Raw genomic sequence first — 68217 nt, 5'->3', positions numbered from 1 at the left:
TCACTAAATACACCTGTATTCTGTTTGTTTGTTTTTTTAGTGTGTTATTTTGTTGTTTGCTGTGACAAGTTCACCTCTCACTAGCCAAGGCTGAGCTTGAACTTCCTTGTGATCCTCCTGCTTCAAGCTTCCTGAGTGCTGGGATTAGGGATGTGCTGTGGAATAATCCTTTTGTACCCTGTGAAAATGTGTTGCTCTCAGTGGTTTAATAAAGAGCTAACTGGCCAATAGCTAGGCCGGAAGAATTAAGCAGGACAGCCAGACTGAGAGAAGTCAGGGAAGAAGGGCAGAGTCACCAGCCAGATGCAGAAAGCAGGATTTGTAAAGATGAGATAGGAAGCCACGAGCTATGCGGTAGCATGTAAGTTAATAAATACAGGTTAATTTAAGCTGAAAGAGCTAGTTAGTAACAAGCCTAAGCTATCAACAAAGTATTTACAATTAATAATAGAGCTCCATATTATTTATTGCAGAGCTGGTGGTCCCAATGAAAAACCCCACCTACAGGGATATGTACCAACATATAAAGTCTGGTACATTCTTTTGTGTGTTTGTGTGTATGGCAGAAAAGCATACTCATGTGGTGTACACAGCTGTCATTCCTCAGCTACCCTCCTCCTCCTCATTTTTCTTCTTCTTTTTTTTTTAATTTTTTTTTTATTGCGAAAAGAAGAAAAAAAAACATAAACAAAAAAACAAGTTTCCACCTCCTCCCAGCCTCCCATTTCCCTTCCCCTCCTCCCACCCTTCTCCCCCTCCTCCCACCCTTCTCCCCCTCCCCCCACTCCTCCCCCCCCCCCTCTCCAGTCCACAGAGCAGTCCGGGTTCCCTGCCCTGTGGTAAGTCCTAGGTCCTCCCCCCTCCGTCCATATCTAGGAAGGTGAACATCCAAACTGGCTAGGCTCCCACAAAGCCAGCACATTAAGTAGGATCAAAACCCCCTGCCATTGTCCTTGGTGTCTCATCAGCCCTCATTGTTCGCCATGTTCAGAGAGTCCAGTTTTATCCCATGCTTTTTCGGTCACAGTCCAGCTGGCCTTGGTGAGCTCCCCGTAGATCAGCTCCACTGTCTCAGTGGGTGGATGCACGCCTCGTGGTCCCGAATTCTTTGCTCATGTTCTCCCTCCTTCTGCTCCTCCTTGGGACCTTGGGAGCTCAGTCCAGTGCTCCTGTGTGGGTCTCTGTCTCTATTTCTATCCATCACCAGATGAAGATTCTATGATGATATGCAAGATATTCGTCAGTATTGCTCTAGGATAGGGTCATTTCAGGTTCCCAATCCTCAGCTGCCCAAGGAACTAACTGGGAACCTCATCTTGGGCACTTGGGAGCCCCTCTAGGGTCAAGTCTCTTGCCCACCCTAAAGTGGCTCCCTTAACTAAGAATTGTGGTTCCGTGCTCCCCTATCCACCTTTCCTTTATCCCAATTCTCCTGTTTCCCAGGTCCCCCCTCCTTCCCTTCTACCTTTTCTCTCCCCATCTCCCTTTACCCCCATCCCACCCCATCCCCAAGATCCCATTTTCTCCCCGGAAATTTGGTCTACTTCCCTTAGCCAAGAGGACAACTATATGTTTTTCCTTGGGTTCACCTTCTTACTTAGCTTCTTTAGGTTCACCTCTTGTAGACTCCGTGGTCCTTATTTATGGCTAGAAACCAATTATGAGTGAGTACATCCCATATTCATCTTTTTGGGTCTGGGACACCTCACTCAGGATAGTGTTTTCTATTTCCATCCATTTGCATGCAAAATTCGAGAAGTCATTGTTTTTTACCGCAGCGTAGTACTCTAGCGTGTACATATTCCATACTTTCTTCATCCATTCTTCCATTGAAGGGCATCTAGGTTGTTTCCAGGTTCTGGCTATTACAAATAATACTGCTATGAACATAGTTGAACAAATGCTTTTGTCATTTGATAAAGCATCTCTTGGGTATATTCCCAAAAGTGGTATTGCTGGGTCCAGGGGTAAGTTGATCCCGAATGTCCTGAGAAACCGAAACACTGACTTCCACAGTGGTTGCACAAGATTGCATTCCTACCAGCAATGGATGAGGGTACCCGTTCCTCCACAGCCTCTCCAGCAAAGGTTATCCTTGGTGTTTTTGACTTTTGCCATTCTGACAGGTGTAAGATGATATCTCAAAGTTGTTTTGATTTGCATTTCCCTGATTGCTAAGGAAGTTGAACACGACCTTAAGTGTCTTTTGGCCATTTGAACTTCTTCTGTTGATAATTCTCTGTTCAGTTCAGTGCCCCATTTTTTAATTGGGTTAATTAGCATTTTAAAGTCTAGTTTCTTGAGTTCTCTATATATTTTGGAGATCAGACCTTTGTCTGTTGTGGGGTTGGTTAAGATCTTCTCCCAGTCAGTAGGTTGCCTTTGTGTCTTAGTGACCATGTCCTTTGCTTTACAGAAGCTTCTCAGTTTAAGTAGGTCCCATTTATTCAATGTTGCCCTTAATGTCTGTGCTTCTGGGGTTATACATAGGAAGCGATCTCCTGTGCCCATCTGTTGTAGGGTATTTCCCACTTTCTCTTCTATCAGGTTCAGTGTGTTCGGGCTGATATTGAGGTCTTTAATCCATTTGGACTTGAGTTTTGTGCACGGTGAGAGATATGGGTCTATTTTCATTCTTCTACAGGTTGACATCCAGTTGTGCCAGCACCATTTGTTGAAGATGCTTTCTTTCTTCCATTGTATACTTTTAGCTCCTTTATCGAAAATGAGGTGTTCATAGGTTTGTGGGATAAAATCCGGGTCTTCTATACGATTCCATTGGTCGACTTCTCTGTTTTTATGCCAGTACCACACTGTTTTCATTACTGTAGCTCTGTAATAGAGTTTGAAGTCAGGGATGGTAATGCCTCCAGAAGATCCTTTATTGTATAGGATTGTTTTGGCTATCCTGGGTTTTTTGTTTTTCCATATAAAGTTGATTATTGTCTTCTCCAGATCTGTGAAGAATTTTGATGGGATCTTGATGGGGATTGCATTGAATCTATAAATTGCCTTAGGTAGAATTGCCATTTTTACTATGTTGATCCTCCCAATCCAAGAGCAAGGGAGGTCCATCCATTTTTTGGTATCCTCTTCAATTTCTTTCTTCAATGCCTTAAATTTCTTGTCAAATAAATCTTTCACTTCCTTGGTTAGATTTACCCCAAGATATTTTATGCTGTTTGTGGCTATCGTGAATGGTGAAGCTTCTCTGATTTCCCTCTCTGCTTCCATATCCTTTGTGTATAAGAGGGTGACTGATTTTTTGGAGTTGATCTTGTATCCTGCCACATTACTAAAGCTGTTTATCAGCTGTATAAGTTCTTTGGTGGAGTTTTGGGGGTCGCTTATGTACACTATCATATCATCTGCAAATAACGAAAGTTTAACTTCTTCCTTTCCAATTCGAATCCCCTTGATCCCATTATGTTGTCTTATTGCTATTGCTAGAACTTCAAGCACTATATTGAAGAGGTATGGCGAGAGTGGACAGCCTTGCCGTGTTCCTGAGTTAAGTGGGATGGCTTTGAGTTTCTCTCCGTTTAATTTGATGTTAGCTGTCGGCTTGCTGTATATAGCTTTTATTATATTTAGGTATGACCCTTGTATCCCTAATCTCTCCAAGACTTTTAACATAAATGGATGTTGAATTTTGTCAAATGCTTTTTCAGCATCTAATGAAATGATCATATGGTTTTTTTTCTTTCAGTTTATTTATATGCTGGATTACATTGATAGATTTTCGTATGTTGAACCAGCCCTGCATCTGAGGAATGAAGCCTACTTGATCATAATGGATAATTTTTCAGATGTGTTCTTGGATTCGATTTGCCAGTATTTTGTTGAGGATTTTTGCGTCGATATTCATGAGTGAGATTGGCCTTTAGTTCTCTTTCCTGGTTGAGTCTTTGAGTGGTTTTGGTATCAGAGTAATTGTGGCTTCATAAAAGGAATTTGGTAATGACCCTTCTGTTTCTATATTGTGGAATACATTAAGGAGTATTGGTATTAGGTCTTCTTGGAAGTTCTGGTAGAATTCTGCATTGAAACCATCTGGTCCTGGGCTTTTTTTGGTAGGGAGGTTTTTGATAACAGCTTCTAATTCTTCGCGACTTACAGGTCTGTTTAGATTGTTCACCTGATCCTGGTTTAGTTTTGGTAGATGGTATTTGTCTAAAAAAGCGTCCATTTCCTTTACATTTTCCAGTTTTGTGGCATACAGGCTTTTGTAGTAAGATCTAATGACTCTCTGAATTTCCTCTGTGTCTGTGGTTATGTCCCCCTTTTCATTTCTGATCTTATTAATTTGCAAATTCTCTCTCTGTTGTTTGATTAGTTTGGATAGGGGTTTATCAATCTTGTTGATTTTCTCCAGGAACCAGCTTTTTGTTTCATTGATTCTTTGGATTGTTTTCTGTGTTTCTATTTTGTTGATTTCAGCCCTCAATTTGATTATTTCCAGTCTTCTACTCCTCCTAGGTGAGTCTGCTTCTTTTTTTTCTAGAGCTTTCAAGTGGGCTGTTAAGTCTCCAGTATGTGCTTTCTCTGTTTTCTTTAGGTGGGCACTTAGTGCTATGAACTTTCCTCTCAGGACTGCTTTCATAGTGTCCCATAAGTTCGAGTATGTTGTTTCTTTATTTTCATTGAATTCAAGGAAGACTTTAATTTCTTTCTTTATTTCTTCCTTAATCCAGGTATGGTTCAGTAGTTGACTGTTCAGTTTCCATGAGTTTGTAGGCTTTCTGGGGGTAGCATTGTTGTTGAATTCTAACTTTAATCCATGGTGATCTGATAAGACACAGGTGGTTACTAATATTTTTTTGTAACTGTGTAAGTTAGCTTTGTTACCAAGTATATGGTCAATTTTCGAGAAGGTTCCATGAGCTGCAGAGAAGAAGGTATATTCTTTCCTCTTTGGGTGGAATAATCTATAGATGTCTGTTAAGTCCATTTGCTTCATTACCTCCATTAATTCTCTAATTTCTCTGTTAGGTTTCTGTCTGATTGACCTGTACATTGGTGAGAGAGGAGTGTTGAAGTCTCCTACTATTAGTGTGTGCAGTTTGATGTCTGCCTTGAGTTTTAGTAATGTTTCTTTTACGTACGTGGGTGCTTTTATATTAGGGGCATAGATATTCAGGATTGAGACTTCTTCCTGATGAATTGTTCCTGTTATGAGTATAAAATGTCCCTCTCCATCTCTTCTGATTGATTTAAGTTTGAAGTCAACTTTGTTAGAAATTAGTATGGCCACACCTGCTTGTTTCTTAGGTCCATTTGCTTGATAAGCCTTTTCCCAGCCCTTTACTCTGAGTAGGTGCCTGTCTTTATGGTTGAGGTGTGTTTCTTGTAGACAGCAGAATGTTGGATCCTGTTTTCTTATCCAATCTCTTAGCCTGTGCCTTTTTATAGGTGAGTTGAGCCCATTGATATTAAGTGATATTAATTACCAGTGGTTGTTAACTCCGGTCACTTTTTTAGCAGTAGGGTTTGTGTGTTTTCCTTCTTTGATTTGCGCTGGTGAAGAGTCTCTAGATGTCTGAGTTATTGTGGTCATTGTTGGACTCCTTGGTTAGTGATTTTCCTTCTATTATTTTCTGTAAGGCTGGATTTGTGGCTACGTATTGTTTAAATTTGTTTTTATCCTGGAAAATTTTGTTTTCTCCATTTATAGTGAATGAAAGTTTGGCTGGATATAGTAGTCTGGGCTTGCATCCGTGGTCTCTTAGTTTTTGGAGAACATCTATCCAGGACCTTCTGGCTTTCATGGTTTCCATAGAGAAGTCAGGTGTAAGTCTGATAGGTTTACCTTTATAAGTAACTTGGCCTTTTTCCTTTGCGGCTCTTAATATTCTTTCTTTATTCTGTATATTTTGTGTTTTGATTATTATATGGCGAGGGGATGTTTTCTTTTGATCCAGCCTATTTGGTGTTCTGTATGCTTCTTGAACCTTCATAGGTACATCTGTCTTCAGTTTGGGAAAGTTTTCTTCTATAATTTTATTAAGTATATTTTCTGTACCGTTGAGCTGCACTTCTTCTCCTTCTTCTACTCCAATTATTCTTAGGTTTGGTCTTTTTATTGTGTCCCATATTTCCTGAATGTTTTGTGATGAGAGTTTGTTGGACTTGCTGTTTTCTTTGATCAGAGTGTTTATTTTCTCTATGTTATCCTCAGAATCTGAGATTCTTTCTTCTATCTCTTGTATTCTGCTGGTTATACTTGATTCTGTAGTCTCTATTCGTTTACCTAGATTTTCCATGTCCAGCCGGCCCTCTGTTTGTGTTTTCTTCTTTGCCTCCATTTCAGTTTTCAAGTCATGAACTGTTTCCTTTATCTGCTTGATTGTTTTTCCTTGGTTTCCTAGGGTATCATTCACTGATTTACTCAATTCCTCGAACTTTCTATTATACTTCTCATCCATTTCCATAAGGGCGTTTTTTATATGCTGTTTAAGGGTGTCAATCACTTTCATGAAGTCAGTTTTTTCTACTTCTTCTTGATTAAGGTGTTCATGTCCTCCTGTTGTGGGGTCACTGGCTTCTGGTGGTTTCGTGTTGTTTTTCAGATTGTTGGGAGAATTCCTGCATTGGCGTCTGCCCATCTCTTCCTCCCAATCCTCCCTTTTGGATCTTTTTTTACAGGATCAGGTCTTCTTGCCCACTGATGTACCTTCCCAGTGATGTCACTCCCCAGAGATGTTTCTCCACAATGATGTTTCACTCGGTGCCCAGATCGAAACTCCGCGCTGCTTGGTTAGCTCGCAAACAAAGGGCCCACCCCGCTCGCTGCGGGCAGGCTATGGGAACAAAGGAGCTACCGGCCACCCCTTTGTCCTCCCGGTTCGGTCCCAGCGTCCTAGCAGGCTGGGCAGGGAGGCGCTATGCCCCAAAGGAGGGAGAGAGGGAGGGAGACAGGGGGTGTGGGGATCTGGATGTAAGCTGAATGGGATAGAAATAGAGAGGCGGTTTGGGCAGTATAGCCCCTGTGGGATGGCCTGGAAGTGTGGGCGGGCTGAGGTATGTTCCCAGCTGCCGCAGCACTCACTCACCACAATGATGTTTCACTCGGAGCCCAGATCGAAACTCTGCGCTGCCTGGTTAGCTGGCGAACAAAGGGCCCACCCCGCTCGCTCGCTGCGGGCTGGCTATGGGAACAAAGGAGCTACCGGCCACCCCTTAGTCCTCCCGGTTCGGTCCCAGCGTCCTAGCAGGCTGGGCAGGGAGGCGCTATGCCCCAAAGGAGGGAGAGAGGGAGGGAGACAGGGGGTGTGGGGATCTGGATGTAAGCTGAATGGGATAGAAATAGAGAGGCGGTTTGGGCAGTATAGCCCCTGTAGGATGGCCGTTCACTCAGTTTCTTGAGAGAAGACAAGTTAATTCCCAGACTCTGGTTTTTATGTTATATATTTGCATTTTAAAGACAATTTGTCATTTTCTCCTGCTTGAGTTTTTACTTCAAGTGTGCAATCAAAAACGTAAAACGTTTGGACTGGAAAGATGGTTCAGCTGTTAAAAGTACTGGCTGTTATTCCAGGGAACCTGGGTTTTATTCCCGGCATGCAGATGGCAGCTGACAACTGTCTGTCATGCTGGTTCCGGGAGTTCTGATGACCCCTTCTAATCTCTGTAGGTACCATGTAGTACACAGACTATATGAAGCCAAACACTTCCACATAGAATGAAACAAATTTGAAGACATTTTAAAGTAGTAGACTTTTTTGTTCTCTTACTAATAGCATATAGACTCTTATCTGTATTACTCAGATTTTATTATGCCATGTCTCAATGAATAAATTGATTTGTCTGTTGAAATCTGTGGACCCTTCAAAAAATACAAAAGTTGCCTCTCCTAAGAGATTTTTGATGGGCATTATTTTCTAAATAGATAATTTTGTTTCAGTCATATATATTGCATGTAATGAAAATTAAAAATATTTAATTCTCCTATGAAATTCTTTAACTCTTCTCCTATATATGTGAAGGAAGTTCTTTCTTTTCTAATTTTACTCAGTCAGACAATTAAGGTAGTAGTAGGTATTAAGCTAGAGATGCCACTGGTTTTACCATCAAAATGTTGTGTTTCTGATATATTAAGTCAGTGAGTGTTAGGATAATTGATATTTCTTAATGATTTTTGTATTCAGATGACAATTTATAATGTCATATTTAATTCTATTGCTTTACTTACAAGAATATTTTAAGTGAGTGCTGAATATCAATAAATGTCAGAAAAACAAAATAATGTATGAAATTCTGAAAAGAAAGGTATATTGAGCTCTTAATTTTACCAATTCCAAATACTTTCTCATAAAAGTCAAAATAGTCAAATATTAAAATACACTAATACAAGAGTCTTCAAATTTGTTTTATTATTCTATGTGTATATGTTTGGCTGCATATATGTAAATTTATCAAATCATTTCAGAAATATTTCCCTCAAAGGTAAATAAGGAAAGAGAAAATATAAACATATAAAAAATATAAATATATTAAAAAGTAAATTCTTGAGACTAATGTAAAATTATATTGCAGTTATAAATTATAAATATATCATATATTATAAATACATAAATATAAATTATTACAAATTAAAATTTAAATTATATTTTAGTTATACCTTAATGAGTATTTAACTGACAGAATTTAAAACATGGTTTGGCCTCTAAATCTACATGTTATATCTCTTTCCAGATTTAAGCAATTTTAAATCAAAAATATTTATACAGAATTGTATTTGTCTGGAATGCAAACCAGTCATACAACCTTTCACCCACAATCTTTCCTGACTACAAGATGTGCTAAGGTAGTGGTTGCACAAAACTCGCAGTAGTGGTCAACCAATGACTAGTCTAACTAGAGTCCCATCCCATGAGATGGACACATACCAGACACTGTCTAAGTGGCCAGGAACTAGAGTCTTGATTGCCTAGAGTTACAGGGATAGAACTAAACACAATTGTAGGGAAGGAAAGTCAATGAAATGATGCCAAATATTATTCTGTTTTTCTCATAGATCTTCGCCAAACCCTTGCGGTCCTCTACAATACAGACATGTGAGCAGAAAATTCTAGATGAAACTAAGTTAAAACTCATGGAACGCTGATGAAGAAGGGGAGGAAGAATTTTAGGAGCCAGATGGATCCTGAACACTCTAAGAACACGGCATACAGAATCAACCAAGCATGGCTCATAAGAGCTAAAAAACCTTAAAAGAAGAAGAGGTGGTCAGGATGAATTATATGAGAGACAAATAAATAAAAAGAAATCATAGAACACCCATTTAGAATTTCCATTGCATTATGTATTAAAAGAAACTTTGAGATGATTTAACTTATGAAATATATAGGATAAAGATTGCTGGACATAAGCAAACTTTATGATTTTATATAAAGGACTAGAACACTGAACATGCTTTGTATGCACAGGGGCTGTTTTGAATGACTGAGTTTAAGCCAAGGGACAACAATCTTGGGGAGTTTAGCTCTATCACCTTGAAAAAGGATTTCCTAGCCAATCATGTCTAATGATTGTGCCTACTTATGGAGGGATGAAGAGGGTCATATGACCCTCCCTTGAGTGGCAGATGTTCCCTATCATGTGTTGTATAAAACTCTTCCTTAGTTGAGTGAAGTTAGAATATATAGGCCAAGGAAGAAAAGAAGAGAGAGTCTCCATCTATGTGGCTAAGGAGAAACCCTCACTTCTGCTTACTAAAGGTTTCCAAGTACAGTCTATTGCAGGTAGATGGGGGAGCAGCTACATCCCTGTAAACAGCTCCTCATCTTTCCTCTATAATGAAGACTAAAACTCATTGGTTCCTCAGCATGAACTTTGGAGGGATCATGCCTTCGGACCTTTGGAGTGAGTAGATGTTGCTTATGTCTCTCCCTATGAATGAATTGTAGCAATTGGATCCTGAAACCAATATTCTGTGAATATCAAGATATAACTCTATTTTTATGACCTAGTCAAAGAATATCAATAGCTGGTACTACCAAAAAACAGAGATTATTTATCTAATGAAGATAACATAACTAATCTACTTATTAACACCACTCCAACTTTTATAGCTTCTGGTAAGAGAACTTAAAAGATAATGTTTTAATCTATATTCTAATCTCCATTTACAGTAATAGGATAAAAGAACACACTAAAGAAACTGACAGAGATGCAATAAAATGTTGATTCATTCTCCATATTTGATAATGAGTTTTGGCCTAAGAAGATAGGATGGGAGGTGGAGAGGCTACAGCTTAAGATAAATACAGAAGCATACACACTGCTACAGTTTAGATGTTAAGGGTCCTACAAAGGTTCAAGTGGTGCAAACATGGTCCCACTATAACTATAATAATATTAAAGTACAGTGAAACTTTTCAGAAGGAAAGACTAGTGTGTGATCATTGTGGGCATGTCCTCGGGGGAGGAGGAAACATGGCCCCATCTGACTACTATATTTTATTTTCTAACCATTATATGAGTGGTTTTGCTTTGCCCTTTACTCTTTCCAGACAAAAGGCCTAGAGACAATGGGTCCACCTGTATATTTGCAGAGAAAATTGATTGAGGTGGGAAAAAGGAGGAGACCTACCCTCAAAGTGGATCTTAAATTTGAAGTCTGAAGAATAAGCATTGCCACCTGCCTTCCTTTGTTTCTTTCTGATCAAAAATGTCTATCACTGCTGCTGTCATTTTCTGATGACATACTCAAGTATCTCTTGTCTTCTAATGTGAGCTGAGCATTAATAAGTTTGCATGGAACATCCCTAACGCATGTGGATAAGTTTTTCTTTGGGCTTCCAGTTTACAAATAATGACATGGAGACTTATTATTAATTATGAAAGCTTTGCCTTAGCTTAGGTTGTTTCTAACTAGTTCTTGCAATATAAATGAACCTATTTCTATTAATCTATGTTCTATAATACACCACTCATCCTGCCCTTTCCATGACTCTTGGCAACTTTCCAATTGCCTAGATTCCTCCTCCTCCTTCCCCTCTACCCAGAAGGCCTGCCTATACCTCCTGCCTATTAACTGTTCAGCATTTTATTAGACCGAGAACAGCAATACAGATTCCCAAATTATACAAATGTCCAACAAAAAAAATCCCACACTGGATTCAGATTGTAAAGGCATCCAGATTCATGGAATGAGAAACTGGTGGATTCTTGGCCTTTCTCAATCCTACTGAGTAAATCAATTTAATAAATAGCATTTTATAGTGTACATCCATTCTATTGGTTCTATTCTTACTGTGGCACTTAGTCTTCATAATAGGCTGTTCTGCTTGTGGTTTGTTGAACCCCATTGTCCAAAAACTCAGAAAAGATTTACTCATTCCCAGTTCTAGGGATTTTATTTACTATCATGAAGTGTCTTATTGGGGAATTGCACCCCTTGTTATAGGGTAACTCTGTTTAAACCATTTTTAATCTCTATGTGTTTGCATGTATGTGTGTGTACTTTACAAAGTTTCTATGGGGCTGGACAGTTAGCTCAGTGCTTTCAATGTATCTTTTTCAAAAGGCCTTCAGTGTTAGCCATCTCTAGCCACATTCCCTCCTCTACCCTGACCTCCCATCATCCACTCCTTGGAATTTTTCTGTGTCATTTTTATTCCCCTTTATATGACTATTGCAGCTCTTCTCCTTTGAAAGATCTCCACTCTTCCATGGTCCTTTGAAAATTCCCTAACATTGCAAAACAAACATACATATCTGAGGAATAAAAGGTCACATCCACATAAGGGAGAAAACATGAAATGTTTCTGTTTCTATGTCTGGATTACCCATTCAAGATAATTGTTCACAGTTTCATCCATTTACTTGTAATATTCATGATTGTATTTTTGTTCATTTTTTAGATTGACTATTTTATTCAAAATCAATCTTTTTTTTTCATTTTACATACCAATTCCAGTTCCCCCTCCCTCCTCTCCTCCTCTTCCCACCTCATCCCATCCACTCCTCAGAGAGGGTAAAGCCTCCCACGGGGAGTCAATGAAGTCTGGCACATCACTAGAGACAGGACTAAGTCCTTGTTCCCTGAATCTAGGCTGAGCAATGTATCCCTCCAAGGGGAATGGGCTCCAAAAAGCCAGTTCATTCACTAGAGATAAATCCTAGTCCCACTTCCAGTGGCCCCACAAACTTTTCCAGCCATACAACTGTCACCCACATTCAGAGGGCCAAGTTCAGTCCTATGTAGGTTCTCCAGCTGACAGTCCAGAGCTCTTTGAGAATTTTTGTTTGATTTTTGAAGACACGGTTTCTTGCTGTAGCTCTTGTGTGTCCTGGACTCATTCTGATGATCAGGCTGGCCTTGATATCAGGGAAATTACCCTGCCTCTGCCTCTCAAGTGTTGGGATTAAAGGTGTGCACTACCACCACCCAATGAGAATGTTTTATACTACATTTTGATCATATTAATCCCTTCCCCCTATTCCTTCTGGAGGTATCCCCCTTTCCTTCACACACAACTTTTTGTCCTCTGTTTTCATTTCTGTTTATGTGGGTTTTTTTAATTTATAAAGTGCAGTTGGTACTGCCTATATATTCATGGAGGTATTATCATTCACTGGAACCTGGTCACCTACCTGGGACTGCACCCTTAAGGAAAAGCTGTTCTTACTTTCCCAGAAGCTATCAATTGTCACAACTCCTTAGCTAGGGGTGGAATTTTGTGTGCCAGATCCCCTTTCTAAGCTACTATTTCTCTGGCTGGAACCTGTACAGATCTTATGTGTGCTATCTCAACCTCTATGTATTCTTGTGTGCAACTGTCCTATTCTCCCTGAAAAACATACTTCCTTGTACTGCTATACCACCCATGGCATGTGCAGTCTTTCTGCCTTTTCAGTCGCAATGACTCCTGAGCCTTTGGAAGATGGTGTGATATGCATGTTCCATCTATGAATAAAAGTTCAACAGTCTCTTATTCTCTATACTTTTACAAGTTGTGGGTTTCTGTGATAATCACCATGTACTATAAAATAGAGGCTTCTCTAGCTCTTCTTTCAATTTTTGGCTGTGCTGTACAAGAAACTCCCAAAACAGCCTGTTGTTGACACATGGTTATCTACCTTAGAGAAGAAAAACTAAGTTCCCATTGCTGAAGATCTAATGCCACTTCAGATTCTAGGCCCACAGTCCTGATCATGAACTGACCTTAAAGCCTCCTCTCCCTGATCCAGCTTTCATGGCATTAAGAGGCTCCATGCAAGCCTCCAAAGGAGGGAGGCAACTAACAATCCTACACAGCAATGACTTATATGAACCATGTAAATAACCAGCATGGAATGATACCCCTTATGGTGCAGTAGGGCACACATACCTTGGTGGTAGCCAATTGCTCTCCAGTTGAACTTAAGAAATATACAGCAAGTGTGTACTAGAAACTTAGCAAACTATTTGGTGCTAGTGAAGTCATGGTTATTGGAGGAGAATCAACAATCACTAATTTAATAAAGCAGCATAATCCCTAACAACAATAGAAAAAGCTGTACTCATATCTATAGGCAAGTGTAGTCTTCAAACACCATCAAGGACACTTATTTTTGCAGTACACTGAGACCTTTACAGAAAACCAAAAACAATCAAAATGCGGAGGTATGGAACCCAGACTCAATGGATATACCCACAAAACACTCCTACATCTAAGGCTCAATCAACATTTTGAAAAACAGAGCAGAAAGACGGTTAAGAGACAGAATATCATTGAGTTTGACATACTATTGTATCTCTTAGTAATATCAAGAAGCTATGACCATAAACTACCATCAGTAGGATTGTCCATGCTGAACATGTGAGCTGTTCAAAGATGTGAGAAGAACAAAGATGACACCAAGGAACATACCAAACTGAACTGAGAGCAGCCCATGAGCCTTTAACCATACACAAAGAACTATAAACAAATGAAGAAGTCTGGGAATAGGAGAGGTGGCCTTATCCAAGGAATGACATGCCAATTGCTTCTCCATTGCCAAATTGTCAACTCTAGTAATATACATACATGCAGCATTATACCTATTTAATAGGCTGTGTTTAGGAATGTGTGTGTGCGCACATGTGTATTATGTGTGTTTTTGTATGTATGTATACATATACACATACATAACTATTTACATATATGCATGCAATGAGAACTAGTTTTTTAAAAAGGCCTTGAATTTGAAGGAGAGTAGAGAGGTGATATCTGGAACATTTTAAATATAGGAAATGGAGAGGAGAATAATGATAATTCAAAATAAAAGATAAGGGAAAAAGAGGCTTGCCTGATGACTTAGAGAGATGTATGAGTCATCAGTAGTTGGTATAATAATATTCCTCATTAGCAAAGTAATTAGAAGGTTCTGTCTAGTCACAGAATACTTTTTTGAATATCAGCACTTGACATTCATGCAAATGTTGTACCTGTGGGCATGTATTGCTCAGCTAATCACAGTTAAAGCTCATTCGGTTTACAGTTGGGTAAGATTGCATATTACTTTTCTTTTCCATAGAACCTCCAAACTTGATTTCTTATGTGTCCTGTAACCCAAATATGTTACATCTTCAGCTTTGAGGCCTTACTCTTAAACTCTGGAGGGTAAGCAAGTACATTGAAATGTTGGGGATATGTAAGAATTCATGGGTCAGCAAGTCCAAAAGAGACAATTCATTTCTGACACTGGGCTTTTCATTTGTTAGTCTGTAGGTATCTAGTAGGGGTAAGGGTGAGTACACTTGTTCCATTATAGGATAACTCTATTTAAACTATATATATATATATACTTCCAGAGTACTATGATTCCTTATTGCTTAGTGTGAGGTGAGAAGTGAGTTCAGGATAAAGGCTAGAATGTTAGGGAAAATAACTAACACTAAATACTGTTCTATAATATTTTGATCATGTTCTAACTAATAAAGCTTGCTTGGAGTCAGAGGGTGGGGTAGCTACCAGCCAATCCAAATTAATCACATAAGTTTCAGAAGACTGTAGACAGATAGAATAGGAAGTAGTAAGATAGGGCAGAAAGGGATCTTGGCCCTTTTGAGCAAAGGAACAGAGCAGGTAGGAGAGGACTGATAAAGCTTCTGCTTCTCTGATCCTTCAGGTTCTTACCCACATATCTGCCTCCTGCATCTTTATTGATAACGAATATTTAAATTGTGCTTCATCTGGTGTCCAACTTTTGTGGCTTGAAAGCATGAGACAGCTACTCATCCATGGCTTTGTGGTCATTGCTGGCAGCTGCTGCTTGTGGCCACAAGTGCAACCACCAGAGTCAGCAGTATTTTCCTCTCTTACATCAAGCCTTCTGAGCGAGTCTGGCGTTTTCTGTTGCAGCCTTTCTACAACAGTCTCTACAAGCCCCAAACTCCACAGGGACCTGGGCTCTAAATGCTGCCAGCGTTAGCAGTCCACTACCAGGGAACTCTGCCTTCAGGCAGTGCTGTGCACTCATTTCCCTTCAGTCACAGGTGCTGCTTCCACCTGTTCTCCTGTGTCTGCCTTCACAGACTGGCTCCTTGCCTCCTTTTTGCTGTAGTTTGTGGGCTCCCCATGGCCTACTCCTCAGGTTTCTGCCACATTAGATTTGCTGCCTTGAGACCACCCTGGATTCTGTCGCTGTTGCAATCACACATACTCTCAGGTCACAACTATGTGAGAGCTGCTGCAGCTGCTTTTAGTTATGCTGTGCACTGGCTATGTGCTCTGCACGGGTGTGCCGCATAGCTTCCGCCAGCCTCTCACTTCACTGTCATCATCAGCAGAACTGGGGATACACCTGGTAATTCTAAAAGTGGGGAATTAGTTTTAAAACGGCAGAAGGGAAGAGGTTTCTGTCCCATGCATGAAGTTAGGTCTCTGTGTAGTTCCACAATGAATGGTTTTAAAATGGAAAAGCTAAATGAAGGCATAATCTACTTAGCTGTGATTGACATAATGTCAATTATCACTTTGGTAATTCTTATTTTATCCCTAAAAATATTGTTTGATATCAGTGCCAAATATAAAAAAAAATGACTGGTAAGATAAAATCCTTAGAAAGAGAGACTAATGGAACTAAGAAAAATATTTACACAGAGGCAGAGAAGTTTAGAGTAGAAATTACCACACCATGAGATTATGAAACTGAAGGGGAGAGCCCAAAATTATTAGAAAACCAATTTTAACTTATTCAGTTACCATTCATGAACAACCACTAGACAACAGGCATCCTCAAGGCTATTCAGAAGTTAACTAGGAACCTACAGAACTTTTAGATTTAAAGAGATTTAAGGAAGTAATAATTTCATTTCATATGCACTCACTGTTTGTGAAGCAGTTGCTAAATTCATGGTCCACTTGGAACAGAATCATTCCACAAGACTGTAAAGATTTAGTTACAGCAGTATTTAAATCTGATCCTCAGTTACAGTGGATAACCTGGTGGAGAGATGAAGGTAAAGCATCAAACAGCAAGATAGGGTTAGAGGTTATGCTATTTCCAAAGATCAAAGCCTTGATTGTGCTGATGTGGAAACACAGGTTATATTTGATGATCTCACCTTGTCCCTATACCCTACAGCAGCTTTGAATGCTTGGAACAAGACTAAAGAATCATCAAACAGAACTAATCCATTTAGAAAAATTAAACAAGGCCCCAAGAAGCCACCCCTGACATTTTTTCACAGAAATTGACTTCAGTTGTATCCAGAAGTTAGAGGAATATTAATTGAATCTCTGGTTTTGAAAATACTAATTCAGAATGTAAAAGGATGATCAGGCACTTAAAGGCAATATCAGCAGCCATTGAATGGATTAGAAATACAGCTGATACTGGATTTCATGAATGCTTATAATGATACTTAGATAGGTAAAGTGACTTCTAAAAACTTTAATGAAAATCAAAAAGTTGTATGTTCTAATTCTGGTAAGCTAGATCATCTAAAAATTTATTGCAGGCAATGTTTTTTTTTCTTTCTTTCTATTTTTTTTTTCTGAGACACAGTTTCTCTGTGTAACAGTCCTAACTGTCCTGGAACTAGTTCTGTAGACCAGGCTGGCCTTGAACTCAAAGAGATCTGCCTGCTTCTACCACCCAAGTAGCACTAGGGTTAAAAAGAGATGAACCACTACTGCTTGGCCAATGTAGACCTTGTGTGTTTTGGTGGGCTGAATGACAACAGGATTAGGTGGGACAGAAACCTTGGTCAACATGGATCTACATTAAAAAATGTGGGCCTTTAACCTCTTTGATATATGCTACATATGACATTTAAAATGTCTAAGTTTTCTGCAATGAACCATGACAATTCCTAACAGCAACCTTTTAAGTCTCTAAAAGGAGGATGGAGCCCAACTATGATGAATTGACCTGGATTGTTGTACTTCCACCAAGCCTACAAATACCACCAAAAGCTTGTCTTTGAACTACAAACTACTCTGAACAATTTCAACATAGCTTGCTGAGATGGTACAGCCTCACGGGCTACTCTGGCCAGGACTTCAGCTTTGTACTTTCCCAGTACACAGAGGCTGAATAACAAATGATACACCTAGCTCTCCCGGAACTTGACAATCATCCCAATTTTTTTTCAGAGTCTTCTAATTATACCATCACCCCCAGACAAAAGGATGGAATTTTAAGAATATGACACTAAGATATTCAGAGATGGTATGATTGATTTTTGGTCATTCAGTGAGTTATGGATATTTGTCATCATTTAGGGGGGTTGGTTAAAAGTTGTTATTGGTAATGAACAGGAAAAGCGTTGGAAAAAGGAGACCAGATTCAGGGCTATCATTCTAAAAAGAAAATGGGAGGATGTAGAAATAATAGGATAAAAGGGTCAATTACTGAATATACATGGAAACCAAAAAAGCTACTATTAGTCTTCAGTATTTTACATTGGTATGAAATTTTGTATATTCATAGAAACTTGAGGTTATTTTTTGTTATACTGTATACATGTTTCTGCACTTATTTAAGATATTTTTGTATATTGATACAAATACAAGGGTATTTTTGCCAGAACTTATCATACCAACATTTTAACTCTTATTTAAGGCATTGAAGCTATACAACTTATTCATTAATATAATGTAAATTTCTAGTCCTTGAAAGATGTTATTCAAAACTATTTAGGATAATAAAGAAATTCAGTTTAGTAGTTAAAAATTATAATAAAACTTATAGTCAGGTTAGGTATTTTTTAAAGGTCAAACAGATGTATTTTAGATAAACAGGTAGTCTTCAAGCACTTTGCAGATCTACAGAATATGGCATTTAAAATGTTTTAAGAACATAAGATTTTTGATGACAATGAGACATGTCTGCTCCTGGGAGTAGCAATCTACTTCAAAGAGGATGAAGGGCATCAAAGAAAGTCCATATGGAGCATATGGAGTTTACTTTCCTTGTGACAAATATTAGCCACTGGACAAGAAACTGCCCTTGTCTAGATGGCTAGAAGTATGGTGTTCAAATTGGACAAAAAGAACACAAAAATAAATGACCGCCAAACTTCACCAAGACACAGTAGAACATTCCTTCCAAATTCCTGTTCTACAGAAAGTCTGTCAAATATTCTAGGCTTTCAGGCTGAATATAGGTGCCCCAATCTTACAGAGAAATCTTGGGTGACTGTTTAGGCAGCCAACTGTTTCTGTGATTTTTCTAGTTTTGGAAGTGGCTTGCTATGTACTTCCTGTTTATTCAGGTATTATTATATCCATCTCAGGTCTCTGACAGTGATGAAGACGAGATGGTTTTAATTTCAGAAAAGAAACTCACAAAGAGGTATAAACTTGTAAGCAAAGACTGCTCTTTGATTCTGCAGTGCCCAGGCTTGAACAATCACATAGAAACTCTGCTAATTAAAACACTGTTTGACCAATGGACAAGCTTATTTCTAGCTAGCTCTTATATCTTAAATTAACCCCTGTCTATTAGTCTATGTATTGCCATGTGACCATTGCATTACTTCATTTTCTACGTGTCTTGTTTACTATGTGGTTGGCTGGCGTTTGCATCTTTGTCTTCCTCTTCCCAGAATTTTTCTCATCTGGTTTCCCCACCTCTACTTCCTGCCTGGGTACTGGCCAATCAGCATTTTATTAAAGCAATACAAGTGATATTATCCCACTACAGTTCTTCCTTTTTTTTTTTTCAAAACAAGACCATGAATCTAATCTCCTTTGCTTAGCTTTTATCCTGGTCATTGTCCACAACAATCTGTAGCCAAAACTCTAAACAAAAACGAACATACATAATCTATTTTTTTAGGACCATGGGTGTTGTTTTCTTGGCTACTTCCTTCTGATTGGGGGCACTGATAATCTTATGGGACCCAAAGAAAATTTTGGACTTTGGTCAAGTCCTGACTGGAGTATTCTGTGAGGCTGGATCATCTCAACTAGCAGTCTTCAATCTGATCTGGATGTAGAACTCAGAGGAAACTGCAACAAAGGTGCTCTGAAACATTGGATTGTCTGGGTCATCTGTCACAACTGGAGATTTTTTATGGGATCTTCCTTTATCAAACTTTATTTTCCTTAAGTGAGAATGAATCCAAAGTCTTTCATTTCCTGTTTTCAGTGCAGCATTTTCATCTTGCTTTCTCTGTGTCTAGTTGGGTACTGCAGATTGAGCCTTTACTCTTCCCAAACTTCTCTTAGTCTGGTTGCCCCACCTATACTTCTGCTACTGTCCAATCAATGTTTTATTAAACCAAAATAATTGACAAATATTTACATTATACAAAATAATTTTCCCACAGCATGAAGTATATAAGGTTGCGAGGCAGGAAAATAATTTTTGATGATAATGTAAGTTAGGATAGAATGTGGATTAGGTATGACACTGTGAAATAAACAAAATAGAATAGATACTGTAGTATTTTCTCTGAATTTTTCAAATGCATATGGACTAGACATTGTTAATGTGATTCTTACCTGGAGATACTTATATACACCTATTGTGCTAATGTAAATATTTTTACTATTTAGTTAAAATCTTCCTTTTTTAAACAAAAGTGATACTTTGATCATGTTCTGAAAAATAAAGCTTGCTTAGTGTCAGAGAACCGAGCTAGCCACTAACTTTCCCAAGCTAGCCACAGAAGTTTTAGAGGACTGTGAATAGATAGGACAGGAATAAGTAAGGCATGGCAGAGTGGGATCTTGCTGTACCAGATTCCACTCCCACCAGCAGCGAATAAGTATTTCCCTTTCACCACATCCACACTAATGTTTATTATCATTTGTTTTGTAGATCTTAGTCATTGATTGCCTATAGCAATTATTTTAACAGGTGCACCTATAAAATTTTCCATATCCTCATTGTCATGTAAGTCTTATTTAGGCTATCATTGTTATTTTGTGGGTGCAACTTCCCTATCATGTATAGAAACACTCTTTCACAATGGGCATCCTGGTCCTTTTACTCTTAGTATCTATATTAACTGTCACAGTCACTTATTAAATATTCTTTAATTTCTTCTTAAATCATTTTTATCCTTTTTGTCTCTGTTTTTATCCTACTGTTATAGCTACCACTTCAGGTTCTACTGTAAACAGGAGTTGTAACAGCAGACATCCTTGTCTTTTTTCTGAATTTAGTGGAAATATATTGAGCCTTTCTTGTTTAGTGTGATGTTGACTGTGGATTTGTTGTATACTTTCTTTATTATATTGAGCTATGTCCCTGCATCCCTATGTTCTTCAGAACTTTTATCATGAACGGATGTTTCATTATGTTCAAGGCCTTTTCTGCATGTAATGAGATGAGCATTTCATTTCTACCTATTTATTCTGTTCATATCTTGGGTTACATTTATTGATTTAAACATATTAAATATTCTTGCGTTTCTGGAGTAAAGAAGACCTGTTTATGGTGGAATGTCTTTTTATGTGTTCTTGACTCCATATTACAGATATTTCATTGATAATTTTTCATTTAAGTTCATGAGGGAGATTGATCTATAATTCTCATTTTTGGTGGTATGTTTTTCTCATTTAGGCATTAAAATGATACTTGTTTCATATAAATAATTTTGATTTTCTTTTTTATATTTGACATAAAAATTGTAGATGTACTGGTGTTAGTTCAATGAAGGTCTGATAGAATTCTATGCTAAGTCCTTCTGGTCCTGATCTTTAATTACTGTTTCTATCTTGTTTTTGGTTATGAATCTTTTAAAATTATTTACTTCCCTTTGATTTAACATTGCAAGAGCACATGTATCTAGAAAACAAATCATTTCTTTTCTGTTTTTCCAAGAGAGAGATTTTAAGTCAGTGCATCTGCCTCATAGTTTTTATGTATCTGTTTAAATTATTTATATCATCTTTATTCATGTTTTGTATATTATTACATTTATAAATTCAAGTATATCTTTTATGGTTTTTATTTTAGTGGAACAAAAATCCATGTATCTTTCAATACTTATTAGAAAAGCTCCTTTTTGCAGTAGATGATGATAAATACAGATACCCCAAATTATGCAATGTAAAGCTAATAAAAACTGGTAAAATGCTCAATCTAAATGGGACATTTATACCACACTTCCTTTCCCCAGTGATCAAGATGCAATAGAAGACCATAAGAGTCAGAGTGGATTATTAACGGAAAACACTACTTTATATACACATAGCACATCTCATACACAAACTGACACGATATGGAAATGTATACAGCAGACTGTATAAGATCAAGCCAGCCAAAATTCCAGCATGGAAGAGTTTGGGACTCCTGAAATCCAGTCTTTAATTAAATAGATATTGGCAGCTGATGGACATTGTCTGTGGAGTGGCTGGTGACAGGCAATTTATTAATGTGACTTCAAAGAGTCAGTCTATTCTTCAGTAGATACTCCCACATCCCTATAAGTACAGTCACCACGAAACTTATTCAGTGAGAACAGGAGAAAGTGAGAGAGAGAGAGAGAGAGAGAGAGAGAGAGAGGGAGAATATGTGAAGTTGGAAAGAAATTATTATTAGGTATTCAATTAGGGTGAATAATCTGTGTAATATGTTATTGATTTCAGTTTGCAAGTGCTACAATTTTGCCCAGCTGTTTATCAAAAATGTTGGCTTATAATATTTTCCTTGTTGTGTATCTGTCTGGTAAGGTTACTAGTATAACACTGTCTTCAAAAAGGGAATTTTAAAATGTTTTTTCCTTTCCTAGTTTTTTAAATGTATGTTAGCTCTTCTTGGAGGCCTATTGGGATTCTGTGCTGAATCTTTCTGGCCCTGGGATTGCTTTGTTTACTTTTTTTAATATTTAATTACTGATTCTATCTCATTGGATGTTATAGACATATTTGGGGCATTTATTCTATCTCTCTTTAACTCTTTTTGGTAATATGTGTGTGTGTGTGTGTATATATATATATATATATATATATATATATATATATATATATGGAGAGAGAGAGAGAGAGAGAGAGAGAGAGAGAGAGAGACTTTTGAATTTATAGACCACATTTCCTAGGAGGGAGCCTACTCTTATTATCCTGAAAAATGCCACAGTGCTAAACTAACTCTTGATGACCTATGTCTACAGCCATAAATTAATGTTTATATAAACTCTCAGGAGAGAAGCTTCTATTTGCAGTACATGGTGATTAACACATAGAACCTCAACTGGCCAAGGTGTAGAGAATAAGAGAGTGAGAAATGCTCACCCTTAAATGAGACATCCATATCACTCCCATTCCTCTCACATATTACGGATAATTGTTGAAGAAATGGAGGAGTACAAGTGCCAGAGTTGTTATATTAGCACAAGGAAACTGATTTCTGGACATAGCAGGATATTTGCATATATAAGCTCTCAGTGGACACAAAAGCATGTGCAAATATATTCAAACTCACACCAGACTGAATTCCAGCATGGAAGAAGATGCTTGGTATGAAATTGCCCCTCATAGTTGAGGAGTCATTGACAGCTGATAACTGATGACAGCGGGAGAGGGAGTTTCTCTAACAGTGTAGTTCCTGAGAAGCCAGTGTACTAGCATGGAAGACAGTATATCCAAAAATATTTGAGTAGTACAAATTCATCCTAACTGGTGTATTGATGGAGGAAGGTCATTGGTTAAATAAAAAGAAACTGCTTGGCCCTCATTGGTTAGAAGATAGGTGGGAGGAGTAAACAGAACAGAACACTGGGAGAAAGAGGAAGTGAACTCAGACGCCACAGCTCTCCTCTCGGGAGCAGAAGCCTCAGAGAGATGCCATACCGGTGCTCACAGATTATTAGAGATGGGTTGATCGGGATGTGAGAATTAGCCTGTAAGGGCTAGAGCTAAAGGGCCAAGCAGTGTTTAAATGAATACAGTTTGTGTGTTGTTATTTCGGTTAAAGCTAGCCGTGCGGGCGGCTGGGGAGCTGGGGACACAGCCCCGCCGCCCGTATTGCTACAGTGTATTGGTTAGATTTTACAAACTTGTCACAAATCAAGACATATCAGTGAAGAAGAAATCCTAACTGGAAAAAAAATGCATTCATAAGATTGGTCAGTAGATAAGACTTATGACACTCTCTTGATTAATATTGATATAAGAAAATCCAGAACACTCTGTGTTGTGCTAACCCTAGGCATGTGGTAAGAAATAAAGCCAAACAGGTCAGAAGAAGCAAGTCAGGAAGCAGTTTTCCCCCCGAGTCTTCTGTTGTTCCTGACTCTAGGTTCCAACATTAAGTGAGTTCCTGATTTTGTTTCTATCATCAATATAATGTGACCTGAACTGTATCTGAAATAAAACTCTTTGACTCCATATTACTTTTGGTCATGGTGTTTTTTCACAGAAAAAATATTGTTTGTGTTTTAGATAAAGGACACCAAGTTGATTGAGTAGGGAAGGGCAATGGATCTGGGGAGAACTGGGAGTGAATATGATCAAACTACTTTGTACAAAAATCTCACAGAACTAATAAAATATATTTTTAATCATTTACATGTGTACATTTATAATCCATTACACATGCATGATAAGTCACTAAGCATTATATGACTTATTTGTAGAGATATAACTACATATTTGATGAAATATACTTTTAAATTCATGTGTGCATACATGTATAAAGATCTGCAATATTTTATAAATATATGTATGTACATAAGTTTCTGAGTGCATTCATATTCATAGCTGCTCTATACTTATTTATGTATGACATCTATTAAACATTAATACACACATCTATGTATTAAAAGAATTGACTCTACATAGATACACATACACTTAAATATATATCATATGTTTCCTAAAGTTTCATAACTTCCTTTATTTCTCCCTGAAACTCACCTCTCATCATTCCTCAGAATCATTTCTCCCAGTAGCTACTGCCAATTACAGGAATGTTTTGAGTTGACTACTCTGTTTCGTGTCTTCAAGATAGAGTTTCTCTGTCAGCCTGGAAAACTACTGTGCTCCTTTGCTTAACTGGACCGTTTTGCTTCAAGGTTATTCCTTGAAACTATGGGAAGTTCCCATTCTTTCATGGAATGCTTCATCTGGACTTAAAGTAACTTGCTTGTGCTTCTGCAATTCCCTCTCATTACTATGCTATGTATAGGACCAGCATTAAAAATACATTCATCATAGTTTTTTATTCAGCACTCAGTATATGACAGGGGCGGATCAGATTTTGTTTTGTTTCTTCCCTAGGCGAGGCAAGTCTTGCTAGGACTTGAGTAATACCAGTCACAGTCACTGAGCGAAACAAAGATTTCATTCGTGGGTTGATATACCAGCCCCTTAGGAATTTCCCTGGGAAAGAGACCTAAGTATCAATCAAGCTTGTGGAATCATGGGGCCGGACTTTCAGTGTAGGAGAGGAAAAGATGGATGTCAGTTTACCTGATCTCTGTCTAACTCTGGCATGCTTGCTGACTTCAGTAAAACTGCTGGAGCATTACCAAAATCTCAGGTGACTCAACTCATGCATTCATAGGGAAAACAGAAAGCTGATTTGGGATCGTCAGGCTCAGGTAAGTTAGGGGATTTAATAATATTTTAGACTATGGTTCTATCTTCACAGATCATTTCTCTACCTTTTCTACTTCCTTGTGCCTCTTGGGAGGAATATTCTCCCCCTATAAACAAGTTTCAAAGACTCAGTAAGGAGTATATTTAAGGATTAGTAAATCTTGTTGTTAAGAAGGATGACAACAATGAGGACACTAAGAGAGACATACACAGATCTAATCTGCATGGGAAGTAGAAAAAGACAAGATATCCTGAGTAAATTGGGAGCATGGGGATTTTAGGAGAGGGTTGTAGGGGAGGGAAGACGCAGAGAGGGGATCAGAGAAAAATGTAGAGCTCGATAAAATCAATAAAAATATAAATAAAATATCCTACTGGAAAAAGAGGATGAGGAGTTAGTGCCTTCTAGGGAAGAAAACTCCCGTTTTCTTTATGGATCAGCTGAATATATTTCTGTAACATTCAATATTAGTGGCTCTTGAGATCAGGTTCTCAAATGTCGTTAGAGAAGAAAATATATTCCTAAGACTATGATTTCTCAGCCACATAAAGTGAGACTTGTGCCCATCCCATGTTCTTCTCAACCATAATAACTATTTGATTTATAATAAACAAAGTCAGAAGAGCATAGAATATGTGAGTTGCCCCTATTAAATTTTTACATTGTGTTTAAAAACTCAATTTCTAAAATAGACTAGCACAGAAAATACTTCATATTTTCAGTCATACGAGGAAATTTACAAGGTTAATTTCCTAGAAATAGTTCCATAAATAAGACTGGAACCGTGGAATTAATGGGCATGTTAATGTAAAGGGGGGAATTTTCTAAAGGCTCCACACCTATATAAGGAGCTACAGGCAACTGATGACTTTTGGGAGAAGGAGAGTTAGGCTTCCCCAGGAATGAGACCTGTTACTGGTTTTCCAGTGCAGTGGTCAGTCTTGAAGTCACACACTCAAACCTTAAAGAAATGACTCTGTATGCTCTGTGTGTGTGAGTGTGTGTGTGTGTATCACAATACATACATGCATATACATACACATATATGCATATTTACACATGTATATATGTATATTCACATGTACATAAGTGTGTGTGCATATGTAACAGTAGAAATAGAGGCTTATGGCTAGAGAGCGATGATGTGAGAGAAGCTGGAGGGAGGGGTGAGGGATAGCACTATAATTCTATCTCAAATATAAAATATTTTTTGAAAGTTGATCTCATAGCAGAGAGCAGAATCATTGTCATTAGACTTTGGAAAGGGGAAGGAGATGGGGAAGTGAGAGACACATGATCTTTTAAAAATGCATGAATATACAATTATCTAGGAGAAATACTTCTAGTGAGGCAACTGTGATTATCTGCACAGGACTGGGGCCACCATTTGACACTGTGGAAAGGGAGAAAGAGGGAGAAACTCACAAGCCCTCATCCCACTCTGAGGCTTCTTAGGAAGCTAATCATTGCTGGGGAGGGGACGGTGCACTCTTTCAGTGGTGTAGCCACCTGTGAGCCATGTTAATTGAACTCAAATTACAATAAAAAATTAAAGAGATGTGGTATTATAAGGGAGAGCAGTTGGAAAGAGAAAGGTTAGTGGGACTAGGAGGCCCGTGAGAGGGCAATGGCAGTGAATATAAAGTATATACATGTATGCAAGTGTCACAAAGGCACCCGTTATTTGTAATTAATATGTAATTAAATTTAAAAAAGACAGCTGGAGAGATGGATCAGTAACTAAGAGTACTTTTTGCTCTTGCAGAGAACAGGTTTAGTTCTGACATCCGTATCATTGTTCACAACCATTTCTTCCTCCAGATTCTGGAGATCAGATAAACTCTTCTGAACTCTGTGGGCCCTAGGAATGCAAGTGGGGCATACATATATGCAGGTAAAACACACACGCACACACACACACACACACACACACACACAAAATAAATTTAGAAAAAGAATGTAAAACACATTATATATAATATATTATTATATATATTATATATAAATATTTTATTTTGTTCATTCAAAATCATGGAAGGATATATCATAAAATTTTGATTTTTTTTAAATAACATACTTAGTATTTTGGCCTTGATCTAGCAGCCAAATGTGATAGATTTTTGTTTATCATACACACATCAAGCAAGATAGTAGAATTATAGAGAAATTGGAATTTGATGGAAAGTTATCCTTTCATCCACTATGTTTCATCACAGGTGTAATGGGAGCTACAGGAGGACTTGCTGTTGCACACTGTGTTGCCTTGTACCTCCTACCGACGGTAGCGCTGCGTTCAGGTATGACTCTCTCACTTGTGCTTATGAGCATCGGCAATGTCAAGCATGCCAAAAAAAAAAAAAATCAAGGCATGGTACAAAGAACAGGGCATTTAAATCATTATTCCTAAAGACGGAATGTAGCAATTAAGTGAAGACAGTTGCAAGAGTATCCAGCTTAGAGGAACAAGCAATTATGTCCAATCAGCACATATTCTTTACTTGTTTTTTTTTTTTCAGCTTCCAGGAAGAAAATACAATGATAGCGATTGAATACTTGTCTTGAGGACTCAATAGTCATACTGAATGCACATCACTTACATATCACTTTTACACTGAGAAATTGATAACAGCAGTTACATATTAAAATCCATGCAAGCTAAGAATAGAGTAGGGGGGAAAGATGAGGGAAGATGAAGCAAGCTAGGGAAATGAGAATTTGACTTTGTAGGGGCATCTGGGCAAAGCAGAACTAAATACAGATTACTTGAAGACATTACAAAAAGACTTAGACAATGAATTATATAAAAGATGTAAAATATTACAGAAAATGCTGATTGTCCAATGATAAATTTTCATTGATGCACATTTATTTGGGGTAGAACTGAATTAGATTCATTCTTGGTACCAGAAGCGTTGTCGAATGACAAGAAATTTCCAGTTGTCTCTTTGTCTCCTCCATTATTGGGTGAATTCATTAGCTTACCTTCCTAAATGCATAAAGCAACTTTAGTAATCTCCTACTCTACTGGGTTTCCATACGGCCTCTGAAATGGGCCTGTTTTGGCTGTCCCTCCCTGTATTACACCCTTTTCCTTCCTCTTCCCATTTGATCTTCCTATTGCATGTCTGTCCATTTCCAGATACATATTTTATTTTCTCTTCTGAAGGATGTCCATCCCTCCTAACTCCTTCCTTACTTTGTACCTAACCTCTCTGTGTGGTTATATAGATTGTAGCTTTCTTATTGAAGACTTAAATCTAAAATCCACATGTAAGTCAATACATACTATATTAGTCTTTCTTGAACTGGATTACCTCACACAAAATGATTTTTTCATAGCTTCATCCATTTACCTGTGAACTTCATTTCACATTTTAAATGGATGAATAATAATTTCACTAAGTAAATGTACATTTTCTTTATCCATTAATGCACTGAAAAACAACTAGGCTGTTTGCATTTTTTCAATCGTAGGAATAGAAGTGCAATTAATATCATTGAACAAGTGTCTCTGTATTAGGATAAAGCATCCTTTGGGTATATATTCAAGAGTATAATAGTTAGATCTTTGGGTAGACCTATTCCCAGCTTCCTGAGAAATGACCACATGAATTTCTTTTGTGACGGTACAACTTTAAACTCTCATTAGCAACGGATGTTTGTGCCTCTTATTTCATATTATCACTAGTAAAAGCCATCATTTCTTTTATTGACAATGGTAAAAAAAAAGGGGGGGTATAAGATGAAATCTCAATGTATTTTTGGTTTGCATTTCCCTGGTGGCTAAAGATGGTGAACAATTCTTTAAATGTTTCACAGCTATTTGCGTGTTTTCCTTGAGAATTTTCTGTCTAGATCTTAACCCCATTTTTAGATGGCTTATTTGTTTTCTTGATGCCTAGATTTTTAACTTCTTTATATATTTTAGATATTAATCCTCTCTCAAATGTGTAGTTGGTAAGAAATCTTTGTCCATGTGATACTGCCCTTTACTGTGCATAGTTTTTCAGTTTCATTAGGTCCCACTTATTATATGTTGTTCTAGGTTCCTGTGCTAATTGTCTTCTGTTCAGAAAGTCTTCTCCTATGCTAATGAGTTCATGATATTCCTCACTTTCTCTTCTATCAGATTCAATGTATCTGGTGGACTTATGTTAATATACTTTATACATTCAGAGTTAAGTTTTGTGCTGAGTGATAAGAATGGATCTATTTTCAATTTTTTTGTGCAGTCATACAGTTTGACCAGTACCATTTGTTAAAGATGATGTCTTTTTCCAGTGTGTATTTATGGCTTATTTTTCATAAAAATAGGTGTGTGAACTACTTATGTCTTGATCTCCAATTTAATTCTAGTGATAAATGTGTTGGTTTTGATTCAGTACAATGTTGTTTTTGTTACTATATCTCTGTAGTACACTTGAGAGAGAGTGGTGACATTTCCAGCAGTTTGTTCTTGTTCAATAGAGTTTTAGATATCCTAGGATTTATGTTTCCATATGTACCTGAAAATTGTTCTTCAAGATAGATGCCAAGAGGTTTTGGAATTCTGTTGGGAATTTAATTGAATATAGGGGTTGCTTTTGTTAGAATAGCCATCTTTACTATGTTACTTCTACCAATCCATGTACATGGTAGACCCTCCCATCTTCTGATATCTTCCCTGGTGTCTTTCTTCAATGTCCCTAGAGCTGCCATGTGATTTCTCTCCAGCTTCCTCCAAGAATCATCTGGGGAGTTGCATGGTCATTAAATCTGGACTTTTAATTTGGCCTGGTCTGACTTATTGTATTAGCAGAGAAACCTAGTACAACAGATTTCAAAATTATCAGAGGCCACAACAGTTGGTCTGCTACAAAGTAGGAAGGGAGCCTGGGGGATTGGAATTGGAAGAAAAAAGGTGAAGTAAAGATCTCCTAACTGATTCCCTTGAAGTGGTTTCCAGGGATTTCCTAAGGGAGTTGGTGGCTGAGACAAAGAGATTTTTATTTTCACTTAGGTTTCAGGTGGAAAAATAAATCTAATATTTAGTATATCATATTCATGTTAATAGGTAAGGCTGGATATCTTTCAAAAAATGTTTCTTTTAATTTGAAGTGATGATGATGATCTAAACCCTTATTTTCTTTTCATTACTAGTTATTTGTTCCTTGTTTTTTTATTCATTAAATTTGTCCTCTAATAATTTTATACATGTCTATAATACATTCTGGCTTCCCAACCCCACCTTTTCTTATTGTCCTCCATACCTTTGTCAAATAATCCTCTTTTCTACAGATCACATACCCATGTTTGTGTTTTATGTTTTGTGGGAGTTTTTTGTTTGTTTGTTTGTTTGTTTGTTTGTTTTGTCTTGTGACCTCCTTAATGTCATCAGGGTGAGCTCATCAATGGGTACACATCTGAAGCTAATAACCTTTCCACCCCAAATCTTTCAATTGCCAAAAGTTCAGGAGTATGTGGGGGAAGAGCTACATGAGCCCATCCTGTACCCATGACCAGAAGTTGACAGGTCCTGTCTTGTACAGGCCCAGGGTAGGCAAACGCAGCTGCTGTGTACCCATGATTGCAATGACTAAGTTGAACCCAGACAATATCATTTCAGCACTCTTCTCTTTGTCTTCTAAACATTACACTTTTTTCTATCTTCTAAAACATTGCCTGGATTTAGGGAGGGAGTATATTTCTCTGTGGTATAAACTTAGCTGTTTGGGAATCAGTTTGACACTGTATCATCAATTTAGTCAAACCACAATAACAAGTTACCCCTAGGACATCTGACCTTCCCAACCATAAATGGTTGGCCAAATTTACAGTATCAGGATTGAAATCCCTCTTAAAGAGCAGGGTTTGAATCCAACTGGAGTTGCTGTCTCAGATCACTCCCTTCAGATCACCTCAATACTTTCCCCTCCTTTGTTATGTCTTCTTTTTCCTGAGTCCAATTATTGCTATCAACATGCACATGAGTGTGAGGTCATCCACCCATGGTAGAATGGACAACCTGCTAGCAGCCACATCCTAAAGAAAATGGTTTCCCCTCCCCCAGCAGCTATCATTTCCAAAGAAGTTTCTCTGGTAGTGGTGGGGTCTCACTGACTTGAATACTGACTGGCTTAACCTTCTATAGTTCTCCTGCTGGCAATAATAGCTACTATAATTCATGAGTGCAATAGCCATGTTGGGCCCGAATTTACAACACATTTCCCCATCCTTCAACTCCTACATCCATTCTTTCTATTTCTACCATTCAACCATGTTCCCTAGCTTTCAAGAGCATTGATATAAATGCTTTATTTGGAGTTGATCTCTAAACAGTCACATATTCTCAGCACTTTGGCCAGTTATAAATCTCTTAATTGACTGCTGCCCTGGAGAAAGATTGTTCTTTAACCAAGACTGAAAGCAGCATTAATCTATGCTTATAAATGTAAAAATGGTAGTAATTTGCCTATGATCTGTGACCTCCCCAGTCATAGTTTTGACCATGTTCATAGTACCAGACATTGTATTCTCTTTTGTGATGCAGGTTTCAAAACCAATAAGGAAATGATGGTTATCCTCATAAACATTCCTGTCACTATTGCACAGGTAGGTGCATCTTGCTTGACTCAGTATTGAGACATGCAGTTTCCACTATTCAGTAGGTCCATTGACGAATTTTCTCCCTAGTAGCTTCATAGATTCTATCACTGTGAAAGCTATCTAGCTTGGAGAAAACATCCAGGTCAGTTCCAGTTTGATTTCTCTTTGCTCTTCAATCAAGATGTTTTCTATCTGAAACTATATGCACTTACTACTTGGTTATTATAAGAGATGATGACTTTTAAAACTTAATAAACTTGGGGCTGGAAACATGGTTCATCTCTTAAAGCACCTGCTGTTCTTCCAAAGGGTCTGTTTTGATTCCCAACACCCACACAATGACTCGAAATTATCTGTGACTTCACTTTCAGATGATCTGATGCCCCCCATCTGGTCTCTACTGGCACCAAACATATGCATCATCTACAAATATACATGCAGGCAAATATTCATGAACACAAAATAAAAGAAATACTTTTTAAAAATTTAATAAATTCTTCTCTTGAATACTTTCTTCTTATTAAGAATCTATGTGACAAGTGAATGAAATAAGCAAGTAACCATACTTTTATTTTCTCTAACCCAGGTTTTCCCCTACTATTTAAACTCTTTTATTAGTACGGTATGTTTATTAGATCTGAACAACTGTGGACAGATTATTACTAATTAAAACTTAAATTTATATTAGTGTTCACATGTGCCAGACTACTGAGTTTTAACACCTTGTTATATTGATAAAATAATGGTAGTGTTTGTCATTGAGCTTATGTTTCTTCCCTTAAAAGTGAGGTCCACTAACGCACAACCTCATCGATGTCAAATTCCTACTAAATGGAGAGAAGCTCAAAGCACTTCCACTGAAATCAGGAACAAGAGAAGGCTCTCTACTCTCGCCATGTCTATTCAAAATGGTACTCAAATTCTAGCTAGAGAAATAAGATAACAAAAGGAGATCAAGAGGATACAAATTGGAAAAAAAGAAATTAAATTCTCACTATTTACAGACAATAATATACTTAGGTGACCTCAAAAATTCTACCAGACAACTCCTACAACTCATAAACACTTTCAGTAATATAGTAGCATATGTAATTAACTCAAAAAAATCAGTAACGCTCTTTTATACAGATCATAAATGGACAAAGAAAGAAATCAGAGAAACATCACAGTTCACAATAGCTACAAATAAGATAAAACATCTTAGAGTAACTCTAACCAAACAAGTGGAAGACCTGTACGACAGGAACTTTAAAACTTTGAAGAAAGAAACTGAAGAAGACATAAGAAAATGGATTGATTTCCTATGTTCTTGGGTATGTAGAATTAACATAGTAAAAATGACAGTATTACCAAAAGCACTCTACAGATTCATGGCAATGCTCATCAAAATCCCAGAAAATTTTTTTACAGACCTTAAAAGAACAATACTCAACTTTCTATGGAAAAATAAAAATCCCAGGATAACCAAAACAATCCTGCATAGCAAAAGAATGTCTGGAGGCATCACAATCCCTGACTTCAAACTACTATAGAACTACTGTAATGAAAACAGCCTGGTATTGGCATAAAAACAGACAGGAGGACCAACAGAATCTAATCGAAGACCCAGATACAATCCACACACCTATGAATACCTGATTTTTGACAAAGAAGCTAAAATGGAAAAAAAAGAAAGCGTATTCAAAAAATGGCGCTTGCACACTGGTTATCAACATGTTGAACAATGCAAATAGATTTATAGCTATTGCCATGCACAAAACTCAAGTCCAAATGTATCAAAGACATCAACATAAAACCAACCACACTGAATCTCATAGAGGAGAAAGTGGGATGTACACTTGAATGCATTGACACAGGATGCCACTTCCTAAATATAATTTCAGTAGCATAGACACTGAGAGAAATAACTAATAAATGGGACCTCCTGAAACAGAGAAGCTTCTGTAAAGCAAAGGACACAGTAAACCAGACAAAACAACAACCTACAAATTGGAAAAGATCTTCACTAACCCCACATTGGGCAAAAGACTGATCTCCAAAATATACAAAGAACTCAAGAAACTGTTCATTAAAAAGAACAAATAATACAATAAAAATGGGGTGCAGACCTAAACTGAGAACTCTCAGCATATGAATCTAAAATGACTAAAAGACACTTAAGGAAATTTTCAACATCCTTAGCCATCAGAGAAATGCAAATCAAAACAACTCTGAGATTCCATATTACATCTGTCAAAATGACCAAGATAAAAAACACTGATGACAAATAATGCTGGAGAGGACATGGGTAAATGGAATACTCCTCCATTGCTGGTGGGAGTGCAAACTTATACAGATTTTTGAAATCAGTATGGTGTGTTGGGACTAGTTGAGTCCTGGCCTTCAGCTGCTCTTCCCTGTCTAGAGCCTTCTAATTGAAGTTACTAAAGGCTGTGCTTTACCTAGAGAATCAGAAGATGGGATTTTCACCTGTTGACCATTGACTGCAGGGTATTTAAGCCTCCATGGTGCTATTAAAGGGAGCTTTTTGGTACCAGTGTTGGAAGGTCTGTGTGTCGGTCTGTCTCTGCGTGTGTATTCTCAACCTCCAGCCCCTTGCCCGAAGCTCGCGAACTGGGTTCTAGCGCATAGAGCACATACGGGGGCCGTGGTGCGCAGCAATGGTGATTTCTCAGAAAATCAGGAAAAAATCTACCTTAAGTACCAGCAATTACCACTGTTGGGTATATACCCAAAAGATGCTCAATCATACCACAAGGGACATGAGCTCAACTATGTCATCGCATCATTATTCATAATAGCAAGAACCTTGAAAAAAACTAGATGCCCCTCAAACAAAGAATGGATAAAGAAAATGTGGTACATTTACACAATAGAGTACTACACAGCAGTAAAAAAAAATGATGACACCTTGAAATTTGCAGGCAAATGGATGGATCTAGAAAAAAAACATGTTGAGTGATGTAACTGAGACCCAAAAAGACAAACATAATTTGTATTCACTCATAAGTGACTTTTAGACATAAAGAAAAACCAGCCTACAGGCCACAACACCAGAAAAAAATAGACAACAAAGAAGACACTAAAAGAGACATACATGGATCTCTATAGGAAGTTGAAAAAGACATAATCTCCCGAGTAAATTGGGAGTGTGGGGCCACGGAAGAGGATAGAAAGAGAGAGGGGAGGAAGTGAGGGGAGTGGAGAAAAATATATAGCTCAATAAAAACATTAGCTGTTTAGAAGGGGGGAAAAAAGGTCTCCTAAATGCTGGGATTATAGGTGTGTGCTACCACTGCCTGGCTTCTTTGGTTAATTTGTGGCTAACTCCATGCTCTGATCCCCAGGAAATCTTTATTTGTCAGAGACAAAGAAGATGTCACCACATTTCCCACTTTTTTCTTTTCAGAACAAGATCCCTGAATCTAATCTCCTTTGTTCAGCTTTGTTTCCTGATCATTATCAATAACAACTTGTAACCTATTCCCTAAACGATGACAAAGATCCATGACCCAGATTTTGGGAAATGTGAACATAGTTTTCTGAACTACTTGCTGCTGTTTGGGGACACTAGTAATCTTTGGAGGACCCTGAGAAAATTCAATATTATTGTTGTGGGAATTTATTCAGCCAATAGTTTTGGGCTACCTGCCCTAGGGCATGGCTTCTTGCTGTGGACTTGATCTCTTACAAGGAAGAGTAGGGGTATCTGGCTCTTGTTTGACATGAGGGGAGGCCAAAGTGTCAGAGAGGCAGCATGAGATAAGCAGCCATTTCAGCCTTTATCTATATTGTGTTAATTTATCCTTTAGTAAACCAGACTGTATTACCTCTGTGATTTCATGCTTCAGAAGATGGCCAAATACTGACTGGAAAATTCTGTTAGGTTAGATCATCCCAGCCAGCAGCCTCGGGGAAACTGCAAAGGAGGCACTCTGAAATGTTGGATCGTCTGGGCCATCTGCTCCCATCAGAGATTTTTCAAGGGGTCTTCCTCAATCACTCTTCATTTTCCTTAACCCAGAATGAATGCACAGCCTCTCATTTTCTATTGAAATAAGAGCAAAACTTCTGCCTCAAATTAGCACATCTTTCGATTTAAATTTTGAAGTCAAGACACTTTTTAAATATATAGGCTGAATTAATCCAGCAACATTTATAATCCAATGTCTCTTAGCAGCTGCTGTTGCTTCCTCAGGAGTCAAATAATTCAAAAACAACATAGTAACATACAACATACAGGCTTTCTGTGTATTTTCTATCTTTATGTGGCTTATTACAATTTTTATTACTCTGTTTATTTTTTAAGGACTTTCTCTATTCTTTTTATTTTCTCTCCCAAGCCTACATATATTTTTAACACACTGTAACCCATTAGAGTTCTTTTTTAAAAATCTGTCGTTAGTGCATATCTCTATCTTTTGCTGACCACATGAGTCTTTAAATTGCTAAGCAGCAGCTTTTGTGACTGGCTTCGTCCCACTCCTTTATTCCAAGATTGCCTAGTTTCATGGTAGAAGTACCAGCTAAAGCTCTATCACCCCAACTTTGGGGAGTTTCTGAGTTCATGCTGCCACTGAGTAGTATGCTGGCCACTACTCAAAAACATCATTTAATAGGACCTCTTAAAAGAGCTGCCTGCTTTTGCCACTAGCATCAAACCAGTAAGCCACCTCTTAAAGGAGCTGTGCCTCTGTTCATAGCCAGTGAGCAGAATTCACCAAAGAAAAGACAGTTACCAAGAAGCCATGCTTGATTCAATTCTTGTGTGTTTAAAATCCTTCTTAAAGCTTTTTCGGGCTTTATGTGGAAGTTTCGGCCCCACGTTAAAATACCATACGTAGCACAATCCTAATTAGTCTTAATATTAAAAACCCAGAGTCAGTTAGGGGGTGGAAGCTGAAAGATCAAAGAAGTGGAGCAGTCTGCCACTAGTTCTTACTTCTATAAAATACTCAGATCAAATGGGATATTATATTTCTATAAGTCCTGACTGAATGCCCCAAGTTCTTGTCTCCTACCTCATATTCCTCTCTCTGTCCCATCTCCAATATTCCTTTTTCAGAATACTTGTATTAGGTTTTTCCTTAAGGGGAGATTATTTAACTGATCTCAGGTTCTTGGCCACTTTAGGACTGTCAAATATGGTTTCTATATCATGGAAGAGGCTTTAAATCCCATCAAAATTGGTTGGTTACTTCCCTAACATTTCTGTCACTATTGTACAAGTTCTTTCATTAATTCATAATATTTCATTTTATGAATGAACATAGTTGACTTATTCACTTACTTATGGAAGGGAATTTTGATTGCTTCCATTTTTAGCAACTGGGAATAAAGAAGTTATTAACATTTTGTAGAAATTTCAATATATATGTACTTTACAACAATTTGGACTATATGCAGAATCATGACTATGGCAAGAAAGTACGGTAAGCCTACATCAAGCACTGTTAGAGATGCCAAATTGTCTTCCAGAATGTCTGGATCATTCTGCATTGCTATAAACAAAAAAAAAAACAGTCATATAGTCTTCATCTTTTGTGATCATTTTATGTTGTCAAAGTTTTAGATTTCCACTATTTTAATAATTGTTGAGGCCTTTGTTATTTTAATTTATGATATTCTAACAGCACAATGTTGAGCTAATTTTCATTTTTATTTGTTAGAAAGGCGATGTTTGTGCTATTTTACTCTGCTTTGTATTGCCAGGAGTGACTCCATTTTACAGTGTAGCAGTTTGTTACATTTTGAGTTCACATGATGAGTCAAAATTACTCTTCACATTTGTGCAAGTAAACAATCATTATCTCATTACCTACCCAGTACGAATCATGACAAACAAAATTAAAAAACAGTTTAATCATTACAGTCCTCTTAATGAACATAGCAGACAAAGGAAGATGGCAGCTCCCTCATCTGTGTCATATTGCACGTGGATTTGACACAAAGAGGAAGATCCCATTACATGACATGGCTTACTCAAATTGTCATTTTCTCTGACCCAGTCTTCCACTTTGTCTTGATTTATCTTGAATCCCGCCTGTCTTGGGGTGACTCAGCATCTCCAATAACTCCTTAAAATCTTTTCTAGCAATACTTTCAGCTTTACTTTCAATTCAGTAATTAGTAATTAAATTGCCTTCAGGTTAAACAAAGTGACCTTCCTTGAAGAATGTGTGGATGTTTGAGAAAGAGGAGGAGAAGACAGAAGAGGGATAAACAGAGAGAATGACTTCAACAAAAGTTGTAAATATGTTTACTGATTCATAATTTTATCTTTTGATTATTCTCCTTCACAGAGAGATTCACAGTGACTGGGTTGACTAAGCCAGTCTTGGCTCCAGTGGGTGGAACCCTTGAACTCAGTTGTCAGTTGTCCCCACCACAAGATGCACAGCACATGGAGATTCGCTGGTTCAGGAACCGCTATACACAGCCTGTGCACCTGTACAGGGATGGTAAAGACCTTCATGGAGAAACCATCCCCAAGTATGTAGAGCGGACTGAACTGCTGAAAGATGACATTGGAGAAGGGAAAGTGACACTCAGGATCTTTAACGTGACTGTTGATGATGATGGACCATACCAGTGTGTCTTCAAAAATGGTGAATTCTATGAAGAGCACATCACAGAGGTCAAGGTTACAGGTGGGCATGAATTTCTCTCAGACTGCTCTGTACATATGATTCAAAGCCTACCTATGGTTGAGTGGTTGGAAAATTATCAGTGCTTGAATCTTATTGCATAGTTTGATTGGTAAAATGAATTCTCTACAATTAATTTTGTAATTGTATGGCATGGAAGATCAAAAAATAAAATTACTAGGATTCAGAGATTGATTCTATCAGTAAGTAGTTTCTTATTACGCCTACATACATTGTTATATTTCTAACATATAATCAGATTCTTTTTAGGTTGTTTTATTATCCTTTCAAATATCTCTAACAACACTTCAGTAATTTTCCAAATAAACTAAATTTTTAAAACATGCTTCTTACTATTAAGTTGGGTAAGTATGGTAGGAGTTACAGAGAAAAATATGATCAAAAATATTGTATGAAAATGTTTAATGAAAGAAAAAATATTGTTTTTACTAACAATGCTTATTTCATTTCTCTCCAAATTAATTCCCTAACTACTTAGCACCCGATTGATTTTTCTAAGTCTCTTTCAAAAGATTTTAACTACAATAATACCTATCCTCAGATGCAATACTATATGTGTGTGTGTGTGTGTGTGTGTGTGTGTGTGTGTAACTATACGGCATTTATGTTACTTTTTTACTTTGAATTATTCTGGACGAAAAGTAAAAGAAAGGAAAGGCCAAGGATTTAATGTAAACTAAATAAATCCATAAGTGTATGCTAATACATTAGGCCTCTAGACCCAGATGATCAATCTTCATGGATGTCATGGGACACCTCTGCTGTCTAGAGCAGAGTCACACATGTAGTTCATTTCCATGTTTTGTGTTCTACTGGGACAAAACGTTACTGATTGTCATTTTTAGTAGTTTTATGGGATAAACATAAACGGTAGTAGCAAAGATCTGTAATGTTCTTGTTATTTCAGGGACATTTTACTAGACAGAGCAATTTTGGTATGCTGCTTTAAATCTCCACACATTCTCTTTGGCCTAAACATTACACAATCTTTCCCACTTCTCCATCACCTCTTCGTTTGTTTTAGTGGCAATGGGAGCTGAACTGTGTCGTACAGTATTCGCTCCAAATAGCTATATCCCCATGTTCACAAATTATAAATTATCTACTGTGAAAATACATAGAGAATCAGCTAGAATTTCAAAATTGTATTTATAATGAAATTTATTTTTATAATCTATTATGTTGACTGAAAATAACTAGTGACTATGATAAATGAAAAAAATTAAACTATAAATTCTATAAGGATCAAAAATCTTGATTTCTGTTAATCATAATTCAAGGATGTAGGTTATTTCTTCGACTTAGTAAATAGCCTAAAAAATATGTTTTAAATAAATTAAAAAACAAATGAAACAGGTCTTTCCTGAGCTGACTTAGTTTGAACAGGTTGCTGACTGTATATTACAGCATTTCTACCTGACTCTTCTATTTTCATGAGATTTTATGGAAGTCAGCATCCTGGAGAGTATGAATATAAATAAATCTTTTGAAACTGGAATCAAAACCAAAAAGAGCTTTTATTTTTCTGTCCTTTCCTCTACCATTGATACCTAACAATATTGTTTTCCTCTCTTGTTATTCAACCAGTCACAAGCTCAGACATACAGATTCTTCTGCATCCCCCAAATACCAAAGGAGTGATGTTGGAGTGTCATTCAGGAGGCTGGTTCCCACTGCCACTTATGGAATGGAGAGACAGCACAGGAGAAATCATTCCAGAGACATCCAAATCCCACTCACAGGATGGAAACAAATTGTTCAACATGACAATGGCCCTTCTTATTAACACCAACTCTCACCGGAATATCACTTGCTACCTTCAAAACCGTCTAACTCAACAAGAAGAAAGCATAAATATTGTCCTATCAGGTAAAATCTGTATTTGTTCTTCAGTAACAGATATTGTTGCATATACTAATGTATTGCTTCTTCCTTGACTTGGCTTCCAATGTCTTGCCTTCTCTTGGCCTTACTCGTCATCTAGTTTATTGTCTCTCTTACTCTCTTTGATGTGCACATTTTCTCAATTTATATTCTAGGCTATTGCAGTTTGCTCTGCTGACGCTGTGATAAAACATGTGATCATGAAGAAGTTGCAGTGGGGGAAGGGTCTACTTGGATTACATTTCTACATATTAGTGCCGCATCATAGGAAGCAAGAGCAGGAGCCCAAAGTGGGAATTTGAAGGCAGGAACTAAAGTTCAGACCACAGAGGACACTGTTCATGAACTTGTTCTCCATGGCATTCTCAGCTTTCTTTTTTACACAACACCAAAGATAGCACTACCCACCCCCAGGGGCCTATAAATTCTCTCATCAATCAAGAAATTGCCCTACACTCATGGTCATAGGCTGATCAGATAGGTCAGAGCCTCAGTTGGGGTTTCTTTTTCTCAGACGACTCTAATTTGTGTCAAGTCAACAATACTACTGCCATATTGACATTGAAGGTTGCAAGGCTTGGTTCTTGAGCCCTTACTCACTTCTGACTTCCTTTGTCTCATGACTTTAAGTACCGTCAGAACTCTCACTCTTCCTACATTATAACTCCCCTTTCCTCTGCTCTCGTCTGAAAAGTCATAAGCCAACCCAAAGAAATAATGTTAGGTCTATTTTTAAAATATACCACAGTCTCATTGTTACTAGAGTCCCAAAATAGACATTTGACTCAAGTTCCCAGACTGCTGAGATCTTAAGAATCCGAATTTTGTCACATATCCTAAAAAGTTAATATAAGACAATTTAATTTCACTCTTGTCACACGTGTCTAAGGATGTTCTCTCTTTGACAATATAAGCCTGATATTATACAAATAGGAATGAAAAAATCTAGGTTGAGAGGTTTTCAATAACCCCTTGAATATTCCTCACACCAAGAATATTCATATCTTTAAAGTTGAGGGGGCCACTGCCCATTTTTGTAGACCTGCAATCCTGATTTCATTGAGCTATACATTTTTTTCTGCTCTCTTGTTGTCGGGGTTTCTGTTCTCCCCAGTTCCCACAGTCGTTAAGTCGCAAAGAAATAACACAAAATTCTACAATAGTTGTAAACTTATTGGCCCATAAGCTCAGGCTCCTTATTAACTCTTATAACTTACATTAGCCCATTATTCTAGTATATGTTAGCCACATGTCTCAGTACCTTTTTTAGTGGGGCAGTCTCATCTTGCTCCTTCTGTGGCTGGTCAGGACTGCAAAAGAATGGGCTTCCTCCTTCCCAGAATTCTCCTGTTCTCATTGACTTGCCTCTACTTCCTCTCTGGTTATCCCACTATACTTCCTTTCTGGCTACTGGCCAATCAGCATTTATTTAAAATATAATTGACAGAATATAGACCATTCTCTTACACCACTCTCCCCTCCTCTTCAACCCTCTCCCATGGTCCCCATGCTCCCAATTTACTCAGAAGATCTTGCCTTTTTCTACTTCCCATGTAGATTAGATCCATCTATATCTCTCTTAGGGTACTCATTGTTGTCTGCAACCCTGAATCTTAAGATGAACTGAGTAGTAAGCAAGTCAGAAAAGAGTGAATCAGAGAGACAAAAATAATGAGGTAAATGAGGGGATCCTCCTTCTTCATCATTTCGCACCACCTTTTCACTGCCCTCTAAGCCTGAATTATGGATTACAATGTAGAAACAGTACCCTGAAGCTCTTCCGTTTTTTTTTTTATCTAGTTTATGGTGGTATTTCCTGACTTTAGGGATGGGATGAATTACTTAAAATACTGTCTGTGTTAAGTACCCTAAAATTGCTTCCTTTTTAGTTATAGTTAAATGTCCCCCAATTTTTCAGTTATCAGTGCCCCTGTTACCTTGATGATATCACTTCCTAATGTTCTTCTCCACCTCATCTATTCACATCTTTGTTGATGAGCTCTGCCTTTAGATATTTCCTCTAGTTCTTTCTTCTTCCAGGATAATGCAAACTCAAATAACTTTCGTTATCTCCTTCAAGTCCATATTCAAATCTCACTTCATAAGTATGACCTTGATGGCCAAGCTGAAGCATATGACCTGCCTGCCATATGCACCTGGGGGTCATGTTTTCTCATAAATTTGACGTGTTTCTTTTCTTATTAGTCTCATTTTATGTATTGTGCAGCTGTATTATTATATTATTTCTCTATATCTGTATACTTTCCAGAAAAATCCCTTGGTGATTTTATACACCAACCCACCCAACTGCTTCAGATATTGGGTGCCACCTTGCAATTAAACAAATAAAATGTGATACTTTAAAGGAATTAAATAAAATCAAAAAGATGTATTGCAAGCATGTATCAGTGTTGGTATCTATCCATGAAATTAGACATTCTTTCTAGAAAAGGTCTTTAAAAGAACTAAAGCTGCTGATTTCATAGATCACATGTGTATACATATATATATATATATATATATATATATATATTTATGTATATGTTTATATAAAGATGGACACTTAAAAGAAATCTCAAACCAGCTCAGAATTTAGAATAATAGAAGGTTATTTATTTAGAGGTAGACTTGCAGATCAATATTCTCTGCTGTAATGGAGAACTGCAACCAAACACTACAGCCAGAAAAGAGGCCAGATGCATGCTTTACATCAGCATAAATAGTATAAGATGTCAAGCCTAAGTGAGAGGGTAACTTAAAAGCTGCGGCTACAGGATTTCCTATAGCATATATATAATATATATAATATATATCAAATATAAATGTGTATATAAATGATGTAAGGTAAATTGAAATATTTGTTAATGTATTATACCTTCATTGAGTAACAAAATGTATATTTTATGATCTTATATGTTCTTTAAGTATTTATGAACTCTAAACAGTATGTTTTAAAGTAATTGAAATAAACATAAACTTTGGACTCTGTGTTATACTATTAGGAAATGGAAAATGTTTAACCATTGTTCCATTTACAAAATATTTTAAAAAATCAAGTTTGATAAAAAAGGAAAGATCATAATCAAATTTAATCGTACAGGAATTTGTTACTGAGTGACTGGCAAGCCAGCTAAGTTCAATTTAAACCTTACTGGTGTAAAAGGCATGATACTTTATTTGGATAGGAATTAATTCTGGGAATTACATTCACAAAAGTAACAGTTCAATACACGTTTATTCCACTGTAAATGGAAGTTTCTGTCCCACCTAGTCCCACAGCCTTTCAGTCCAAAATAAACAGACAGAGGCTTATATTAATTATAAACTGTTTGGCATATAATAAGCTCATGCTTATTATTAACTAGCTCTTACATGTTAAAATAATCTATAATTCTTACCTATTTTGAGCCATATGGCTTGACATATTTTCTCAGAAAGGCATTCTCAACTTGTTTCCTCTATATCTGACTTGTGACTGCATCTCTGCCTTATCTTTTTTCAAAATACTCCTAGTCTGGTCATCCCACCTATACTTCCTGCGTGGCTACTGGCCAATCAGAATTTTATTTGGGTTTTTTTCTTTTTTTTTTCTTTTTCCTTTTTTTCTTTCTTTTTTTTTTTTGGTTTTTTTGGTTTTTTCGAGACAGGGTTTCTCTGTAGCTTTGGTGCCTGTCCCAGAACTAGCTCTTGTAGACCAGGCTGGCCTTGAACTCCCAGAAATCCGCCTACCTCTGCCTCCCGAGTGCTGGGATTAAAGGCGTGTGCCATCACTGCCCGGCTTCCAACCAGAATTTTAGTAAGCCAATACAAGTGAAAAATATTTACAGTGTACAAGAGTATTATCCCACAATATTCCACAAATAAAACACTCAAAATGCTTAAAGAGAATGCTTGATGATCTCTAAATACCCTTATGCTAGACATAATGACATGTTTTAGATGGTGTAAAATTTTATCTGGGAAGAAAAATGCAATATTTCATATGAATAAGAAAAGGTACATTTGCACTGACTTACATCGTGAGATATATTCAGAAACAATAGTCCCAAATCCTATGAGTACACTGAATAGAGCATGGCACATGTCAAGGTAAATAAGACATGAGGACTTCATCATTGATTTGTACCAACACTATAATTCTCCTTGGAAGCCAATATCTGAACACTGGGGTTGATTAAGCTCCCCCTTTTCCTTTCTACCGAGGAAGATTATGAGGCAGGATTGATGGGAAGATATGAGAGAAGTGCCCTCCTCATACTTTTTCCTAAAATTCACTCAAACCTGGCTTATTTTTACTCATGATCTGCTTTTTACCAAAACCATCATAACTGCATCTCCAAATTTTCATAATATTTCAGGGTAGTAGAATCTTAAATTGTAACAAACTTCAGATAAATCACCATTACTAAGTTTCCTTCTGAACTCATGTTTCAGGTGAACTGTTTTCATGGAAATGTGTTTGGATGAAAATTCTCGCTATAATAACATTTGTGATGATAATCTTCCTTGTGACTTCCTATGTTCAACAAGATTTCATACATGGTAAGTAGGTTTCAGTGCATTGAACCAATGTGGAAGTAGAGGAAGTAGCTAAAGCTATTTATTCATTGCCGCCAGAGCCTGCAGTTCTAAAACTTTTGGTTACATGATATATATAGAAAGAGAGAACTTTATCCACGTTTTGGTCCAACATTATTTGCTTTTGCTAGTGGAGTTTTTCAAAATATTGTTTACAAAAGTTGGTGCTGCCTTTATGGTAAGCAAGCCGAAACACCATTTACTTATATTGATTGACATCCCAGTTGACTATGGCGCTCTAAAGATGTAACTAGTGTATGTCATCAACTCTGCTGGAGGAAGACATGTAGTGCTAGAGTTATCAATCTTTGAGTTATTTGGACTCAAGTAAAGAACTGCTTACCCAAGATCTTGCAAGTAATCCCAAGTAAATTAATTGTTTCCATAATCCTTTATGAAGAACCTTAATTCTGTCATAAGTACCCTGTTGAAGAGAATAAACTTTTGATTTTTGTCTACACAGAAGATGGGGAAGAGACTTGCAAGTCTGGAATAAAACCTAAGGCTGATCAACCTGAGGGTGATCAACCTGAGGATGAGTCATCTTCTCCTGGCCAATCTCAATGTCAATACCTTTTGTCAGGTAATATGGAATGTTGAGCTTCATTTCTGTAGTGACTGTTGCATGCTCACTGTGGTAAATTACAAATCATGAAACACAGACTGAGATATCTGAGAGTAGAGCATCCTTTGGGAAGAATGTTCTTGGTGTGGACATCTCTCTTTACAAGGTATCAGGTGGAATTCCTCATTGGTGAATGGAGTCTGCTTCATGTGATTATAGAGATGAATTTCAATTGCCTTTTAGACAGTGTATTGCAGTCTCTGAAGGAGCTCATACTATGTTCATAAGAGAACTCTGTCAGCAGCCAAGTGCCTCTGCTGTGAGTGGTAAGACATGATACTGAGGCTCTTCTGTCTGCCTCAAGTGAAATTTCTCACATGAATCAGGGATCATTATATAAAACGTCATAAAGATGTTGCTGTCCTTGACACTAGTCTCAAATTTGACAGCAAAAATTGTGGGGGGGGGATGAAAATATGTCAATATGCAATTTTCACAGTTGGAAGGAGGAAACATATTAAATCTTTGCTAAGTAGCTCTCCCTTTTAACAAAAAGTTTAGAAGCCACTGTAAAAATCAAAATATAAGGAGGATAAAATGGTATAACAGTGAAAAAATATTCACATTAATCATGGTTTTCATAATCAGGAAAAGAAGACAACGAAATTATGATCAGCTAAAATCTGAATGGCTAAAATTGGAAAGCCTTTTTAAAAAAAAATGAGTTTATCAGAACCTGAGTTGTGATGCTGTGGGATACAAGAGCAGATGGGACCAATTTTTGTATCACAGTACTAGAGAAATAGTAATGTAACTATCCATCCTGCATAACCTGAGATAATAATACAAGCACATCACTATGGAGGGACTGACTCACAGGAGACACTAGATTCCCATAAGTTGCAAGGAAGACAATAGAAGAAGAATAAGCATTAATAAAGCAACTTAGTATCCAGGAGATATACACGTCAGTGCCCAAGATACCAGGTAGGGTAGAATTTGTTTGCAGAAAACACAATGTAAAAGTTAACTCATCTCCTGGTACAGAACTTCAATAGCTTTGCTGATCCCCGTGGGGGGGGGGGTATGATTTTTGTGCAGTAAAAGAAGCTTTGACAGATTTGTATAATTTAAATTGGGTTGTTAAATGGCTAATGAAATGAATATATGATAAACAGAGGAAATTATAGACTAAAGGATCAGCTCAAAGACAAATGTGACAACTGGAAAGGTAGGGGAGATTTTCACAGAATATCACATTCTATATACCAGTGATCTTCTAGGATTTAAAGCCTGAGGAACAGTTCATTGAAGACACAGATCATAAAACAGCATTGGAAAATTATTAAGCTTGTCATAGAAATGGATAATCATCCTCTGCCAGAATACATGGTGTATGCTTCTCCCATGCAAATAAGTAAACCACAAGTGAATACTTTCATCTATGATCTCTCAATAACCAGATATGGCTGATGACAAAACAGGGCTATGGTGTCGATTAAGAACTAGTCAGAGCCAGGGAGCAAGCTCCAGCAGTAAGCACAGCAGGTTACATCCCACTCTGTTTGTTCCTCCTTAAATCTGAACCACGATGAGCACCATTAAATGGCACAGTCTGTGAACCATCAAGGGTAGAAAGATCCATAGGATTCCTGCAAAAACAGCACCCCAGGATGGGGGACAGATGGCTTCTGGAATATGACTGGACTGTAGAGGGCTGATGGGTTGTTCCTCCTGTATATGCACAGATGGCTTCTGGAAAACGACTGGACTGTAGAGGGCTGATGGGTTGTCCCTCCTGTATATGCACAGATGGCTTCTGGAATACGACTGGACTGTAGAGGGCTGATGGGTTGTCCCTCCTGTATATGCACTTGCACCACCCTTGCTTTTTGTAATGAAATAATCAATATAAATGATGGAATCTTTTCGTGCACTATTTCATCCCAACTCATGTTCTTTAGCTCTCCAAAAGCAATTGACTCTTGCTTGAAATTGGCAGTAGTGAGGTTTTAAAGACTTTGTCTTCCATCTGTAACAGAGATTTCATTGGGGAAGGCTGACTTACAAGAGTCTTAATGATTTGGAAAAGCAACTGTGAAAACAACAGTTAGGGAGGTTTTTGTTGTTGTTTGTTTGTTTCTTTGTTTTTCTAAACTCCTGTGTGTAAGTAAAAGCCAACAAAAAAGATACTGCTAGGAGCCAAAATGATGTTAAATGAAATTCTAATTGTTATAGGAAAACTAACTCTTTAGAAAGTCACTGAGATCAATGAAGTACTAATGTCTTTCAAACCACAAAAGACTTTTTTTACTGTTGTTTATTGTGCCCAAACTATATGATAATGCCTATTGCTAAAGACATTGCACCCTATGGCTGCATAACATAAAAATGAGGATAGGACAGAGATAGAAACTTCCTCCTTGACTAACGACTTTCACAGCACCAGATGATGCTATGTAGACTAGCAATGTGTTGATAAAGAGTTATGGAGTGTCCACCAAATTGTATTCTAAACACAAGTGTTTCTACCCATACAGTACTTCAGCTATTAGAATGTAGAGAGAATTTTTTCTCTTGCAGTCTCTGTGGAGACTCATAACAGGCCAAGTTCCTGAAAATCAATGATTTTTGCTATAACATAGTGACTCAAACTTCAGCCATAATGAAAAAATAATAGACATTTACACAACTCTCTCCAAAGTTCCGAAAATGTCACAAGAGTGAATCGAGAAAGATAGAGATGGATGAGGAGGTAGAATGTTGTATAGCTCTTTCTTTAACTAGAAATATTTCTCCTTAGAGAGTGAATGAAGACACATAACACTTTTGAAGCTAAGGAAACTCAAAAGGATCAGGAAGCTCATTTAACTTACAAATCTCATGGTTTTCATCCTCATTATTGCTTACCAAATCAGTAAACAAATTCTAGGGAGAAGATATTGTCAGTAAAAGTTGCTCGTGAGACAAACAAAGAACTCCAGGGAAGCAATTTTCATGACTCATCATTCATAATGAAAAGGATGTGAGAATGTGGTATCCATGCCTGTTGGAGTTTCATTCTGCTATAAAGAACAGAAACATCATTAGTAGGGCATAAAGTGAATTTTAACTGATATAGATCAGAAATACAAATATGATTTTCCCATTTGTGGGATGTAAGGTTTATATAGTACCAGAAACATTTTTAATGTGTATGAGGTGAATGTAAAAACAAGATTGTATGGGGGAGGGATCCTAAATTGAGGGGAAGACAAAAGATTTGTTTGAGGGTCAATATACCCATAAAAAATGACAATGACTCTCTCTCTTGCTCTTAATGATGCCAGCTGATGAGAAGTGAGACAGAGTAAAGGGGAGCGAGTTTACTCAGGGCCTGCCTAGTCTCAATCCCAAATCTGCACTCCTTAAAAACCACTGTCCCTTTTACTCCTGTCCTCTTACCTTCTAATCCTAAGTCTTCACATATTTTATGAATACAAAAAGAAAGCATTAAAAAATCATCCTTACACTTGTACCATGACATTCCATTCTCTACACAGAAAATGGTCCGTAAGAAAGGAAAGGGGAAATGATGTAATTATATTATAATCTTAAAAAATTTTTAAAAAGAATTTAAAATGATACTTTAAAATAATACATACACACAGACACATTAGTTCTTGCTTTCGTGATGCTTTTTTTTTCCAATGTAGTGTGCCTCTATCAAATGTCAAGTGATAATAACATTATAGTTTTTTCTTTAGGTTTCTGCTCTGGGAGATTTTCTCATTCGTTAAAGGGCTCAGTGTTGTTCATCATTTCCATATCTGCAATTATAGGAGTCATGTTCATTTTGCATCTGAAACAAAGAGGTATGTAAGCAAGAGGTTGGTGCCATCCTGTAAGAGTCTTTTTCCAAATGCCCATTAAAACACTTAACAAATGAAGAGTAACTGTTAATAAATTGGCCATGAGAACACATGCCACAGTATATAGATTCCAGAGCTCTGAATTTCATAGACTTACTAGTAGATGTAGCTGATTATTTAGCTCCAAGAGAATGAATTTCTTTCAAATTCACAGTGGATTTTTTCTTCCTGGAAATACTCAGCAGTCAACATTGTCTAATAAACTGTTTTGAATGCTTTATACTTTTAGCATGAAAGAGGTAATAATTCAGCATCTTAAACTTTTTGTCTTTTTAAATTTTATTTATGTATATGGATGTTACCTAGTGCCCATGGTAGCCAGAAGACGGTATTAGATTCACCAAATGGTTAGTAGCCACCATGTGGCTGCTGGAAACTGAACTAGATCCTCTGATTGAGCATTCAGTTCTCTTAAGTGCTGAGCCATCTAACTAGCTCCAGTATCTTAAACTTGTCGAGTCAAGATCAAACCTGTTAAAAATTCCACCATTGAAGTAACAGTAAGCTCTGAGGCTCTGTTTCTAGCTGAGAAGCTATTAGCAGCAAATGGATGCAGGGGCAGCAAGAATCAGTTTTTGTGTGAAGTGTGGCCATTGGTAGGTTGCCTATGTCCAGTGTATGACTTCACAACCTGCACATGGAATACACATTAACCTCATTGGCTTGTCAGAAATAAAAAGAAGACATGAAGTTGGGAGGGAGATATGTTAGAAAGATCAGAGTAGAAAGTGGAGTGAGAACCAGTGGGGTGGATGTGTTCACCCGACTTTGTAACATTGTATCAAATATGAGCCTTCCAAAATCAGAGTGTTAAATATGACTTTGAGTTTGGTAAGTGTGAAGACTCCAAATAACATTAATGGGAGCATTTTCCAACGTCCCTCTGCCCTCCTTCCTCCTTCTCAGACTTCTTTTCAACACAGCCCCAAAACTAGAATTTCTCTTTTCCAAGTTGGTTCAGGATCCTAGTTGCTGCCTTCCCAAACATGGGAACCCCGCTCTACCTTCCACACCTTTGTTTTTAATAGCTGGACAGGCAAAGATTCTCTTGCCTACTTTTGGCAGTAGTCCATAAGGACTTCATCTCGGAAAATATCCATACTACATCAGGGAGGAAAAAAGAGAAGTCCTAAACAGCCCAAACTGGCACACCCTGTTGGGTCTGTCCTTTTGTCCAATCACATCTCTACATAGCTGTCAATCTTTATTAAACAGATGCGTAAAAGTGGATAGTCATCCTGAGTCATGGGTCTTCATTCTAAAGAATGGTCTATCATATAGAACTTTGAGGAAATCTATCTGGTATTCTTTTCTCCTATCAATCTATCTCTTTCAGTTTATTTTCTGAATGAGCCACAAACCCAAGGAAGGACAAGAACATTATTCCTCGCTTGAAGTATTTCAGAAGGATGCATTGGAGGAATCTCTATGCCCTATTTTAGAGGGTGTATTTGTGGGTGGATGGGGAGAAAGCAAACTTCCCTCTTCAGACAGATCTAGACTGTCAATGAGTGGGTCTTGAGAAGATTTCCTGGGACAGAAAATGGTACAGATGGGTGTCAGGGAAGATATATAGCAGCTGAAATGTGAAGACAGAGCGAAAGATGAGGATGGAGAGACAATGCTTCCTAGGGGATGTGATACTTGAGAATTGTGAGATCTCTTCCATTTCGCAGATCCTGATCATCTAAGGATTTTCTGTTTCATTATACTCTATATGGGCCAGAACTCTTGAGGATATTCAGCCCTAAATAAAACAGATGGAAACCTAATCAATTCATATGCTCTTCAGACAGACTTGTAAGGACAAAAGTCACGTGCATGAGGAATCTGGGTGCCTGTCTCCTCATAACCTCTTCCAGGATTAACAAAAACATGTTCATCTCCAAAATCAAGTATGTCAAATTTCTCCTGTATTGTTCTTGCACATATATGAAGCATGGAGCAACAGGAACCTGAAGAGTAAAGCTGCCTTTAATGTGTGATCTAGCCTTTCTCTTGGTTGCAACTGTCCTGACCCTTTTCTCTTTTTCCAGTCCAAGTTTCAGACCCACATTTTGAATTGGACACTCTGTGGTTAGAAGATATTAGTGTTGTCCTGTGTGTGATGATAGTGTTCATCTTCAAGCTCGTTTCATTCATTTACTTCAGATTGGAAGGTAAATATCCTGGGAATGGTGGCAACTCAGAAGATCTAGTTCATGTGGCTTATGCTCAGATGTCTAGAAGGTGACCTTTCTGATCCTCCTGTCTTAGTAACTATAACAAAATCCAAAAGAAAGACTGATATACAATAGCCTCCTTCTTGGGACTACTGTGTTTTCCCTTCTATGAGTGTTGGTGCCTCATGCATTAATGTCTGTCCTAGCTCTTACTAAACAATTATAATTAAGCTTCCTGGTACTGTTGGGAAGGCAGTTATTAAATTCACACATTCTGGAAAGCCTGTGTTAGTGAACTCTTTTTCAAGAGATGTATGAGTTTTTAAAATTTGATCTCTGACATTTTGAACTGAAAATTTAATGGGTAAATTAAACAAATATTCATTTAAATTTTAATAGTTTTTTTTAAAACCGTGTAAATGCAAAAAAAAAAAAGTGTAAATGCCACTAAGAACCAGACCAGCAACATTTATATACTGTGCTCACGAAAGTTAAATATTTGAAGCATCTAGCTCATGTCTAAAATGAAAAGGCATGTCTTTATTGTGAAAACATATTTTCCATATGAACATCGATGAGAGAATAGAATTGATAGCCCAAGAAGAAAAGCTTCCATAATCAATTCTTTTGACTTGTCAATAACATAGAGTACTAAAATGTTTCAGTAAAAGTGCATGTACATGGGTCTGGAAAGGTGACTTAGCAGTTAGGAGCACTAGGAAAACCAGGAATGTTAAACACACAGTCTTGTCTCTTCAAAAGTATTACTATTTTCTTCCTAAAAGTTTGGGAACTGAGGTGATTAACACAATTTGCCTGGTGACCTCTGGCTGTATGGCCAGGCTACACCAGCTGCCCCAAGATCGTTATCTTGAGTCTATTTGTCTCAGTCAATCTATAGTGCGGTCTTCCCTAGTCCCATATCATGAGCTTTGTTTACTTTGAACCTACTTCATTAATTAACATATAGAAATTATCTTTATGGAAGATGCCATATGTGCTTTACAAGAATTTTGATGCAATTTTGTCTTTAGCTTTAGCTCAATGGAACACATAGAATTGAGTTGATTATCACTGGGAAACTTTTTTACAAACTGTGCTTTCCTTACAAATGCCTGAAATAAACTCTGGTCTTAGACTCTTGAAGTTTGAAACATAAGCCACTAGTGAGTCTTGTTGAGTCAAACTACCTTCTTTTCTCACCCAGATCATCACTCTACATGCCATGATGTTATAGATCCTTCCCCAAAAAACTGATGTGCAAAGTGAGGAACTCAACCCTCAGAAGAGTTAAGAAATTTTTTCTTACAAAGAAGCAGGGAGTGGGAGTTTGGTTTTCTCCCCTAAGGGTTTGCAGTCACAAATGAGAGAGTAAAATGGTTTCTTCTCTGTCCTTTGAGAAAAAGCATTTTAAACAATTATTGAAGTATTTGTTAAGATCCAGAAGAGCAAAATAAGCAAAACAACATTTCTGCAACTTTGTGAAATCCAACCCTTGGTTTCCTAAGTAAGCAGCCGTAGGTATTGTTAATTGAAGCACATAGGAGCTAATGTGAAGAGAGCCCATGAAAGGCGAGATAAAATTCCTGTCAATTATTTTGCAAGATGGAGCACAGTACTTTATGCTCAGACCCTCCCAGGAAGATCATTTTGAGAGAGAGAATTCTCTGCGGGACATATCTTGGCAAGTCCTGACTGGGCATCCTTTCCAATGCTCAGGTTCAGACAGATGAGGTCTGTAAAGAACCCTGAGTCCCATGGAGGTGCAGGCGAGGCTCCATAAGCCCCACCTGTGCTCCAAGGCTCAGCTGCCTCAGTGCTTAGCTTTTTGTTTTCCCACAGAGCAGGAATAACACAGTATAGATTGATCAACAGCCCCTTCATGGAGAAAAGTTAAAAGAGTCCCAACATCTACTAAGGAACAATTGTAACTAGGACATATAGAACCTACAGTCAGTCCTTAAAATTCTCCCTATTTTTGTAATTCATAAGTAGGTTAAAAAAAATCTGTCGTTATTTTTCACATACTTCTGAATATCCTTTTACCTGGTAGGAGAGTCTTCTTGAACTCAAAATTAAAATTTCCCTAAAATTTAAATTTTATGTATTGTACAAAAGCCTTAAACTGGGCTGGAGACGTGGCTCAGTGGTTAAGAGCATTGCCTGCTCTTCCAAAGGTCCTGAGTTCAATTCCCGGCAACCACATGGTGGCTCACAACCATCTGGAATGAGATCTGGCGCCCTCTTCTGGCCTGCAGACATACAGAATATTGTATACATAATAAATAAATAAATATTTTAAAAAAATAAAATAAAAGCCTTAAACTTAAACCTTTAGAAATTAATGACCATTGTTAATTAAGTAGGTTTTATTTGTTGTTTTAGTTTTGTTCTTTCCTTTGCTCTGACATGAATAATCAATCATACTATGACAAGAGAGAAAGGTGGAGGAGATTCATGAGCGCCTTTGCTGTACTGAAGGCTTATTTCACACAGTATTCGAAGCTTCTAATGCATAATTAGTGGGTGGTTCTCACATGAACATATTATCTGTACCTAGGACTGTCTGTGTCTGTGACTTCTGTACTGTTAACATGTATAGTGACCCATGCTTGGAGTGCGCTACAGGCATGCACAGTGCCACTTCCCAGTTAGTCTGCTACAGAACAATGCCGCAGACCCGGCATGGGGTCCTGAGAGCTCTAGGAAAATACCATAGTATCTCATGTGAAACTCGACTTCGTCAAATTTTAAACATAACATATTTTTGACTCCCATTACAACTAAATATTGATAATAGCCCCATTTGTACTAACAAATGCTTTAAAGTATTTTATAGTTTGTAGGATATTAATTAATTATGTTACTGAAACCCATTACAATCCACAGGATCAGCTACTGTGGAATGACACCATCAAATATTTAAATGACAGATTTTAAAAATAGAAAGAGGTTACATACACGCACCTAAATCCCTACATACTAGTCTACATATTGCTATGCTATCTTTAATTGTTTACCGCTGCCTAAAAGCATTTTTCCTAAATGAGATACAACCTAAAGTGCATGTTAAATAAAAATATCTAAAAACTAATTAGTAAAAAGGGACTGATGTTTTTGTAACATCATGGTAAGATTATGCTTGTTTCTTTCCAGAAAGTAAACAAAGTTCCAAATGTCTCCTGCTTCAATGCATCCAATGTGGACAGCATCTCAGAGCATCTGAACATGGACAGTTAACTCACTAGAGGAAATGTTTCAAGAGGAAGACTGAAGACGAAGCCAATAACTTTGTGGAGACAAACAGACTTTAACTCGTCATGCTGAGATCGTGGAGAAACAATGAGGACATAATAAGATGACTTTCCTTATTCCTTGGCCCTCTGTTAACTATTCTTATATTTCACTTATGATTGCCTATATTAGTTAGACTGGCCATGCATGTGAGCATTTAACTTTGGCCTCTATTACATCCAGTATTTTCTTTTCAAAAAATAAAGAAGGGGAGATGTAGGAGACTTGTAGGTACTTGCATTAACAGATAAGCACCAGGGAAACCAGAAATATTAAATACACAAGGTTATCTCTTCAAAGGGAGATATTTGTTATTTGTTTTCCACCTCGAAAGCCAGGAGAAGTGACAGTAATAGCCGGGAGACCTCTGTGCCCTCAGTATTGTCAGGTCACACCAGATCCTCCAGACTCTTATCTTGAGCCTGTTTATCTCAGTCAATTTATAGCTCTGTTCTCCCCTATACCCTTATCATGAACTGTTTACCTGTGCCTGCTTCCTCACTTAATGTATGGGACCTATCCATATGGAAGATCTCACTTTTACAAGAGTTTTGATTCAATTATAACTTAAACTTTTTTGTACCCATGGAATTGAGCAAAATATCACCAAGAAACTTTTTCCAAATTATTATTGTGCTTAAATGTGCTGGAAATAAGCTACCTGGTGCTATTCTCTCAAAGTTTGAACCAACATCAACTATTGAGTCTTATCTCACATGGACTGACATTCTGGTAGAATTGGTGCTTTCATAAACCACCTACAATTTCCCCCTATCCTTCTCATCCTCCAATTTCTCCCCTTTCTCCACTGCATTTCCTATCTATTTCATGGTCTCCTGCTCTTTCAGAGTTTCTGTTTCCAGCACCCATATTGTACTCTGTAACTATCCAGAATTCTAGTTTTAGGGCCTCTCCTGCAAGATGTCCTCTAGCCTCAGTGGGCATTTGCTACACACACGGTGCACATACAGGCAGGAAGGCTAACACAAAATAAAAATTAATCATTTTTATCTGAAACTTAATTGAAAGCAAAAGTCGAATATAAAGTTATTATTTATTTCTCTATTTGTGCGTGCACAATTTATTTTTATGGAAAATAGATTCTTCTCTCATACAAATCATCCTGACCAGTTTCCTCTCCCTCCACTTCTCCTAATTCCCCTAACACTTCCTCTTCCCCAAATCCACACTCCCCTCTTTTTTTTTCATTAAAAAGGAGAACTCCTCTAAGAAACAACAGCCAAATACAACAAAACAAGATAAAATAAGACAAGGCAAACACTCTTATCTTAAACAAGGCAACTGAATAGAAAATATTAAGTCCCAAGAGCAGACAACCATTTCCACTGTTAAGAGTCTCACAAGAACACCAAGATAACAGCCATAACACATACACAGAGGACCTGATGCAGATTCATGTAAGTCCCCGCTTGCCACTTCAGTCTCCTTGAACCCATATGAATCTTGCTTAGTTGATTCAGTGGGCCATATTGTCCTGGTATCTTCCATTCCCTCTGACTCCTACATTCTTTCCTTCCCATCTTCCGTGGGGTTCCCTGATTTCTGAGGGTAGGGAGCCAATGAAGACTGCCAATGGAGACTTGCTGCATATTGTCTCGCTGTGGATCTCTGTACCCACTCCCATTTGCTGCCAGATGAAACCTCTCTGATGATGACTGGACAAAACACAGATTTATGAGTTTAGCAGAATATTGTTAGAAATCATTTTATTAATTATTTTGCCAGTCATGTTTGACTGTATCCTGTCTATAGGCTACCCAGTCTCTGGTTCCCGGCCATCCAGGCAGAGTAAGAAATGGGCTGACTATTATGGCTTAGGCCTCAAGGTAACCTAGACATTGGTTGGCCAACAAGTTCTGTTTCTTAGCCATTCTAACGTGTAAGATGGAATCTCAAAGTGGCTTTGATTTACATTTCTCTGATGGCTAAAAATGTTGAACATTTAAGTTTTCTCTGCCATTTGAAATTCCTCTATTGAGAATTCTCTATTTACATCTATCCCCAATTTTTAATTGGATTATTTAGTTTATTTCTCTAACTTCCTAAATCCCTTATATATTTTGAATAAGAGACCTCTAATTGGATATGGAGTTGATAAAAATCTTTTCCCATTCTGTAGGCTGCCTCATTTTCCAGTTGAAAATGTCCTTTGCCTTACAGAAGCTTTTCAGTTTCACAAGGTCCCATTTATTAATTGTTGATTTTAGTGCCTGTGATAATGGTGTTCTGTTCAAAATCTTGCCTTTTGTGTAATGTATTAAAGGCTGTTCTCTATTTTTCCTTCTACAAGGTTTAATGTATCTGCTTTTATATTGAGGTCTTAAATACACTTGAACTTGAGTTTATACGGGGTGATAGAAGATCAATTCGCAGTCCTCTACATTCAGTCCTCCAATTTGATAAGCACTATTGTTGAAGATGCTGTCTTTTTCCCAATGCATATTTCTAGCTTGTTTATCAAAAATTAGGTGTCCATAGGTGTGTGGATTTATGTCTGGGTCTTCAATTAACATGTCTCTTTTTTATGACAATTGTAATGGATTAAGTAAAAATGCTGCAGATCCCAAGTGGCTGCAGCAAACAGTGAGTCATGAGACTATGCTGTAGGTCCCTGAGTGGAGGCAGGCAGCGGGCAGCAGGTCCTGAGATCAGCCAGACCCAGGCAGGTATGGGGCAGTTCCCCAAGTGTCTGTAGTGGGCCATGAGCGGCAGTGAGTCCCACAAGGAGAGACAGATGGATGGGCATGCCCCAAGACCATGTCACAGGTTTCTGAAGGCAGCTGGTCCTGGGCAGGGAGCCAGGCAGCAGGTGAGAGACAGATGGATAGGCACACCATGCAGAGTGATGTTGGATATTTGTTTAGTGGATTAAGGAAGGAAATGGGAGAAAGAGGAAGAACAGAGAGAAAAACAGAGATTGTGAAAGGGGAATTGGGAGAAGGGAGAGGCAGAAGTTGCCTCTTCAAGAGGGAGATGGAAAGGAAAAAGACTTGGGCTGCAAGCAGGAAGGAAGATCGGCCTGCATTAGTGGGTAGGGAGGGAGTGGGTAGAGCTCATCTCTTAAAGGGACAGGACAGATCATTACATTCCCATCTCTTTTTTATACATAAAATTATATTTGTCTAATTTTTGAATTTCTTAGTTTCTATTTAGGATCCTCTATATCCCTTATACAAAATCTGGAGGATGGATTTAAAAATGGTGATAGTTTTTTTGGTGGCATTTTGCTTTATTACAAACATTTCAATATTATTGACATACCTAAAAAATGAGTGAACAAGAGTCATTATGTTAAGAACAGCAACACATACATTTTCATCTTTTATAGTTCCTGCTTTATAATTTATTAGCCAAGGTTCACTCAGTTTCTTGAGAGAAGACAAGTTAATTCCCAGACTCTATTTTTTTATGTTATATATAAGCATTTTATTTATTTAAGATTTCTGTCTCTTCCCCGCCACCGCCTCCTATTTCCCTCCCCCTCCCCCAGTCAAGTCCCCCTCCCTCGTCAGCCCAAAGAGCAATCAGGGTTCCCTGCCCTGTGGGAAGTCCAATGACCACCCACCTCCATCCAGGTCTAGTAAGGTGAGCATCCAAACTGCCTAGGCTCCCCCAAAGCCAGTACATGCAGTAGGATCAAAAACCCATTGCCATTGTTCTTGAGTTCTCAGTAGTCCTCATTCTCCGCTATGTTCAGCAAGTCCAATTTTATCCCATGCTTTTTCAGACCCAGGCCAGCTGGCCTTGGTGAGTTCCCGATAGAACATCCCCATTCTATCAGTGTGTGGGTGCACCCCTCGCGGTCCTGAATTCCTTGCTCATGCTCTCTCTCCTTCTACTCCTGATTTGGACCTTGAGATTCAGCCAGAACCTGGAAACAACCTAGATGCCCTTCAATGGAAGAATGGATGAAGAAAGTATGGAATATATACATATTAGAGTACTACTCAGCAGTAAAAAACAAGGACTTCTTGAATTTTGCATGCAAATGGATGGAAATAGAAAACACTATCCTGAGTGAGGTAAGCCAGACCCAAAAAGAGGAACATGGGATGTACTCACTCATATTTGGTTTCTAGCCATAAATAAAGGACATTGAGCCTATAATTAGTGATCCTAGAGAAGCTAAATAAGAAGGAGAACCCAAAGAAAAACATATAGGCATCCTCCTGAATATTAACCTTCATCAGGCGATGAAAGGAGACAGAGACAGAGACCCACATTGGAGCACTGGACAGAAATCTCAAGCATTTTAAAGTCAATTTGTCATTTTCTCCTGCTTGAGTTTCTACTTAAAGTATGCAATCAAAAAATTAAAAGATTTGGACTGAAAAGATGGTTCAGCTGTTAAAAGTACTGCCTGCTGTTCCAGGGGACCAGCATTCACATGGTAGCTGACAACTGTCTGCCATGCCAGTTCCAGGAGGTCTGATGCCCTCTTCTAACTTCTGTAGATACCATGTGGTACACAGACTATGTGAAGCCAAACACTTACACATAGAATAATAAAACAAATTTGAAGACGTTTGTAAAGTAGTAGATTTCTTTTGTTCTCTTACTAATAGCATAAAAAATTCTATCTGTATTACTCAGATTTTGTTTTAGCCCATGTTTCAATCAATGAATCAATTTGCCTGTTCAAATTTGTGGACCCTTCAAAAAATACAAAGGTGGCCTCTCCTAAGAGATTTTGATGACATTATTTTCTAAATAGATAATTTTGTCCCACTCATATATATTGTATAGACTGAAAATTACAAATATTTAATCCTCGTATGAAATTCTTTAACTTGTTCACTATATTGTGAAGGAAGTTCTTTATTTTCTAATTTTATTCAGTCAGAGAATTACGGTAGTAGGTATTAAGCTAGAGATGCCACTGATTTTATCATCAAAATGTTGTTTCTGATATATTAAGTCAGTCTTGAGGTATTTGATATTCCCCAATGATTTTGTATTCAGATGACAATTCATAATGTCATACTCAATTCTATTGCTTTTCTTACTAGAATATTTTAAGTGACTGCAGAATATTAATAAATGTAACATAAAACAAAATAATGTATGAAATTCTAAGAAGAAAGGTATTTTGAGTTCCTAATTTTACCAATTCAAATACTTTCTCATATAAGTAAAAAGAGTCAAATATTTTAAAATACACTAATATAAGAGTTCAAGTTTGCTTTATTATTCTATGTGTATGTGTTTGTCTGTATATATGTGAATTTATGAAATTATTTGAGAAATAGTTCCCTCAAAGGTAAATAAGGAAAGAGAAAAATATGAATATACAAGAAATATGTAAAAGTAAATGTGTAATCATTGTGGGCATGTCCTTGGGGAGGAGGAAGCATGGCTCCATCTGACTACTTTATTTTGTTCTCTAACCATTGGATGAGTGGTTTTGCTTTGCCCTTTACTCTTTCCTGACCAAAGGCCTAGAGACAATGGGTCCACCTGTGTATTTGCTGAGAAAAATTGATTGAGGTGGGAAAAGGGAGGAAACCTACCCTCAAAGTGGATCTTAAATTTCAAGTCTGAAGAATAAGCATTGCCACCTACCTTCCTTTGTTTTTTTCTGATCAAATATGTCTATCACTGCTGCTGCCATTTTCTGATGACATACTCAAGTATCTCTTGTCTTCTAATGTGAACAGAGTAACAGTAAGTTTGCATGGAACATCCCAAGCTCCTGTAGAAAAGTTTTTTTGGGGGCTGCCAGTTCACAAATAATGACATGGAAACTTATTATTAATTATGAAAACTTTGCCTTAGCTTAGGTTGTTCCTAACTAGATCTTATAATATAAATGAACTCACTTCTATTAATCTATGTTCTATAATGCACCACTCATCCTGCCTCTTCCATGACTCTTGGCAACTTTCTCAATTGCCCTAGATTCCTTCTCCTCCTTCCCCTCTCTACCCAGAAGGCCTGCCTATACCTCCTGCCTACCTATTGACTGTTCAGCATTTTATTAGACCAAGAAGAGCAATACAGATTCACAAAGTGTTCAAATGTCCAACAAAAAACTCCCACACTGGATTCAGGCTGCAAACATAAATAATCCATTTTTTAGGAATGTGGATGTTGTTTTCTAGGCTACTTCCTTCTGATTGGGGGAACTGATAATCTTATGGGATCCAAAGAAAATTTAGGATTATGGTCAAGTCCTGACTGGAGTATTCTGTGAGGCTGGATCATCTCAACAAGCAGTCTTCAATCTGATCTGGATGTAGAACTCAGAGGAAACTGCAACAAAGTTGCTCTGAAACATTGGATCATCTGGATCATCTGTCACAACTGAAGATTTTTTTATGGGGTCTTCCTTGATCAAACCTTATTTTCCTTAACCCAGAAAAAATTCACAGTCTCTCATTTCTTTATCTTAGTGTCGCATTTTCATCTTGCTTTTTCTGTGTCTAGGTAGTGGCTTCAGATTGAGTCTTTACTCTTCCCAGAATTCTCCTAGTCTGGTTGCCTTACCTATACTTCCTGCTACTGGAAAATTAGCGTTTTATTAAACCAATATAAGTGACAAATATTTACATTATACAATAGAATTTTCTCACAGCATGAAGTGTGCATGATTGAGAGACAAGAAAAGAATTTTAAATGGTAATGTAAGTTAGGTTAGAATGTGGATTAGGTATTACACTTTGAAATCACCAAAATAGAATAGATAACTGGAGTATTTTCTCTAAATTTGTCAAATGCATATGGACTAGACATTGTTAATGTAATTCTTATCTGGAAATATTTGCGTACAGTTATTGTACTTATTGTAAATAGTTTTACTATTTAGTTAAAAATCTTTTTTTTTTAAACAAGAGGGGAAATGTATGACACTTTGATTATGTTCTGACAAGTAAAGCTTGCTTGAAGTCAGAGAGCAGAGCTAGCTACTAGCTTTCCAAAGCTTGCCACGGAGGTTTTAGAGGACTGTGGATAGGTAGGACAAGAAGTAGTAAGGCATGGCAGATCAGGATCTTGGCCCCTTTAGAGGCAGAAAGAGAACAGGTAAAAGAGGATTGGTGGCTTCTCTGCTTCTCTAATCCATCGGATTCTTACTCCAGTATCTGACTCCTGAATTTTTACTGATAGAGAATCTCTAGATTAATGCTTCAAACTACAAATTCGCTTTCCATAGCAGCTTAATTATATTTCATTGTATAAATGTACATTTTATTATCAGTTTTTCAGTTACAGGACACCTCCTAGTATATATCTGTAGTAAATAGGGGCAGCAGGGCTGCGTCCCCAGCACCCCGGCTGCCGGCTAGCTTATGCTCGAAATAACAACACACAAAGCACCCGCCCCCATGGAGCTTTCCGGAGACCCGCCCCAAATCAGAGTCTCTTGGTTCTATCGTTCCCAGTAGCACCTCCCCCCGGAGGTCTCCCTGGACGTGCAAACTGGCTGCGGAAGCAGCTGAGATTCTGAGCAACTCGATCTTTCCTGGTGCTTGCTAGAGAATCAAGTGGGACAGGAGAGCTAGCACTCCCCGGAGGTTTGGAATCAGTAGCGCCTGTGTAACAGCGTGATCAGTCTCTGTTCCCCTCCCACCTCCGCCGGCGCTCGGGTCACGTGACAGCAGCCCTGCAAGCCGGCTCAAACACGCTGGAATCCCTCTGATTTGTTCACTTTGGCGGCTTTTCTCTCTGTTCCCTTTCTGGCCCAATTGCTATTTATCAGTCTGGTGTCTGTTTCAATTTTGTTTTTGAGTCATTTATTTCAGACTTAGGCCACGTGGACTCTTTCGCCACCACTGGCAGGAACCAGTCATTGCAGGTAAAAGAATTTTTTCTTTTATAAATGAAATGTCTGAGAACATAACTATTTCGAATTTCAACAGCTTTTTTGAGTGTACCATGTGAAAGATTTTACAAGAGGTGTCTATCACCCCACATCTATGGATATTTCTGGGATTCGTAATTTTCCTTAGCACTATTTGGTTTGATAATAGGAAAATGATCAAATCTCTTAAGGGAGAGGTTGAACATTTAAAAAGTATTGAGAATGACAACAATCTTCTCAAGAATCAGTTTGAAGTTCTCCAGGAAGAAAACAGATCTTTGTTTAACATGACTCGGTTAACTGAGCAAAATCTAGAAAAGGTACAGGCTGATGTTAAGGAGAAATTCATTACTATGGAAGAAGGAACAGCTGAATTAGATCGTAAATTCCAGCAGTCCCTTTCTGTAGGAACTGAAATATTAACTGAGAGAATCAAAACTGCTGAATGTGACAATCAAATTTTGTCTAAAGCTTATGACAGATTGGCGGAAAGATTATCAATACAAGAAGGCAAGGTTTATGCCATAAAAATTATGTCCAAAGATGAAAAGTTATCTCTAATGGACAAATTTCAAACTTTATAATCATCAATGAAGGCTTTGGAACATAATTCTGGACAGGAGATTCAGACATTGGAAAAAGCAATGGTGAATAGAATTGAAAAGATTGAGGAATTTCTAAATTCTGATGAAGAAGAGCAAGGGGTAGAAAGGCAAATTTTAACTACATCTGTGGATAAATCCTGCCAGGACAATTTCCACAAAGCTCTACATGCCTTTCCAGTAATAACAACAGAAAAGGTGATTGGTTCCAGAAACCCTAGGGTCATCAAGGAAGATACGTGGGAGCCTGTCTGTATGAATGATCTCAAAGAAATTAAACAGGCTGTCATGACTTTTGGGATGCATGCCTCTTTTGTTAAAGAGATGCTAAAATCTTGGGCCATAACAAGCAGAGCAACCCCCTCGGACTGGCTCCAGATGAGCTCCGCAGCCCTTGAGAGTGGACCACAATTGAAATGGAAATGCTTATTCAGGCAAGAGGCTAGATTTTTAGAACAGCAGGAAAAGGCGAAGGGAATTGACATTTCCCTAGATAAAATTCTAGGTGAAGGGCTCTTTTCCAACCCTCAGAAACAAGCTAATTTGGATGAAAACACACTCTCCATGTGTACTACAGCAGCCTTAAGGGCTTGGGACAGGGTACAAGACCCAGGACAGAGAATGGAATCATTTGTCAGAGTTAAACAGGGTCAGAGAGAACCCTTTAGTGACTTTTTACAAAGATTAACTAAGGCTGTACAAATAGGGATATCTGACCCAGAAGCAAGACATATAATAATTGAGTCTTTGGCTTACGAAAATGCAAATGTGGAATGCAAAAATATCTTGGGGCCTTTAAAGTTCAGATCAGCGTCCTTGGAAGAATGGGTCTTGCATACACTAAATGTTGACACATTTGACTATGGCACTGAAGCATGGGTAGAGAAAGCAATTTCCAATGGTAAAAGGAGACACCAGAATACCAAATGTTTTAATTGTGGCATATGAAAAGGAATTGTAAACAACAGATTTTCAGAAATAATAATAATGCATCTTCTAGAAATAACAGAACTAGAAGGACTCAGCCTTCAGGTTTATGTAGAAGATGTGGAAAAGGCAGACACTGGACGAATGAATGCAGGTCTACAAGAGATAGACAAGGCAATCTGATACAGATGGGAAATGTGAGAGGGGGGCCTCACAGGCCCCCATGGCAAACATGGTTCAGTCATTTCCAGTTTCTGCAGAGAACATGCCTCGTCAGGACAATTAGGAAGCCACATGCCTATTGTTACAAGCAATAGTGATCAGAAAGATAAGTTACGTGTGTTTTGGCAAACTTCTATAAATGATCAAAGACCTAAGCTGAGGGTGTATGTAAATGGCATTTTTATTACTGGCTTGCTGGGCACAGGTGCTGATGTAAGTATCATTACCCCAGAATCTTGGCATCCATATTGGCCTCTTCAGAATGTAAATGTTCACCTCCTGGGAATTGGAACCCTATCTCGAGTAAGGCAGAGCACAAGATGGGTTGAATGTATAGGGCCAGAGGGACAAATAGGAAAATTAAGACCATATGTAGCCAATATCGCAATGAATTTATGGGGTCGTGACCTATTACAAAAATGGAATACCCAAATTAACATTCCTGCTACTTCTAGAGCCTATATTTCTGAAAATAATATTAAAAGATATTACAAACGGAGAAAACCGGCCATTCAGGCTATGCAAGAACAAGCAATTGATGTCCCTTCAGAGATACCAACAGCCTTGCCTCTAAAATTGTTGACTGAGAAACCAATATGGACAAAGCAATGGCCTTTAGCTGAGGAAAAGTTACAGGCTTTAGAACAGTGGGTACAAGAACATCTAGATGCTGGACATATAGAAGAATCTACCAGCCCTTGGAATTCTCCTGTATTTCTGGTTAAGAAAAAATCAGGTAAATGGAGAATGGTGACAGATCTCAGGGCCATCAACAAGGTTATTCAACCAATGGGCCCTCTACAATCTGGAATTCCTTTGCCCTCTTTATTACCAAAAGGATGGCCTCTCATAATTATTGATTTAAAGGATTGTTTTTTCACTATACCTTTGCAAAAAGAAGATAGAGAAAAATTTGCCTTCACAGTGCCTACTTATAACAATGCTCAACCTTCGAGGAGGTACCATTGGGCCGTCCTCCCACAGGGTATTTTAAATAGCCCCTCCCTGTGCCAATATTTTGTGAACCAACCATTGCAAATAATACGCAAGAAATTTCCCAAATCTATAGTATACCATTACATGGACGACATTTTGTTATCCGATTCAAACATAGATACCGTGAACAGACTGTTTGAAGAAATACAGATACTGTTACCTAAATGGGGATTGCAAATTGCTCCTAAAAAGATTCAGAAGGGAGATTCTGTTAATTATTTAGGTTATAAAATAGGTTTGAAAAAATTAAGACACAAAAGGCAAAATTCGGAGAGATCGCCTACGGACTCTTAATGACTTTCAAAGACTGTTAGGAGACATTTCCAGTCTATGACCAGCTATTGGGATAACACCTGATCTAATAATTCATTTGAACAAAACCTTGGATGGTGATAAAGATTTAAACAGTCCCAGAGAATTAACAGCTGAAGCAGAAAAGGAATTGACAATGATTGAGGAGAAATTACAACAGGCACATGTGGACAGAGTAAATCCAGAGCTCGATTGTATTCTTGTCATATTACCATCAAAAATTTCTCCTACAGGAATTTTAATGCAGAGAGATGATATTATCTTGGAATGGATCTTTTTACCACATAAACCAAGTAAGAAACTGAAAACTTATGTGAAAAAAGTCTCTGAGTTAATTATAAAAGGCAAGCTGAGACTTCGTCAACTTGCAGGCATAGACCCAGCAGAAATTATAGTGCCTTTCACTGCTGATGAACTAAAGAAATTATGGGAAGATAATGAACCATGACAAAGAGCTTGTGCTAATTTTTTGGGAGACATTAATAACAATTATCCAAAAAGCAAGCGGCTTAACTTCATAAAGAGAACTTCTTGGATCCTTCCTCAAATCATCCCTGATGCTCCAATAACTGGAGCCCGTACATTCTATACTGATGCCAATAAATCAGGGAAGGCAGGTTACAAATCAGAAGACTTGGGTAAGGTGGAACAAAGTCCTTATGATTCTCTCCAGAAGGCAGAATTATATGCCATTCTTATGGTACTAAGAGATTTTAAAGAGCCTATTAATATAGTTACTGATTCACAATACGCAGAAAGAGTTATTTTACATATTGAAACTGCTGAATTTATACCTGATGATACAGAACTAATCTCATTGTTTCTCCACGTTCAAGATTTGATCGGGAACAGGCTTGACCCTATGTACATAACACACATCCGATCCCATACGGGTCTGCCAGGTCCTCTAGCACAAGGTAATGCAGAAATTGATCAATTATTGATTGGTAGTGTGCTACAAGCCTCTGAATTTCATAATAAACATCATGTTAATAGCAAAGGTTTGAAAAAAGAGTTTTCTATTACATGGCAACAAGCTAAGGAGATTGTGAAGAAATGCCCTACCCGCTCTTTCTATAACCAAATGCCACTGCCAGCAGGGGCTAATCCAAAGGGCACCCATAGGAATAAAATCTGGCAGATGGATGTGTTCCACTTTGCAGAATTTGGCAAATTGAAGTATGTTCATCACACCATTGACACTTATTCAGGCTTCCAGTGGGCAACTGCTTTAAGTTCAGAAAAAGCTGATTCAGTAGTCACTCATTTATTAGAAGTCATGGCTATCATGGGTATACCTACACAAATAATGACAGATAATGGTCCTGCTTATGTCTCTAGGAAAATGAAACGGTTTTTTGATTATGACAATATCAAGCATGTTACAGGTATACCATACAATCCTACAGGTCAAGCAGTCATAGAAAGATCAAATCGAACTATAAAGGATATGTTGAACAAACAGAAAGCGGTGGAAAACACCCCCAAAATAGGTTACATAATGCTTTGTTAACCTTGAATTTTCTCAACGCTAATGAGAAGGGAACGATGGCTGCAGAAAGACATTGGATAATGGAAAAGTCTGCTGAACTAAATCAACCAGTTTATTTCAAGGATATGCTGACCTCACAATGGAAGCCAGGAGATGTGCTGCGTTGGGGAAGGGGTTTTGCTCTTATCTCCACAGGTGAGGAAAAATTATGGATACCGTCAAAATTAATAAAGGTTCGGTTTGAAGAAGAGAAGTCACTTGGAAAAGATAAATAACAATTCATTCACAAGGATGACAGGCATTCTGATGGTAAGGATTACAGATAGGTTGGGGACAGGGTTCTTTTCTTTTCTCCACAGGAAAATACTCATCTTCAAAGAATTTAAGGGACCCTGAATATTTAATTACTGATGGATGGAAAATAGTTACGACCCACTAAGTATCTATACTTACTGTAAGTATTGATTTTTTATATATATTTATATGTTTTATTGAACACTTCCTTATAAATGTGGAGAGCTGGTTTTGGAGTTGGACTATGGCTCAGTCCCTCTTCAATTCCAAGCCTGTTGATAAGATATATTTCAGAGTTTCTGTCTCAGGTCAGGAGCCATGAAATGGGACAGAATAAGAATAATTTTATATTTGATAAAATTTCTTTGCCTTTCCTCACATCTGTGTCTTTCTTTATATGTCAGTATATGTCCTTGTTGTTAATGTTTAAATTTCTCATAACAAGCAACATATTTTCCTACAGTAATCTTTGAAGTTTCCAGGATGAAGATGGGGCCCCACAACATCAACTCAATCTGGTTTTTATGACGTCATGAATTTTTTTTAAGCGCTAATATTAGACCTGTTTTTTGGTACTAACTGCAGGAGACAATTTCGAATGATGCACATTTTTGACAACACTCTGGCCAGACCTTCTCAAAACGCTCAGAGACTAGTTATAATTTTCTTAGGTCAAAGGTTAATTTGGGAATTTTACCATCATTTGCTTTCACAGGGGCCCCTAAGAGGAACGTCGCCCCCATGTCAGCTAGAAGCAATCTAAAAGGACGACGTCCCCTCTCCCAACAGAGCTTGCCCACAGGGTTAGGGACATCTTTGACTGGTTGGTTTAGGGTTGAGGGGATGGGGAGATATTGTATGGAATTAGGGATTAAAAAAAAGAGGGGGGATTAACTGGTTTGATAGGATGATTGGTATTTGTGACTTACTGTTTTTA

General features: G+C 37.7%; 1 pseudogene; it reads left to right on the top strand.

The window, feature by feature from the left end:
• The first annotated feature begins 27190 nt into the window (after positions 1-27190).
• Positions 27191-57913, top strand: LOC121447866 (annotated as a pseudogene).
• Positions 57914-68217: the final 10304 nt, after the last annotated feature.

The sequence above is a fragment of the Microtus oregoni genome, unplaced genomic scaffold (genome assembly GCF_018167655.1).
Source record: "Microtus oregoni isolate MIOR12 unplaced genomic scaffold, Mior012 000005F_ref0000423, whole genome shotgun sequence".
Classification (NCBI taxonomy): Eukaryota; Metazoa; Chordata; class Mammalia; order Rodentia; family Cricetidae; genus Microtus; species Microtus oregoni.
This window is presented reverse-complemented; position numbering and strand designations above follow the sequence as displayed.